The sequence below is a fragment of the Astatotilapia calliptera genome, chromosome 20 (genome assembly GCF_964374335.1).
Source record: "Astatotilapia calliptera chromosome 20, fAstCal68.1, whole genome shotgun sequence".
Taxonomy (NCBI): domain Eukaryota; kingdom Metazoa; phylum Chordata; class Actinopteri; order Cichliformes; family Cichlidae; genus Astatotilapia; species Astatotilapia calliptera.
The window spans coordinates 11,944,463-12,005,410 of record NC_137441.1 but is presented as its reverse complement, the minus strand read 5'-3'; the positions used below and the strand labels follow the sequence as shown (position 1 = coordinate 12,005,410).

Here is a 60,948-nt window from a genome sequence, read left to right as displayed (position 1 = left end):
GTCACTCACTGGTGACACGTTTCAGTGGAATAAGCTCTAAAAGCCAGACTGAAATTTATCAAGAATCCTGTATTTGTATCAAACAGCTGTTCTCTCAGATGCTGAGGGTGAAGACTCAACCAGCTGTTAACTATTCTATTCGACTCCTAAAAAGACAAGAATCTAAAAAGAAACTAAAAACTCATGGAAAACGTTTGGATACATCAGGAGAGCAGCAGAGCTTTCCCCGTTTACTTCTGGATAATCAGGCTCCTTTTAACAACCAGAGGTGTCGCCCCTGCTGGCCAATGTTTTTTTTTTATTTCCTGTGTTTCTTCCACATACATTTCACTGTGTGAAGTTTTTTTTTGGGGGGTGGGGGGGGTTTCTGGGGGGTAATTCGGCCCACATTTTCAGAGTCCGAAATCTTGTCTCCCCTCTGCATACTACCACCTTCTCCACCTCCCACCCCCCTCTCGCCTGTGTTCAGCCAGCTAGATTGAGTTCAGCCCCTTCGGCTGGAGGCTCGGGTTTATCTGGAACTAAAGAGAAAGCTATTCAGGAGCTGTGCGCCGCCAGGTGAAGGAAGGCTCCGTTTTGGACGCTGGGGGGGAGCGAGAGAGGACCGAGGGCCGGGGATTTGACTTTTTCTGTATAAACTCGGGTTTGTGAGGGCGAGTGGGGAGCTATGGCGGTGCTTTCTGCGCTTTGGGTGCTTTTATTGTCCCAACTATTGATATCATCCTCAGCCCAGGTAAGAGTTACTAAGTTATTACCCTTCTTTTTCTTTGCGCGTCATTGGTGATGGGTTTGTTTTTTACCTGCAGATCTCATGTAGTAAGCCAGTAATTTAAAAAGTGTGTCTTTTGTTTTGGTGACAGTGATGATGATGATGATGATGACAGAAGTGACTCTCTTCCGGCAGGTTTCAGGCAGACATTTACACACTACCTGAGAACCTGATGCTTTCTGTAAACCTTTTTCCTTAGTTGTACATATATTGTAATTAATCCTGACAAATTAAAGAGGAACTAAAATGAACAGGGGTCTCTCTGGTTCTGCAGGTTTGTTGCTCTGCAGTGTAATTGTGTGCAGGTGGCTCTCTTTTGCGCTAGTTAGTGAAGTCAGGCCGAACCTGTGGAATGCGCGGATTGGAGATCAGTGCGCACAATGAAACCTCTGTTCACTCCCTGACTGAGCTGAGCTGTGGAGCAAGTCTTTAGAGCAAAACTGTTGTATTGGGTGATCATAGCAGTACAGGTTTAATTGAAGAGGATTCTCATAGTGTTCTTACAGCACTGATTTGAATAATGATTTTCATCGTGATGTATATGGTTGCCGTTACATCGTTAATATCAATTGTATTATTTTCTATCTCTCTCCCTCTCTCTTATTCAGTCTCACAGTCACTGTGTCAAAATATGCCAAACATTTATCACCACTTTCTGTTGCCTCCAAATTTTTACTGCATTCCATCAAAAGAGGGTTGATTCTCATTAATTTCATGTTCCAGAGGCCAGGCCTCAGAGGAGCTCCTGGCCTACAAGGACCCCCAGGGCCACCAGGAAGGGATGGCACTGACGTGAGTAGACCAAGGGTGTCTGCATATAAAAACACCTCTCTGTCACTTAGACTATTAAACATGCACCAAAGTTCAAGACGATGGGAGTTAAGAGTAGATGGTAAGCACTTATATTTTTGTGGGTAATAAACCCACATATATTAATTTATTTTAGATTTATTTTCATATTTTAAGCAAAATTGGGAGTAAAAGTACAGAATAAGAATACAGACAGATGTTGGGGTTTTTTTAACCGAAAATTTAGTTTATATAGAAATTCACACTCAGTTACGTATGGTATACTATGGTTTGCTTGTGTTTAGGTGTGGATAGGTGATATTATTTATTAGCATTATTTGAGTGACTCCTCCCACAACCCCTCCTACAAGTATTAAATAATAATGATGGCTATTAGGTAGGCAGGCTTTAAGTTTATCTTGTGAACAGAGTTGTTCTAAATTAGAAAAACTTATGTTTTCTTGAAAAAAAACATTTTATTTTGTCTACAGTGCTCCTTAAGATGATTACAGGACTCATACAGTGTTAAGGCCATTATAGCATGTAGTTAGACAAATCAGAGAATACAGACAATGTTTTTACATTCCCCTGATGCCTTGCCTTTAAGGTTTTTATTGCAGGTAAGCATATGATGTTATAGTAAAAAAATTAATAGAGAGTAAAACAATAAAACAAGGCTTTATTTGCACAGGGATGAAGAGGAAATTGGATTACAGGCAAGCTAAGTAAAAAGAACAACTTTGCTAACGTTGCAGAGTACTCCCTTATCCTTTCTGATTTTTGTCAAACTAAACTAAAAAAAGAAAAACACTGAAAGCAAATGTTGTCCATGCCTGTCAGAAAACTTTTAGTTGTGACTCCAGTGAAGCTTAGGCTAACAGAGGGCCCATTCATACATTCCCCAACCCCGTGAGACCATCTGAAGTTACACCTCATACCTCCTGCCTGCACCTTCAGCACCCCTCCCCTATACAAACCAAACTGTCATGTGACCGGTCAGCATCAGGTCGCTGACTGGTTTGGTAGTGTTTGCTCTTCCCCAGTCACAGCAGAAGCTAAACATTGTATAGAGTGAAGCAACCCACAGTCTCACTGCTTCAGTTACCTACAACACTAAGTTACTGATGAGTATTAAAGATGGGCTAATGCTAGCTCTCCAATAAAACACTAAAGTTTTTGGGTCTGTGTAGCAGTGGCTTTGAAATTTGTCTCTTTCAAGATTAGCTTGAAAACAAATTTACTTCTTTTTTTTTTAATCTGATTAACAGGGTAAACCAGGACCTCCCGGTCTGCCAGGGAAACCAGTAAGTATTCCAACAATTTTAGCAAAGTGCGTTTTATTCAGCCACAACTATAAGCATGCACCTAACTGTAAGTGTTTTTCTTGCACCTTTTGAGTTCCTCAAAATAGGTCAAATTATTGTAAAATGGTGTTAAATAGCTGCAACTTGTTTAAAGACCATGATCCAGAGACAGAATTGTTTCTCCTCCACTTGAAGTAAAATGCATATCCATGAACTATGGAGCAAAGAAAGGCTGCCATTTAAATTTAAATAGTGAATATGCAACTCACTAACAATTAACTAGATGTGCAAAACAAATAAATTAAGCGTAACATTATTAGGAGTCTTTCCTACTGCTTCATAAGTAATCAGACTAACCTGCCTTCAGTCAAAAGAAAACATCACCTTGGTGCCTTAAATAACCTGAAATCAGAAATGTGTTACTTTACAGTCTTTCTTTTAGGTTTTCCCTTTAACGTGTTTACCTTTATTTTAGTTTGATGATGATTTTGTGACACAAGAAGAAGAAATCAGTTGTTTATCTGGGATGTAAATTACTCACTCTGCTTTTGTAGGGTCCCAAAGGGAAAGCAGGAAAACCAGGGGGACCAGGACAACAAGGACTGCCGGGACTTCCAGGTGTCGATGTAAGTGTCTGATAAGCAAACACAGCCAGTCCTTAAACTAACAGGACACCAGCTCTGTTTTTATCTGTACACAAACATAGAGATGCTATAAAATGACCAGTTACTGTTTAAAACATCATTGCACTTCCTCTCCAGGGTTTGACAGGTCCCGATGGTCCTCTTGGCAGGGATGGACCCCCAGGAGAACCAGTAAGTTTTTCTCAGTTTTATGAGCTTTCTGGGACACTGCGAATAAATTTAAAGATGCACTAGCTGGGTTTAAAGACCTCCTATCTACTTCACACTGGCCTTCATAATTTAGCTGAAGTCAGCCACTTGCAAGACACATGTAGGAACGTATGCATGCAAACTCTGCATGTTGATTCTATTGCATGAAGATGCTTAAGAGGCCTAACAGGGACAAGGTCTGTGCTTTCTCTGTCAGCCTGGATTTGTCAAGCTGGCTCAGCCTCCTAGTGGGAATATTTTTAATGAGGGATCAGAATCGGATTTATTTCTACTGCTTCCATAATCCGGCTAGGAATGCACACAGTTTCCCACCAATCTGTGAAACCATGGGAGATAATGAACTCTTGCCCCAATGCCGAGGGTAAACTGGTATTATCCTATCAGAGGCACAAGAGAAGACAGAATTACAGCACCTATGACATCAACTGCTGCTGCATCTTAAAATGAAACAGGAAGGCTTTTCTTTACCATTGTGAATATATGAATATAACATATTATATGATAAAGACCGTGTGGCCACTATAAAATGGCTTCAAAGTGACCAACTAGACAGATAATGCTCTCACTCTCCAAGCCCCTTAGCAATTCCACTAATTAGCCAACTTAATGAGGAAGCTTGTGTCAACCCATGTCACTGATTACTCAGACGACTACACTGTTACTGCTGGCTCATAGTACTGAAGAGTCATGCAAAGACAAACAGGATTAAAGTGCTAAAGTCTTTGACAGAGTCAAAGTACAACTAACTGAATCAGACAAAGTAAAATCTGTGTGAGTGTATACACAGCAACATCACAACCATTTGTTTATGATTTGTGTGACAGTATGTCCTATTACACGCTGAGGAATGGAGCGAATTAGTGTAACATTGCTGTGTTACATCTGTTTGTTTGGAGTCATTTTGCCAATCGTCCTCTGAGGCACCACAAATACAGCTGGGAGGAAGTAAACAAAGGAGAACTAAAAGAAAAGAAGACGGGGCACCTCAGCAGACCACAGTTTGATCATTTAGTCCAATAACTTGAAAAATAATTATTGAAAAAGCATCTTATCACTGTGTCCTCCACAGCTAGCCTAAATCTTGGCTAGAAAACCAAACTTAGGCCCAGCCAATGAGATTATCTGTTTTTATCTTTCTATTGCTCTTTCTTTCTTTTGTTTGTTTGTTTGTTTGTTTAGTTGGGAGGGCATCATTGTATAAATATTACACATGAGTTCAAATAATATTTTATTTGTAATGTGCAATACTAAATATTTGACGATATGCTTTTGTTCTGAGACCTCCCCGTCCTCCCATGCACGTGTGAAAAAGTGTCATAACGACACACGAGATGCTCACAAAAAAGCAGTCTTTACAGCTCAGCCCAAAAAAGCCCTTTAGCTCACATATTTCACACGATTCACACGTTTTTTTTTGCCGACATCTTCCAGTACTGATGATGGGAGAGTCCATCTGCTAAAGTCTTCTGCAGTGCATCCCACAGATTGTCTCTGGGGTTGAGATCTGGAATCTGTGGTGGACAATCCACGAGTGAAAATGATGTCTAATGCCTCGTGAACCACACTTTCACAGTTTGAGCCAGAAGAATCCTGGCACTGGCATCTTGGAACATGCCTCTGCCATCAGGGAACAAAAAATCCATTGATGGAAAAACCAGGTCGTTCCACATATTCAGGTAGTTAGCTGATCTCATTTTTTCAGGTACATAACGTTGCTCAGTGTACGCCTCCAATTCAGTGCAAGAATCTCATATTTTTTCTATGTTCATGTTCATGGACATTAATTCTAATATTTTGTCATGTGAGCACAAATTTTTGAGTGACATATTTAGAGATAATAAGATAAGATAAGATAAGATAACCTTTATTAGTCCCACATGTGGGAAATTTGTTTTGTCACAGCAGGAAGTGGACAGTGCAAAAGTTATGAAGCAAAAATTAGAATACAATAAGAATAAATACAGTCCACAACTGTACAGAATAGAATAAAATAAAATACTATATACAGTAGAATAAAATAAAATATACAATAGAATAAAAATAGAATACAAATGCTGTATACAACTGAGTAAAAATACAACGATGCCAGAAAAGAGTATTGCATTGTTGTAATTGTTTGTATTGTATTGTAATTGTTGTGTCAGAGGCACATATTTTGTCCAGAGAAAGCAGGAAGGAACCATCATTGCAAACAAGAAATCAAACCTTTAAAAGAGATCACAGCCATTGAATTTGAACCCAGACAATAACCTTTTTCTAAATCCAAGGTAGTAATTCTTAATGCCTAACTTAAACCAAGTTGAATTTAGGCCCCTTGCATGAGCAGTGAAATGATTTGCTCCATCCCCAACCCATCCAAGTCCTCCAACCTTTATTTTTTATTTATATGCCATAAATAGTAGCAGATCACAGATCTGATACAGCATGACAGCAGGTGTTTGGGTGGGCACGGGTTGCAAAGTGGCTTGCAAATGCACAAAAACGGCAGACAGACCAAGACAAATTCAGCACTGCATGATATTAACCAACTGGATGCATAAAGTGGCATCAGATGAGTGTTCAGCTGATGTAGCTCTGTTGTTAAGATCAGGTGATCTACCAGAACTGTGGGCTGGCTCTTCCTGACCTAACACTAGGCTGAAATGTATTGCCAAAACTATGGAAGCTTGCGTCGAGATAGACGTTGTACTGTTTGAAACTATTTTTTTCATTTAGAATAAGTTGATGTTTATCACCAGTACTGTTCATCCTGCTGGAATAGCAGACTTTATTAACACATAAAACACAAACTGTTGCAGACAGGCTACTTTAAAGCTAAAGTATATATATAAAAAGGAAAAAAATCGGAATTTCTGTTATGTCTATATGTGAGCATTTATTGTAGCGTCTCTACTTTACAATATAAAGTGCCTTGGGGTGAGTGTTTTTATGAGTTGGCGCTATATAAATAAACTGAACTGAATTGAATAGAATGGGCCTTAAAAGTTTCTGCTAGGTGTGATTATGCCTGAGAGGCTGATTGTGATTTTGTGTATCTACAGGGTGAAGCAGGTCCTCCTGGGCCACCTGGACCTCCTGTAAGTAACCCCACATGTGTAAAACCTAACAAGCCTTTATTTTCCTCTTCTCTTATAAGTAAGCGCATGACTGAAGCTACTGTTACACAGAATATTTCCCTAAAATACTTTTACCCACAGTAATTATTAAACCTACAGCAGTTGCTTTTTTCCGACTTTATTATTTCATGCTGAGAGAATACCTTTCTGTACTTGTGCTCCTGTTAAGTCAGGTTTATGATCAGCTCTTGCCTGACTCGCGACAAAATGTGACACTCAGTGTCACATTTTGTCTTAGGATTACTCAGATGTCATATACATAAGCGCACACTAGCCTCAAAGCAACAATCCATGAGAAATATTCTCATGGTGGATTTTGTTTCAGTGTGTGAATCTAATCATTTCCCAGTGACTTAATTTGCCTTCCTGTGTCTTCCGTAGGGCAGAGGGAGACCAGGAGCTTCAGTGAGTACACAGCACTGTCTTTTTATGTTGTTCTGGGGGAGTACACCTGTGGTGTCCTTTTTTTATTTATTCATTTTTGCTTATTTGCATTCTGCGATTAGATGCTCGTTATTCTTTGATGTAGTTCAGACAGTGTGCGGCATATGTACTCTGGTGGCATGCGAACACCCAGTCTCTTTTGTTTCTAGGGACTTCCCGGCACCAACGGGTTGCCAGGCGGACCCGGACCCCAGGGCCCAGTGGTGAGTGTCTCTAATTAAGATCTCCTGTCATCATTAAGTGATTTCTTCATTCAAATAAGAATGAGGTAGTCTGTTTCATTTCTGTAACTACAGGAAACTCTTATGTTCCGCTTGATTTTTAATGTGAAAAGATAATCGCAGAAAATGTATACACGAGCCTCTGCAGCAGAAACAATAAGCTACAGTAAAGCTAACAGATCCTGTGATCTCAGCTTCAAATCAACCACGACAACATTGCCCTAAATTTCTGTATACTGTAGCAGGAGGATAAGAATAACCACTGACCGAGAAGGACACATCGTCAGTGTTTCTACTGGGTCACACTTTATTTAGGCTGAACTCAGCTCATTTGTAAAAGCTCAGTAGGTTTCCAAAGACCCCGCAGGCCTGTTAGACGTCAGTGCAATGTTCAGGCTACTCTCAGAATTACTATAGCAACGGGTCATCGGTTGTTCACTGAATAATCATTATTAAATTATAAATTAAATTATTAAATTAAATTATTCTGATTGCTCTAGAGGTTTCAAGTTTACTTCACTCTGTACAGTTAAGCTCAAACAACAGTGTGAAATGAAAACAAGAAAATCACTTTTTTTTTAGTATAGTACAAAGAAAATTCCTGATTTTAATCTAGTTCCATCACAACCTTCCAAATTAAATAATCACGTCTTTTATCCTGAGATGCTGAAGGTGCTTCTGCTTCCCCTGATGCTCCTCTGTGTGTTTCTCAGGGTCCTGAGGGTCTTCCAGGACTACCGGGACCTACTGGCCCAGATGGACTCCCAGTAAGTGCAGTTATCATTGTATATCTGGTGTTGGTACAGTAGCCACATTGTCATATTTTCCCAGTCACCCAGTGGATATCAGGAAAAGCACTAAAAAACAAAGAATGCAGCAAAGTCACGTTTAAAGTAAATGTCGCCGTATTTCTCACTTGTGTGTGTTGTCATTATTCAATCTTTCAGGGTCTTCCCGGTACACTTCATGATCTCAATGGAGACCTTCTGGTAAGTGTTTCTTGTGAAAACGGTGTGATTGCAGAAAAATGAAGATGTGCTCTCTACATGCACTGGCTGTAGAGGTCTCAGTTTTTTGTCTCTGTACTCTGCAGTGTCCTGCAATCTGTCCCCCTGGCCCGCCTGGTCCTCCGGGAATGCCGGGATTCAAGGTAAACAGAGTTTTGGGGGGTTTTGTTTTGTGTTGTTTTTTAAGCACGATGCTAGACCAAAGGTGGCCGACAGGAAAGAGTCATACTATAAAAAGCAATTTAAGTAGCACTAACAAAAGTGTTTCAGAAATGTAAGATGACCTTCTCAGAATGCATCTGCTGCTACAGCCTATATCTACTAACCTACCAACAGCAATGTAGCATGGCATTGCTCATGAAAAAAACAATGTATGGAGTTAAAATGCACAAAACTAAATGTTTGGCATTCCATTAAAATTAAATTTAAAATGAGCTGAATTGTGGGAGCATTGCTTAAATGATCCGTAGTCCATCACAACTGCACAGAGGAAGCTGTGTGGTGAAAAGAAGAAGCAGAGGTGTTATTGTCATACAGTTTATTAGATCTAGATCACAGTAAACCCAAAATGTTGCTGAAATCTGTGTAAATATAAGCACTCGGCCTATGACGGCATTCACTTCTGTGTGTGTTTGTGTTCATTTAGGGTCACACTGGGCATAAAGGAGACAAGGGAGAACCTGGAAAAGATGGAGAGAAAGTGAGTTAGATATATGGCTTGAAGATTTTTTCCTGTTTCTGTTATTATTATTTTATATTACGGCGGAAATGAGCTTCCTCCGAAGGGTGGCTGGCCTCTCCCTTAGAGATGGGGTGAGAAGTTCGGCCATCCGGGAGGGGCTCAGAGTAGAGCCGCTGCTGCTCCACATCGAAAGGAGCCAGCTGAGGTGGTTCGGGCATCTGACAAGGATGCCTTCTGGGCGCCTCCTGGGTGAGGTGTTCCGGGCATACCCCACCGGGAGGAGGCCCCGGGGCAGACCCAGGACACGCTGGAGAGATTATATCTCTCGGCTGGCCTAGGAACGCCTTGGTGTTCCCCCGGATAAGCTGGAGGAGGTGGCTGGGGAGAGGGAGGTCTGGGCCTCTCTGCTTAGGCTGCTGTCCCCGCGACCCGGCCTCGGATAAAGCGGATGAAGATGGATGGATGGCTGAAAAGAGAATCAACATCTTTCTGTGATTTAATGTTTACATTTTGCCCTGTTTTGTCTGTAGGGTGATGCTGGACCACCGGGTCCACCAGGTCTTCCTGGCACTGTGGGTCTGCAGGTGAGATTTGCCCACATAAGTTTTGCTGATTTAATGCGCTACGAAAAGGATTTTCTGAAGAATTATTTGATGATAATAGGTTGTTGTTGTCTTTTGTTGTGCTTTCAAAATGTTCAAATGCTGTGTTTCAGGGTCCACGTGGTCTAAGAGGTTTACAAGGCCCAATGGGACCTGTAGGCGACAGAGTAAGCAGCTTTTACCTGTTTTCACTCAGTAGATGTAGATTTGTGTCAGGGTGTTTCTTTTGACCTCGTTCTCTGTTTGTCCCCAGGGCTTCCCTGGTTTCAGAGGCAAGCCTGGCATCCCTGGCATTATTGGAAAGACAGTGAGTCTCCCAATGTTTATATCACAAAAATAGAAAGAGTTTATTAGTCCTGGTTAGTAGTTCACAGCTTAAATAAATGGCAGATCCCATCAATGAATAGCTGTGTGTGTGTTTAATCTGATGTTTCCAGGGTGGTGGCGGAGAAAAAGGACCACAGGGATTCAAAGGACCCAAAGGAGAAATAGTATGTAAAAGAATTTTGATCTGTGATTTGAGCGTATACATAAGATGTAAATATCAAGTCTCAATGTGTCTTTTAACAGGGTAAAATTGGTCCCAAAGGAGCTTCTGGTGGACCAGGGCCCAAAGGAGAGCCTGTAAGTGCAAATATACAGAATTTAAGATTCTATATTTGTATAACCTGTCAGAACAATGCGAGTCATATCTGATGGATTCAACAGGGAATTCCTGGCAGAGATGGCAAAGACGGAACCCCAGGGTTGGATGGTGAGAAGGTAAGATGCTTTTTTTTTTTTTTAAATCTTTTGCTTTAACTGCTTAATTAAAGAGATTTTACACCAACTATGACGTCTGTCTGCTGACAGGGCGATCCTGGACGCCACGGGGTAGTTGGAGAGAAAGGACCAAATGGCCTTCCTGTAAGTGTTATTAATAATCACCACTTTCATCACTGCCATGAGAATCACCTTCACTTTCTGTGCTTTATGATGTACATTCATGTCATTTTTGGGGGGTTCTAGGGTCTGCCAGGAAAGGCTGGTACAACAGGATCTAAAGGAGAAGCTGTGAGTATCACCACAAAATCTATTCTAACTTTAAAACTATGATTAGAAACATGGAGGAAAACTGTTATGTTCTCGTTCCTTTACACCAGGGTGATCCAGGAAAGCCCGGGGAGATGGGACCCTCTGGAGAGCCAGGGATTCCTGTATGTATCTGATGGTGCTTTTAGGGAGTTACAGTCTAATAAATGTGTCACTTGACCCAGCAGGTGAGCTCTCTAAACTTTTCTGACTTGTCTTGCAATTTCTTTCACTTCTCTTCAGGGTGAGATTGGCATCCCAGGAGAGAGGGGGATAGCAGGTCCAAGAGGAGTGGCGGTAAGTTAATGATCACGCTGTATATTAAGTGAAATCGTGCACTACCTGTTGGTGCATTGCTGAAATTCTAGCATTGCTATTTTAAAAAAAAATCAGAAAAAGCCTCAATATAAGCTCTGCCACATTATTAAAATTCCTGCTGCACATCTTTTGATTATAACCCATTTATAGAATTTAGGCTTAGGAGTTTCCAATACTTTAAAGTTTGCTTCTTTAATGACCAGTAGGCAGTTTTTAAAGCACAATGGCTGAAAAAGAGATGGGATTAACAGAGCCCAAAGTAAAAGGCTAAAATGAGGAGCAGTCTACAACATGGTACTAAATTGGAATTAAATGAACCACTGGCCTTCCATGTGAATGATAATCTCGAAGAGTGCTAGGAGTATTTTTCTCTGATTCAGTGACTTACTAAGGTGGAGTAATGGAGCGATACCTACAGGGAGAGCAGGTATTCATGAGGGAAGAATTTATAAACAGAGAGATCTTTGTTTTTCACATCAGAGCCTGCGGCAAGGAAAGAAAGATAAAACTCGCAACGGAATTAACACCCCTACTATCACACAACGCACTGCATAATAAATCCTGCCTCACATAACGACCTCCTGCATTTGTTTAGTTTCTCTTACCCGAATCAAAAGAAGGAAGCATCATTAATTTCCAGTGCTTTTTTTTTTTTTTTTTAGTGCTTCATGTTTTCTAGAAAAATGACATGACTATGTCTCTTTCTGACAGGGAGGTATTGGACCAGTGGGCAACCCTGGGCCTCGGGGAGTGAAAGGCTTCCAGGTAGTTGCTTTAAATGATTTATCATCATCATTTTTTCTTATTACTATTTCTTAATTTAATGACTTTGTGTCATGTGCTGCAGGGAGTCAAAGGAGACTTGGGAGATCCGGGTCTTCCAGGACCAACGGGAATTCGTGGAGAATTTGGTGACAGGGTGGGTTTTTAATTATTCAGGAGAATGATGTCCCTGTAACATCTTAAAATGTCTATTTTGTCACCCCAGTAGTCCAAAATGCAAATGTGACCAGTTTACAGCTGAAGTAGAATATGACAGCAAGAAATGTAAAGTGATGGAGTGACTGACTTATTTGTTGCTAAAAAAAACAACAACCCCAGTATAAAACAAACATGGACATGTGTGGGTGTGTCCCCGCGTATCTCCACACAATCACAGTGGAGACGTGTGACTGTCCAGCTGTGTTCACGTTAGGACACTGTATCCCACTGTATTACCATCCTGTCTCAGTCTTAGTGGTATAAACTCAAACTGCAGCCCAGCACAGACACAAAGTGGCCTCCTGTTCAGAACATGAGGACAGAACAAAGCCAGCCTTTATACCAGTCCTGGTTCCCCTCAACCAGCCCACCGTGCTTCCTTTCATCCCCCATCCTTTTCCCAGCCAGCCGGCCTTCAATAAATATCTCTGCATGCCTCTTATTTATTCTCTCATTCTCTTTTTTTCAATCCTATAGGGCCCAGTCGGGGCTTCTGGACCTAAAGGAGACATGGTAAGTCACCAACATCTCCACTGATGTCCTGTGATAGTTTTCATCCAGCTTTTTGAAAAGTAAACTAAAGAAATGATTATTTTATATGTATAGTCCTGCAAATACATCGATTTTTCATAAGCTTATAAGATGAAAGACTTTCTTCAGTTATGAGTTATGTCACATGCAGTTCAGATCTCACGTTGTCATTTCAGGGTGTTGCAGGAAGTGATGGGTTACCAGGAGAGAACGGAGATCCTGTAAGTGTTTTCGTCATTGTCTGAATACTAACACTGTGCGGTGTTCGTAACCTACAGAGCAGTTACTGTGTTTGCAGTAGTTAGTTGTACTCTTGGTACAGAGGCTAAGACCATTCCACCTACTCAAGTACATGCACATGTCTTTAACGCACTTCATTGTTTTGTACAAGTGTATTTGGCTCTACGGGTCCTTTCACACGGGTTTTATGGTGCTGGACAAAAAGTTTTAGGGAGGTATCTTTTAGTTTTTGCTGCCAATGGATCAGAAAACACTGAAAATATGGATATTTGTACATAATTATAAACAATTATTTAAATCTACTTATTCTGATAGTGTATTTCTCTGTATTTTAGCATGACTTTGGGCTCTTATCTATTGTCTTTATCCCCTCTTTTTTTTATTCAAAGCTGCATGAAAGATGCTGTACCAAACAATGTTTGACTGTTTGAATGCTGCATACTGTTCTGTAATATAACGTTTTCAGAATTATCTAAAACAATGTCCTTATTTCCAGGGTCCCTTTGGGCCAGTGGGACAAAAAGGGCAGGTGAGCTATATTTCCTGTCACATTTTGCAATGTTTTGTGCTTTTACATCTTAGAAATCAGCTTTTTATCACCAAACTATTAACATCTATTAACACCAAACATTTATCAGATGTTGTGTGTGGGTGTAATTAGCAGCAAGTTTGTTCCAAACTCCCTCTGTTTCTGCTCCCTCACTAAACATTTAAAACTGGCACCTAGCTCTGAGCTTTTGCCTACTTATCAGAGTCACTGCACATGATTCAGCCTCACATTCCATGTTTAATAGGATTAATTAGAGATAGGTATTGCTGCTTTAGCTTTATTGGCCTGTTTGCTGCTATGGCCACGAGGGAAAGGCGAGTAACATTAAGCTGCAGCACAATTTATGTAATTAGAGACAGCACTGATGAGCCACCCTCTCTTAGTCTCATTTACTGTTTGCTGTGCTAGTTGGAGTAATTATCAAGCAACAAGATGCCACCCTCGCGTTGTTTCAACAGACCCACTTTGCTCCTCATTTGGTGTTTAGTCAGCGATCAAATGTTATGGATGTTTTCAGCTTCAGTTTGGAATAAATCAATTTGTTTTTGCAAACATAATGAGCGATTTAACAGATAATTGTTGTTGATTGTAGCCAGGGAAGCGAGGTGAACTGGGGCCTAAAGGCGTGACAGGTCCACAAGGAGAGGTTGGGGGAAGAGGGCTTCCAGGAAAAGAAGGCCCAATGGGCTTCCAAGGGGAACAGGGTGTGCCTGGACTTCCAGGAAAGAGAGGTGTACCTGTAAGTGTGCTGTTCTTTTTTCTTTTTCTTTTTTGACTGCACAAAACTACCTGGTTAGAACATATAGATGTAAATGGTTTCATATAAACTGCCTCAAATCTGGTGTTTCAGGGTAAACTGGCAAGTGAGCAACACATCAGAGAGCTATGTGGCCCAATGATTGATGGTGAGAGATCCTAATTCAATCTTCACGTGTAACTCATTCTATTGTCAAATATATATATGTACCGGTATATATTTTTTTAAATGTGGGGTTTTTACCTTTTGGTGCTTCTCCAACATGTAGATCAGGTTGCACAACTGGCTGCCAACCTGCGAAGACCCCTGGCACCTGGAATGGTGGGCCGCCCCGGCCCTCCAGGGCCGCCAGGAAAGCCAGGAGTTGCAGGCTCTATTGGGCATCCAGGTGCCCGAGGTCCACCAGGGTACCGAGGCCTGCCAGGAGAACTTGGAGATCCAGGTCCCAGAGGTATGAAAAATAAAACATGTCACAGGAGCACAAAAATAATTTCACTGCTGTTTAGCCTTACGGTTGCATAATCAGATGGTTAACATCAATGATAGAAGACATACTCAGATCCTTCACTCAAATAGCAATAGTACACAAGTACCAGTAAACACGTTGTATTAAAAGACATATTAGCAACATAACAACTTAACTATTCAAAAATAAAAATATTCATTTTAGCTGGAAAGAGATTTAATCATTCATTACTTCAGTGTAGAAACAATACATGAGATATTTAAGGCTGCTGATTACCAGCAAAAGATTGTGAGATGATTATTGGGCTAAAAAAACTTTCTTGCTACCCAAATATGAATTCTGTTTTCTTACTTTTGTTTGCTTTTCCTTACTAAAATATTGGATCATTTGATCTAGCTAAGCCTCAAGCAGTTACTTCCATAAAACCATCCCGAGTTTTTGGGGTTAAGAGAGAGCCATATTTGGTGGAAAAGCTAATTAGTCATGACAAAAAGCCCCACTGGGATTTTTATAAGAGGCAGCAAGACACAAAGGTTTGAATTCACTGTAAAGTTTAAACTGGTATAAAAAGGAAACATGTAAACTGTACTTTAGCACAACACCTATGTAAATGCACTTTGTTTCCACCACCGATTGAAATTTTCTGCTTTCACAACAGGTGATGTTGGTGAGGCAGGTGATAAGGGATTCATTGGTAAAGCCATTGATGGGCCTCCCGGAGACCAAGGATACCAAGGTATGTGCTCTCATACGGAGAACTTCCATCTGAACCAGTCATTTTCTTTTTTATACCTACATTTGAACTACTGTTCTAAACATCCACTCATCTCAGACTTTGACTTGTCAAACAGACATAAGTGTATAAGTCTTCTATCACTCCTGCAACTTCTAACTACAGCACATTCCCACAGGTCTTCCAGGGGTACCTGGAATTGTTAAAGATGGGCGCGATGGCTCTCCAGGAGATCCAGGTGAGCCCGGAGAGCCAGGCAGAGTAGGCAGGACTGGGCACCAAGGACCTCCTGGAATCTGTGACACATCAGCTTGTCAGGGAACATCACCTGCTGGGAAATCCTCTAACCCCAAAAACAATTAAGCATAAGTTCCTGCACCCTGACACCATCCACTCCGAGGTGAGAGTTATAAGTGAGGATAAAAGGAATGAAAGAAGAGAGTGGCCACAAAAAAAAGTCCTCTTTATTTAAATACATGCATCACAAGTTGGGAAGAGTAACATCAGACGGTGTGATATTTCTGACAAAATAGAGGAACATCCAGCGAGTGACATGAACATCAGTGCAACTGAGAGACAAAAAAACAAACAAACAACTTTATGATATGAAATGGAGAGAGGTAAGGAGAAGTGCAAGAGAACAACTGCATTGATCCAAGTACTATCACATGACAAGACTTGACTTACAAACACCTGGAAAGTGAATGATGAGTCCTTTGTGTATAAAAACTTTGTACATGTTGCTTCAACGCCCCAAACACTTTGATTAACATCCTTCTGCAGATAACACTAAAAAAATGGTGACTGTCTCTGATGTGAATGTGCATTTATCATGGCCCATTATGTAAATCACAGATGTTACCTCAACATGGAAATAAGTGCAAGAAGCATAAAAGCCTCTGTGGAGGAGCTGTGTATGTACTGTAAAAGGAATAAAAAACAAAAATCCAGGTTCCCAGACATTGTGTAGATTAATGCAAGACAAAAAAGATTTGAGTCTTCTTTTTTTTTTACAGCTTGTTTTCTGTTATTGTTTTTTTTATGACATGTGAATTTGATTCTTCAGACTTCAGAATCAAAAGCAAAATAAACTCATGAAAGCATAAATCACACATTGTAAAATACAGTTTAAGAATATTAGGAACAAAGTATTTTATTTTTTTTTTCCCAATCTGCAATGACCACATCCACTATGTACTACCGGTGCTGTAACTATTAAATATACATGACTTTAAATACTATTTATTATTTGTGGGTGACTGTTGTATGTACAGTAAGATGCTACAGCGACATGTTGTAAGAAAGAACAAATAAAGCCACTTTTCAGTAAAACATTACTCTTCTCTACATATCAAATGAACAGTCTGCTTTTCAGAATACTCTGCTGTAAACACTGAAATCAAAAAAGTCCATTAACTAACTAGGAAGTAACACTTACTTTGATACCAGACTGCTTAAATATCCAAATACAGAACAGATGTTGGCAGGCACTCAGTAGAAAACATTCTGAATGAATAAAAACCAACAGAAAACAAGACATTAAAGTGAAATTTTGAATACAGGGTATAAATACTGCACATATTATCAAAATAAAATAGTTGAAGGGACGGCATCTGCCAACTAGAGCGCCGCCTGTGCTTTTCGAAGAGAAACAGCGCCATCTGTGTGTGGAAAGCCCTTCCTTTCCAAAAGGTTGATGTGTTAAACTCGGCCCTCACACTACCTGAACTAATCCTTCCAGTTTCTAGATCGTTGCAGTGTGATCGAAAGGATATATTTTACCATGTCAACAATACTTCATCTTAACCCCACACCTCACTGGGCAAGCCTGAGCTACTCTGACAGTTGAATTTAGTTTAGTGGCTGACATATAGAAGAAAACAATGAGGAGAGGTCACTGCTCTGCTGCCAGGGAAATGCTGCTCAGTGTCTCATCCATCCTGTGGTGCACTGGGTCCTGACCTGAGCTGGACTTACCAAAGCGTTCTCTCTCATGAGCGAAGACTTTCTGGAACTCCTGCAAACAGAAGAATTGGAGGTTGAAGTGGTTCATGACACATAGTACCAGAGATGTTTTATCTTCCTGCAACTCTGTAGCTGTCTAGATCGCCCTTCTGGTGGCGGTAGTGCATGTTGTAAGTATGGCGTGATTTTATTTGCTGCGTTGTACATTTTTTTTCAGCATAATCTAACTGCAGCAGATGATTTCTCTCAGTTAAAACAATAAAGTTTATTTGATTTTAAACTGTAAAAATGTGAAGACTTTAGTTTGAACTCTAAATAACAAAAGTCACAAAGTTTCCTTCACTAATTAGACAGGCAGCAAGGGGAAATGTAATTAACTCTTATCTTCCAGCCACAGCTTTCTAGTCTCAGATAATTCAGTTAGAGGACACTTTTCATCAATCACTTTTCTACACATGCCCACCTCTTTAAAAGTGTCTCCATACGTTTTAGTAATGTATCTCAGGAAAGCTGTGGTCCACTGCAGGGTGGTGACTTTGTCCGTCTCCGAGTCACAGAACGGCACCAACGTGTTCAGTTCATCACAGCACAAACGAATCCTCTTCCTGTACGACAGCGCAGACAATGCAGATGATTTTGAGCGATGCAGTCCTGTATATTTAATAATCAGTCATCAGTCACTAAGAATTCTTTGGTAACTCGTCAGCAGTTTCAAATCATGAACCATTTAACTTCTGAGTGTATCGGTTTTAAACTGATTTAGCATTTGCATAGGAATCAGGTTTCTTTTCAGTCCTCAGTGACACTCTTATTTTAAATCAAAATAAATCAAGTTTCCACATAAAGCAGCTAAAACTAATGATCACAACCCAAAAGATGTTCAGTTCTGATGCGTTGCTGTTGCACTACTTATCTGAATATATTCAAACGAGGACTGAGTTCACTTAAATCATGCCATCACCACACTGTGAGTGCGAGGCTCTGAGAAGAAACTATGAATGCACTTTTGGTAAAAGGACTGGTTCTTATTTAGCACTTTTCTACTCTACTCAAGCACTCAAAGCGCTTTATACAACATTCGCCCATTCACGCAAGCACTTTCTATTACTGAAGGATGCATCAGAGTACAATATGGGGTTCGGTATCTTGCCCGGTGATACTTTGGCATGCAGACTGCACAAGCCATGGATTGAACCACCGACCTTCCAATTAATAGATGACCTGCTAAAACAGAGACAGACAACCACACATATTCAACTACAGCCACCGCTAACCAGTGCACCACTGTTCCACCCGAAATAGAGGACAAAATGTTTAAAATTTGTAAATAGTTTTCTTTTTGTGCCTAAATGCAACGCCTTTTAAATCTCTGACCTTGAAAGCAAGCACACTTAACACACTTTAAGCATCCCAGGATATTCCTGAAATGCAAATGTTTATCTTGTTGCACACTGGATGCAGGGACGCTTCCATGTGTAACCTTCGGCTGCTCACCTGCGCTCCCTCTCCTTACTGTTGTGTCTCTCCCGGCGCTGGCTGAGCAACATACTAGATCTAGCAATTTTCCTCCTGCTGCTCTGTGGCTCTCCAGCAGAGTCTGGGCCGGCTTTAGCAGCTTTGGGTATCACCGCAGCAGGTATCACCGCATCCTCTGTGGAAAAAACCCAAGCATGTGAGACCAAGTTAGACACAGCCTTTCAGTCCATAATTGTAGCCAACAACACAGTTATGGCTTATGAAGAAATATTAGAATACTAATTATTACTTTCTAGATTAACCAAAGGCAGCTCTTCTGCTGGGTGAAAATTTAAAACGCTCTTGGGGATCATAACCTGAAATTAAATCAGAAAAACCAAGGATTAAACAGTGGGCTCTGCTTTACCATTAAGAAATATTAAAAGCACATTGATTTGTTTTTTTTCCCCCCAGCATACCTGTCCACACGTGTTGGTGACTGGGCCATAAACACCCTCTATATATGAACTAGACACCCCAAAAGAATTTGCTCTGTCCATTTTCACCCACTTCTGCTTTGGAGGATGCGTGACTGTCTCTTGAACCTCTGCAGACTGCTGAAGTATTGTCAAAAAACTGAAACATGACATATCACACAAAATGAGTACATGTATGCTATACTTTAATAAAATGATAGTCACATATAGTATATACATATCTCTGAAACTTACTTGCTGAGAACTGCAGACTGTATATCTTGTTGTCTTGTGGTTTCAGCACACATGGCGCTAAATCTTTTCTCTAAGCAAACTCTAGCAGCTGGTCTGGTGCGATTCTGTACAGACTTCTTGTCACTGGTAAAAGGTTCAGCTGGGCTTTCTTCAGCTCTAATTCTGGCCAGCACAAAACCTGGCACCTCTCCATAAGACACTGGTGTCTTTTCTCCAGGCATTACTATACAGTGGTCTTCATTTGAAGTTGATAGATCAATAGCCTGAGCGCTTCTGAAGGGAGAAATCACTGTGGATGTGGCCTGTTCTTTGACCATCACTGTAGAGAGGTGACATCTGACATCTGGAAACTCTGACTGTGCCTCCACATGGGCTTGGAGAAGATGCTGAAGGTGAGAACAGTCAACCTCTGTCATCTCCATCAGCCCAAGCTCACTGCCCAATACCTCCCCATGTTCATGGGTAAAGCATCCACCTTGACTCACAATCATTCCAGCAGAGTCACTTATCTGTTCTCTCGATGAAGGTAACACATTGATGTTTTTACAGGTTGAAGAAAAGGACATATTTCCCTACAGATCAGGAAAAATATTAGATATAATACAGACCACTTACTCTAAATACTTTGTTACTTAAAGTTACTCTTAATGTTAGCTAAAGAAATTGTATAATTATAATTTAGGTCGTGAAGGTACGTTGTCGTGAATTTTAGCTTAGCTACAATTAGCAAAGGAGACGTTGGCATAACCTGGGCAAAATCAACAGGCTGTACCGCCATTTTAAAACTTGCAATACTATTAGAAACTCCAGGGCATTTAAAACAATCAGTCTTAAGTTATACAAATGCATAAAAGGTTGTTATTACTGAATTAATAAAGTCTTTGTACCGCTTTCTGTTCGGGGATTAGCACGTATTAATGCTTGGCCTCAGGCTGTAACGACGACCGTGTCCAGTTACCGGCGCTAACCTTCTCCCCGTCACAGATAAACCTCCGATTATCTCAGTATACAATCATTTCTTTAAGCTCGTAAGCGGAACTTTAAACACAAAAACAAGCGGAAAATATACGAGAGGTCCTAAAGAAAACCGACAGCTGTCATCATAAATTACTTATGTCAAATTAGAAAATGTTATTTTTTTTATTGATCAGTTAGGGGGCGGAATAGTCCTACTTTTTCCACGCTTTTCTGTCATTCAGTATCTTTTTGGCGATCAAAAATAGTTAAATATGTTACATTTTTATACAAAAAACAGAATATGTAAATACATTGATTGCAGCTTCTTGAAACTTCATGGTTAGACAACTACATTTATACATGCGCATAGATAGATAGATAGATAGATAGATAGATTTCCAGATTTTCTGTTTTGATTATTTGATTCATAAAAACTGAAAGAGTGTCATTTTTTAAATGAATAAAAGCATTTGCACCTAAAAAAAAATTAGCACAATAAAAAAATATCTTAAAGTCTTTAGATATATAAAATAACTATCTAGTTTGAACCTCGTGGGGTCCAAAACAGACTGTGTCTCATGTGTTAAACCTGTTATGGTCTGGTGAACTTTCCAGATTTACCTCATCTCCTGCTCTGAGCAACCTGGGATAGGTTTCCCCCACACAAATGACCCTACCTTCCATAAGTCGTTGAGAAAATGAATTAAATATATATTACAAAGAAAAAGAAGTTTAAGCACCACCCCTAACAGCACAACTGGCCAACATAGTACTTTTCTACATAACAAAAACTGTTCCACAATACTCATTCACATTGCAAAAACTGTAATGACTTCCTTATTTATTTTAAATAAAAGATTATTTCCAGTTGCAGTTCAAACTTTATACAGATTATCTCTTAAGACCTGAGAATAACACTACTATGGAAAACAGAGAAATTAATCCTAAGTAAAATGACAGAAAACAACAGAACAGCAGTGACAATGCTTGAGTTAAACTAGACTCCTGCAATACAAGTTTTATACATGTGGAGGGTTACAGAAAATATGTAGACCCACTTTCGCATATTGTGATTTCCACACTACCCAGCAAGAGGCCTCGAAAACCTAAAAACGAATTAAGTATTGCCTTAATTTGCCTGAAGTTTGAATCCATTGTGTGTGTGTGAATCAGCACCCACTTTACAAGACAACCAGTAACAATTAATACCTCAGAGTCATGAGTAATCTTTACAGTGATCAGAAGATCTGAAATGTTTCACCGAATAGTTTTAGCAGTTTGTATTTAAATAAAATAATCCAGCTTTTATGTCTCAGAATAATTTATTGCCATAAAGGTAGTAAAACTGTCACTTTTCTTTGATATGAGATTTGCTTGTTAAATTAACTGGTTTTAAGCTATCAATCTAAATGTGACAAAATAAGACTTCATATAAAGTGTGTTACTTTATTGACTTCTTGCATTCTAAAAGTAATGGAACGGGTCATTTTTAACCAACAGAACTACATAAAAGAAGATGAGAGCTACCATATTGACAGTCTGGCTATTAAAAAAAACAAACACAGAAAAAAAACTGTACATTTTCTGTACAAAACATTTATGACTTTGTCAATCTACAAATACAAATAAAGTTAAATTTATAACTGAAAATTATATTTAGCAGGACTTTTACTAATAATCAAAAAAACAATAATAAAAGCATCTACTTTGAAAACAGAAAAACTACAACACAATAAACTTAAATGGTAATCTCTGAGCACTTTTCTATCAAGTTACAAAGTTGGATTTTTTGCATGGCTTTGCCTGTATGTCATATTAAAATTTAACAAGCACATGGGTAGTCAGTCTCAGTGAGAAAAGAAATACATTCATTGGGCATTATGATAAGGTATTTCTGTCAAGTCTAACAATGCTAAGCAATTTTAGATGTCTGATTCTTCAGCTTTAGGTCCTTAAAGGTCTGCATGTTTTTCCCAGTGACTAATCTGGCTCACCATTGCTTTAATTTCCAACACTGATAATAGAGGTTAATTGTTTGTTTGTTTTTAATTCTGAAACCCATTATTATTTTTTCATTCAAATTGACCTTATCCTTTGTTTCTTCTTCCCTTATGATTGGACCTTCAGGTGTGCTATTTTCTTTCTTCTTTCTTACAAGCAGGTTTTACCCATTCTTTACATGTTATCAATTTACCTACATCTACTCCGCTCTGTCTGTTGGAAATGTGTTTTAGTTTCATGCCAAAATCCAAGCAATCATATTTTGGGGAAACGTATGAGACCTTCTTTTGGAGTGGGAAGTAAGGCACCTCTGTGTCTTTGAGGTCTTATGGCTTGCTGATTTTGTGGGTTTTCAAAACCAGGGAATGGTTTTCCTCCGCTATTTGGACCTGGGCCACGGGGCCTATTAAACTGTGCCAAATGTTGATCTCCAGGATGTTGGAATCTTGCAATGGGACGAGGACCTCTTCGTTCATTAATGGGTGTATGACCTCTCTGCCTGGGATCTCTCCCCCTTATATTTGGGCCCCTACTAACATAACCTGCCCCCCTTATATCTGACACCTGCATGTCATTATTTGGATCTGGCTCAGACCTAGTGTTGTCACCCCACCTACCAGGTCCATTTCTAAAATCTGAACGCTGAGGTGATGGCCCCCTGCTGTCTGTTTTATTGGGCCCCAAACTTCTCATTTTTGGACCTCTACTTTCCCTTCTGAAATCAAATCCTTGTCTACCTGGTTCAGGATTTTCAGGTTCTACATTATGCCTTTCAGATCTTAGATCACCACTATCTGAAAATCTCCCATCACACCTTGGAGCTTCAATGCTTAGATTTCTGTTTGCAGGTCCTGGGGGTCCTAGATCTCGACCTGCTGGAGGTCTTCTATCAGGGCCTTCCATCTCAAATTGCCTCCTGTTTAGACATGAATTCATCAGGCCTGGACCTCCTCTGAGAGCCCCACGCCCTTCAATGTTTGGCCCTCTCATTTTTCCCCTAACATTTGGCAGCCTCCAGTCATTTCCCATATCTGGATGATTGTGCATATGTGATCCTGGCCCTGCTTTTCTGTCTTGTCCTCTATTGTCTAGATCTCTTTCTCCTGTAAAGAATTCCCCAGCACCCTCTCTATCAAGCTCTGTCCAATCATTTCCATGACCTCCCCTACTTGGCCCTGGGCATACCATATCTGGATTTTCTTCAACAGGCCCTGCACTTCTGCAGCCAGGAGCATTCCAGTTATGTCTACGACCCCTTACAGGTCCTTGAAATAACATACTGGGTCTATTCTGCATGGGACCTGGTCCACTACTTTCAGGGCCTCTCCATTCACTAAATAGGCCTTGATTAATATCTTCTTGGTCCTGTTCATCTTGACCCTCTTGGATAGGTCCAAATCCTCTACTAGCATATGTTTCCCAGTCATCCACTGAGCATTCTCTGTCTTGTCCTAAGAATTCTATATTGGTCCTTCTTTCATCTAACCTTTGTTCCTCTGTGTCTGGCCCTCTCCTCTCAGGAGCAGAACCCCAGAAGCCGGGCCCTGGTCTTCTAATGTTTTTCCTCATAGGCCTTCGACCTCTAAAGCTCTGGCCCAATCTATCAGGTTCTGGGGCATGGTAATCTGGGTTTTCTTGAATAGGTTCACACGCTACCCAGTCATCCCTTCCCCCATGTCTTGGATCTTCAGTATTTGAACTTTCATGTTTGTAGCCTGGAACTCTTAAATCAGGGCCATCTGATTTTCTCCAACCTGGTCTTGAGCCCTCCATATCTGGATATCTTTTTTCACTGTAGTCTGGACCTACTAGAGCTATTCTGTCAGGCCCAGGATCCACATCAGAACCTGGCCTTTCCACCCGCTGTGCACCAAATTCTGGACCCCTCCTATGAGGCCCTGGAATCTCCATATTTTGATACCCAACTTCTTTTCCACGACCCCTGAAATGTGGTCCACCTCGTCCTCTGTTGTGAGGCCCTAGATCTCCCACACCTGGACCAATTCTTTCAGGCCCAGCAACACCAATATGTGAACCTCTCCTGTCAGGACCCTGTCCACTTGTGTTTATTTCTCCAGGTCCTCTCCTTTCAGGTTCTTGGCTATGCATAGGAAAACTTGGTATTTCATTTATTGGCCCACTAAAATCTGGACCTTGTGAAACTCTGCCAGGCCCCATAGCAAGACCTCTACAATTAGACCCTAGCCTGCTGATATCAGGACCTCCAGGTCCTCTTCTCTCAGGCCCAGAACCTTCTATAGGTCCTGGTCCCCTGAACCCAGGACCTCCAGGTCGTCTATTCTCATGTCCAGGACCTTCGATAGACATACTTTCCCTCTCATGCCCTGGTCCTTTAAATTCTGGACACCCAGCCCCTCTCCTATTAGTCCCAGGATCCTCCATGGAATCTCTCCTTTCAATTCCTGGACCTCTACTATCAGACCCTGGACCAGCCATATCCAGACCCATCCTTTCACCCCAGGTTCCCCTGAAATCTGGACCGCCAGGACCCCTGATGTCATGTACTTTTTGCTCCATATGTGGACCTTTTTTCTCAGGTCCTAATCCTCTAAAATGTGGACCCACAGGACCTCTTTTGTCAGATCCAGCAACCTCCATGGCTACACTTCTTCTTTTAGGTTCTGGTCCCACAAAATCTGAAGCCCCTGGTATTCCTAAGTCAGGTCCTTGATTGTCTATAATGGGGTCTATCCTTTCAAGTCCTTCTTCCATGAGGTGTGAGTCCTCTGGTCCTCCACTATTAAGCTTTGGATACTGCATGTTTGGACCTCTCATTTCAGCCCCTGGTTGTCCGAATTCTGGGCCTCCACTCCCTCCCGTGTAAGGTCCCTGGCTTTCCATGTTTGAACCTCTTCTATCAGACAAATGGACACTCCATTCATCTTGTACCAATGGTGCTTCCCTGACTGAATCTGACCCTCTCCAATGATCTCTTATGTCTGATCCTGGGCCATTCCAATCTGGAGCACTTATATGTTTATTTTGATTCTCCTTATCCCTTAGTCCTTGACCTCTCCAATCTGAATTCAACATGTTTGAATTAACTGCATCTGCATGACTGCCACCAAGCTTGCCAAAATCTGCATTTGTGCCATGTGGCTGAAGAGTACTTTTACCGGGGCACCTTTCTTCAAAAGCCATACTGCCATCATGTCTTGTCTTTGGAGGTCTTCCTAAGGCCATAAACAATGGACCTGACTCCCTCATCCCACTACTTACATCAGATCTAAAAATCTGACCTTCATCTTTATCTTTTTGTCCTCTACCACCTCCACTACTATCTGGAGCCATAGCTTCTACCTGTGGACCCCCAAATGACTGCTTTGTTCCCATTTTTTTCACATCTTTCCTGATATCTATGTTTTCTGGCTCTGATCTATGTTCATTTGTCTTTGGACACTGTAAACCTTCCTGCACACAACTAACATTTTGGTTTCTCTCATTAACTTCAAACAGCCCGCTCATATCTGTATTTAGATGATACACAGCTGATAAAGAATCCCTTGGACCTGGACCAACATTACCAGGTGCAGATCTGTCAGACAAAGGGCCCTTCATGATGTTAACTTGTCTTTTGCGCTGGAGGCTTGCCTCTCCCATATACAAATTTGTAACAGTAGGTACAATATTTTGTGTAACATCAGGACTTGGGCATTTTATTTCTGGATTTACATCAGAAATAAAAGGCACACCAGCATTATTACTATCTAGTGCTTCACTTCTCATTTCTGAATCTCTCAAGGCTGGCCATGAACCAGTTATTACAGTATTTTGATGTTGAATACCTTGTTCTCTCATTCCTAAGATTGTACTTGGATTTGAATATCCTCCCTCTTGACCCTTTGTTTCTGAATGCTTGAAACAAGGATTGTCTGCTAGTGTCTCATTATGTGTCTCTGTCAGACCTTGTCCCTTGGCACCAAAAGCTTTCAGATTCAATGCTCTAAAATCCATGCTTTTAATATTTGAGATCACATCTCCAACAGACACCATTGCTTGACCACAAATTGGCAAACAATTATTTTCAAAGACTCTAATATCTTCCCTTGAATCGCTGACTTCATCAGTTCTAACAGAGTCATTCTTTTCTATGCTGCTAGGTTTCACAAACTGTGGTTCTGGATCTGGGCTTTGGGGAGAATCTCGAATAGGTGGATCAATTTCTCTAAGAGGAATTGTACTGTCAAGTTTGCTGTGAAACAAATTGTCCTGTTTATAGAGTTTATTTTGCTGTGTCATATCATGGTCACTCAGTGAAATCTTTTGAAGCTCCTGAAATTTTGGTGGTTCGGAAATCTCAAGCTTCACATTACATAGAGGTTCGTGTGAGTGTTTTTCAGAGCTCTCAACATGATTACACTCTGATTTTTGTCCATCTGGATCACTTTTGATTGTAACATGTGATATGTTACTCTCTTCAAATTGTCCAGCAGAGTCTAGAGAACTGCATGGAACACTTGCATGTTTTGATTTCTCAGGGACCTGAGGCAAGGGTCCTCTGTTCAGTTTTGGTGAAACTGACACAGATTCTGTTTTTCTAGAAGAAGATGGGGATCTTCTACGCCCAAGAGAATGCCGGCGTGTGGTATGATCTTTGCGATGGCGTCCCTGCCGTTCAGATGGATCTCTAACTCTGTGTCTTGACCTGTCTCTTTCACTCTTTCTGTGTCTATCCTTTTCTCTGCGTCTTCGGGACCGAGAACGAGAACGATGCTGTGACTGTCTTGAAGGACTTCTGTGGCGGTCCCTTTCCCGATGACTCCGCTTTTTTGGTGATGACCTTCGTTTTCTACTGTGGTATGAATTTGGAGACATACCCTTGTGAGAGCCACCATACCTTGCTCTAGACACAGAGTCCATAGTTGTTACAGTTCCCCCCTTAAAAACATCATCTTGAATTTCATTGAAAAGTGATTCATCCTCAGGATCATAAGCTACATCAGAATCTTCAATCTCTCCAGCAGATGAATATTTGTCAGATTCCACACCTTTCTGTGTTTCATCTTGCTTTGCAACACCATCTGTATCATTTCCTAAATTTTTGACGGGTGTTGCGTCTTCTACTTTCACAGCTTGTGAATCCAAATTTGAATTGTCCACAGTCTCTGTAAGGGGGGTAGCCTTGTCTGTTGTTTCTGAAGATTTTGACTCTGTTTTTATAATACCTTTCTGCAGAGAGGACAGTTGGTTAAGCGACAAAGATTTTTGTGGGGGAGACATAAGTGAATCCGAAACAGAAAAGTGAGCCATGAACATTCCCACAGCCTCTCTCTGCTGACGTAGTGCTTCCTCCTGCTCTTTTAACTGCCGTTTTTGCTCTTCAATTTGTTTATTGAGTTCCTCAAGCATCCTCTGTTGTTCACTTAGTGTTGCAGCTGAGACAACCACTGTGCCCGTAGGGAGTTGTGGCATGACTGCAACTGGAGCAGAAGTTTGTGCTGGGGAAGAAGTGGAAACCGTCACTGGGCATGATGGAGAATCAAATGTTTGAGTTGTAACAGGGGGCTTTGCTACAGGAGTATTACTTTGAATATCTTCAAAGATAGTGTCGTCCTCTGGATCATAGGCCACATCATCTTCCACAAAGCTTGATAATGCTGGGGCATCAGCTTTAATTTTTTCTGTGGTCTGTGGAGCAACGGTTGCATATCCCATTGCTGGATCATATTCTTCCTCTGGGTCATATGGTCGGTCAAAGTCATTTTCATCTTCAATCTCCTTGGCTTTGGTTTTGTGTCCATACTGTTGGACAATTGGATCCACCACTGATCCAGAAAGCACTGGGTTCTTCTTAACAGTTACTGTTGTTTTTGTAGAACGTCCATCAGAGACAGTGGAGTCAGCCTGATTACTACGAAACAAGGTACTCAAGATTGTCTGTAGTGGTGTCTTATCACTGGATGCAATAATGGGATTTTTATCAGAGCTGCTGTTAAAGGTGGACTGTGTTGCAGCAATAGTGGCTGAGGTAGAAACAGAAGGGGCCGCTTTAACAGAAGTTAATAGAGATGGTATGGTGACTGAGCCAGAGGAGGAAGAGTCTGTTGGTGACCCAGGGCATGATGGTGAACCAGGAGGGGTGGTACTAGCAGGAGTCTCTGGATCATAGGGTTGGAATATCTCCAATTTGTCAGAACCGTAAAGGACTGGTGGTTTTGGGATCCACATAGGGTCCTTGGACATATGAACTTTGGGTCTTTTGTCTTCCATTTCCTGTGGCAAACTTCCTGGACGTTTGACCTTCTGGACGATTGCTAGACCAAGAAGAAGATTGGGGCGGTTTCTTTCAAGTCCTGGAAAAAAATTAGATAACACATTAGAAAACACACTAAGTCTAACAACTCTCTGGTATGGTTTTGGTATGAACCCTCACATATTCAAACATATAAAACAGAAAAATGTCAATTATTTATGAATAGGCAGCAGTCAAAGCATTTCACACCTGGTCCTTCAAGAGGTTGTAGCATAGATGGGATTGGTTCCTTTGCACTGAGTGGGACAAGGTATACATCTTTGATGGAACGGCTGCTATTGGCGACCACACCGAAACGACCTCTGCTGCTGAAATAGGAAAAAAGGGAGACATAGGCGACCTCCTCTTCCTCTGTTGCAGGGTGAAACCGGATCACACATAACTCCTAACAAATACAAAGCAAACAAAAGTGCATGTAAAATACTGATGTAGCCTCAACATTATTATATGTGGTAAGATGCAAAAAGAAATACAGTATATTCTGCTTGCCTTTGTAACTGAGGTCTTTAGTTTTGCAACGTAGTCCCACACTGTTTGAGGCATGATTCGTCCTCCAATTTGTATAGTGTCAGGTAGATCCTATACAAACCACAAAAATAAATGCTTTTTATATCTCCACCCAGTGACAATTATAAATCCTTTTGATATAGCCAGTAAAAAATGTAATTAATATCATGCATTACAATACCGCTTTAAGATTTTCAGGAGATCCTGACACCAGATATCCCTTGGTGACAAACTTGGCTACAGTGAGCATGTTTAGAAAACCCTTCCACAGTATTTCCTGCTTTGCCAGGAACTGAGTTGTCTCACCATCAGCTGGAGATTCAGAGATCACGGTTCTGAAACAGAAACCACAACAATCACATGTACACAATGCCCAGCTTCTGGACAAATTTAAAACAAAAAACAAAAAGCAAAAAAACATTGGCTTGGAGTTCTTTATACCTCGAGCGTGGTCCATAAAGTCTGGGATCAGCAGTGGAAGATGGCTTCATTAAGATGGATTTAGGTACTGTTTTGGTTGGTGGTAGTGATGATGCTACGTTCGATGCAATGTTTTCTTTAACAAGAGCATAAGGAGCTGCCCGTTTATGAGTTGTGTTACTGGAACCAAAGGTGCTACTAGACGAAGCTGAGAACCTGTTTGCAGTGCGGGGATCACGACGCTGTGTAATGGTTACCGTGGAAACAGGTGGAACCAAAACTGGTATATATGGTCTTTTTGGTGCAGTAGCTTTAGAGGTATCTGGAGTTGGGGATGCAGGGGACTCTATGGTAGGAGAAGCAGGAGATTCTAAAGTGGGGGAGGCTGGAGAATCCATTACAGGAGAAGCAGGTGATTCCACTATAGTCAGTGCAGCAGAATCAATATTGAAATGGGATGAAGGGTCCAATAGGTTGGATGCTGGAGAATCCATGTCAGGAGAGTCAGGTGGTGCCAGAAGTGGGGAGTCACCCCCTGCAGACTTTCTCCAAGATGGTTCGTGCTTATCTCTGGATACAGATAGCTTGGATTTTTTCTTTGCAGGTTCCTCCTCTTCCATAGGTTGCATTTGGCCTTTAGGAAGGAACGACAAACTACTTTTAAAAATCTGAATTTAACAGCTAATCAGCAGACAATGATGTCTAGTAGTTTTTACATTTATTCTCATCGTTTTTTAAATTTACCTGTGCATATCTTGCATTTTAAGTCAAATAGATGAGTTTTGTGCTCTGATGTTGTGTCTTTTAGCATGCAGGCAAGAACATCTGGCACTGCATTGGCCAGGCTTGTTTGGCTTGCCCTGGGCTTGACTGCAGGAGCAGGAAGACTTCTCTTCTGTTCCTGTAAAGCAACATATACCAACACAAGAACACAAAAAAACAATTCTTAGTCGATGTTGATGTAACGCGTCATGAAAAAAAATATGATGTAAAAGACACAGCATAATCACCATAAAAACTGTGTATCCAACTGTTTAGTTTAAATAAGATAGGTACGTACCATGCTATCAGGTTTTCTGTCAGATTTTGCAGGATTCAAACTGGGTAAATCAACCTTAACTGCTTCAGGCTTGGGCAAACTTATTTTAGCAGCTGTATCCTTAACCTAGAAAGACATAAGCAACCATTTAAGATAATCACTTATGACAAAAGCATTGGCTGATCTTTATCGGGCCTGATATCAAGTAGAAGCATACAATACAATTTTATTTCACTGATATGGTTTATGACTAATACTATTTACCACTGTTGTTTCTTTCACACTTGGCTCAGGTGCCTTGGTAGCCTGCATATCCTTCTGGCTCATCCTAACTAGTCTGAAAGGATTGATATCGCCATGTACCACACAGTATAACAAGCCCTAGAAGACATAAAGAAGTAGATTGTCAATTTGATTTATATTTATATGTACATAAACTAAAATTGGTGTTAACAAATTTCAACATACCTTGTTTCTTGGGTCTTTTAGGTTGAACATTATAGTTCTGTACTTGTTCATGTATTTGCTGTCTGTGTTGCGAAATATGTCAAACATCTCCATCTCAATGCTTGCAACAAGCTTTGCAGCTTCGCTCTCAGACATCTCCAAATCCTCACATTCACACACCCTTAGCAAATGGAAAAAGAAAAACAGTTAGTCCAGAAATATGCTGTTTTTCAAGACTGAGAGACATTTACTGAAAAAATTTAAAGCTTAGTTTGAGAAAACTGTTAAATTGTCTAGGACACTTATTTTCACTGTGTTGGTAATGCTACTTAATAACCAGTCACCGAGATGAGAATGATTCTGAATTGTGGAAGGCAAATAAAACAAATGTTGGTTCCCTCAGCGCAGTTCATTACTGCATGCTCAAGTGTCATTTTTAAAAAACAAAAAGATACTATACTTACATTTTTTTCTACTAGACCTATTATTATATGTTTTTAATAATCTCATGTTACATTTACTCCCCCAAAAAAGCAGAATATGTGCAATAAAAAAACCTAAGGCTGTGACTTTCATTTAATCAGTGATATAGTTCTCACCTTTTGAACAGGATGCTGGTGAGAGAGCGCTGGATACTCTGTCTGACCTGGTTATTGGGTTGAGAGGGCCTGGAGGAGGGTGCACTGGGTGCGGGTGGCACCGGCAGATTTCGGGTTTCATTCAGGGGTGTGGGGGCTGAAGACAGCTTCTGGCATGATGCTGAGACTAATGTGTGGCTTGATGGAGACTGAGATCCAGACTGCTTCTTTGGTATAACATATGTGGTCTTCGTTATCATAAGAGCCCCAGTCTCATGATGTCTGCGCGCTGAGGTGGTTGGGGACGATGTGGCTGGAGTCGGGCTAGATTTTTCTGGGGCGGGTGTTATTAGGGGATCTGATTCTGATGACTGATGCTTTGGCAAGTCACTGTTTACAGTTTCCTTTGCTCCTTCTTCACAGTGGCTTTGTGGCTGGGCTGCTTCAGTGGTAGGTTTAGAAAGGAGACTTGCATCTAGTGAAGGGTCTTCTGGAGATTGTACTGAAGGAGATACAGCTTCCTTCTCAGCCTCTACCTGTTCACTGTCCTTATTAGCTGTTGGGGAAAAAAAGCACAAGAGGCCATTCTGTAAATATGAAGAAATCTCTCAGAACAGTCTATCAAATAAATCTAACTGTGATAAGAACCAACATGGCACACTAGATAAACAAGTAAGTGGCATCTTTAAAAAAAAAAATTAAAAAAAAATCACAATTTCTTACTGCAAATCCATGAATAAAAACTGGTCTTGCACCCCATTAACTGCTCAGATACTAAACAGTAAATATAAAGATTTACAAGTTCTGTATCAGATTCAGAGTCCCATCTATAAGATTCGGATTCAAATTGCCAGATGTGTGAATAAACTTGTAGTTTATACGGCCAGATAATAATAGGTTAGGTGATTTAAAAAAATTCCTTTTGGTGATTTTATGACTGTAAAATTAGAAGAGGCAAAAACTGAATTACAGGCACAGAGACTCACAAGTACAGGCTCATGAACATTTAACATAAACCTGCTGTTTAAAAAAACACAAACTTTATTGTATAATACATCAAATGCTTCCCTACAATGATATTAAGGAAATTTATAGCACTTCTTAATTTGTTTTTTTGTTTTTTTTAGATTAACCAATTCAGCCTGGTTAAACATACTCTAAATGATAACAAGGTAAAATGTTGTACTTTGGAGCTACAATGATTAATCCAAGAGCAGTTTAGGCATTTTAAATTTGCATGTACAGCTACACTTAATATTTGCTTTTCAGCATCATTAGCACTGCCTGGCTTTACTCTCCTCACTGTTTGCAGTGAGAAGTCTTGCATTTATCTTAATTTATTTGTTTATTTTTTAGTTTTGCATTAAAAAACAACAACAAACTGAGCTAAAGTTCAAACAACTCTGAATACACTGAGTTTTATGTGTTTAATTTTTGGTTAATCAAATATCAAACCTTAGTAAAATGTGTTTTTATATGCTATTGTTGGGGCAATCACCCATTTTATTTATTTATTTTTTGTAGATGCTGAGTTCACAATAAAGCCCAGTATAGGCGGATATTTGAAATCTATTGTGGAGAAGTCTTTGTTTGCTCATTGCTCCATGAATACTTTCATTCTGGCATATAACTATATTACTCTGTCTATCCAGAGTAATGCTAGCAAGTGAACTGTATATGTGCAGTTATTGTTTTCCGGTTCCACTCAGTGGAAGAAAAAGAAAAAGATCCTTTTTTGTATACATCTATATTCCATGTACATTTTGTATGACTTCAGTACTATGTGTTTGGTAACTCTTGTACAAAAAAAAAGGACAGACTTTCCAAAACCTCTGCACTCCTGGGGTGTATTTGTTTTCCTCTCAAAGGCTTTTTAAAATTTATCAGCAATTATTGTTTACTGTGGAATGCTGAGGCATTAAAAAAGCGTGTTGAGTCTCATGAACACACTTCACATTTATCACTATGAATGAGAATTAACCACACAGGCATAGTTCTGTGATTCCAAACTACTGAAAAATAGACCCAATGTATCATTTATATTTAGATTACAAATTTCACATCCACACAAAATGTTTGATAAATGTGCTTTAGAGTTCTGCTATAAGGAGGAAAATCATAATCTACTGACTTCCTGTGCCTGACATAATAACACAAGTTCTTCCAAATAAAATTTCATAAGAAAAACTAACATCAGATCTTCATAAATCACACTGCCTCCTACTGTGTATTGGACTTGCTGTGTAAATAGCTGTCTGTGCATAAGACACATACAAATAGCTCTGATATATTAGTGCAGAGCCACTGGGATAATAAGCAAAAACATTACAATATAAAGCCAGTTGTATTGATGAGGATGTTTCCAAAAGGACGTTAATAATCCAGCCCAAAACCTGAACTTGGTATTGATATAAAGTTAATTGTTGCTATTTATGAATTACAGCTGAATGAAATGACAACATTTTATGTTAGCTCAACCAAAGACAACCAACAATAAAGGCTTGTGTGTAAACCTGTATAATCAAAGTGCCCCTGAGGACAGGTAATGTGACTATTACAGGTTATTCTAAATAGTTAATCCCATATTTAACCATGCTAATAATTTTTAAAAATGATTGATAATGATTTTACTATATTTATTATACTTTTACATATTTAACTTCAGTTTTATTGTGAGAGTAAATTATTTTTGTTCAACAGCTAAAACACCAAAAAAAAGAAAATATATGCAATTTGTATTGCATATATAAATTGATAAACTGCACAAGTGCAATAAAACATCCCAGCTTTGCATACTACTCTGTTAGGCAAAACTTTTTAAATTGCTATTTATAAACACAGCTTTTGAACCCTAACACAAATAATGCGTGCATTTTTCAGCCTTTCCACTTATAAAACTGATGAATTTTATGCATAACATATAATACACTGGTCCCATTTGGAATATCAGACAAATACCATCCAACCTCTGCAAGACCACACAAAGTCCTGTTGACGTTGTATGGTGTGGTTTGGAAGTCTTAATGTTCACATGTGGAAGTGTTTGAGTATTTATTGTGGGATTAGGACGGATGGCACAGTGTAGCCTCAGCTTAGCAAGAATGGGAAAGATGAGCTTTTTTAGGTCAGTGTATGGCATGACCATTATTATGAAGCAGGAGGCTTAAATCAATGCAATGTGAAGGAAATCAAGGAGACTTTGTATGAGTAATGTAGGCTCTTAACCTTGGATTATAAGGTGCCTTGAGGTGACTTATTGTGAGTTTGCACTACATCAATAAAAATTAAATGAACAGAAAAAGTGAACTTCCAGAAATGATGAACATTATGGTTAGAAAACCCAAATTGCTAAAAGAAAGAGGAAACAATGACACATCTTCAGAGAGACAGGAAGCACCGTAGATTGTAAAAAGAATTTGGAAAAGCAAGAAAATAAAAGATCAGGGATTTAGTGCGTCATCTGCAGAGATTTTACTGCTTTCTTTTGTCCACTGTCAAGCAGAAAGGCTTAAGACAAAATGAACAATATAAAAAAATAAGGATAGAGCAAAGGAACAAACATGCAAGTGAGTCACTTCTATGAGCTAAATCATGAAGAATCTTTATTTGTGTGATTAGGCTACTGTGTATGTGAGTCAAAGTGAGAAAGAAACAAGCATTTGCCACAGTGAGTAGGTGCAAAGTTATGATGCAAATCTTTTTCAGTTGTTCAGAACACATATCTATGAAACTCCTTATTTATTGACTAAAATTAAGAATGTCGTCACTTTAGGTATTTGTGCTGAAGTTTCAATAAATGTTCAGCAAGGGAGTTTTTCAGTCACAAACTTTGGTCTTCTGAAGGTACATTTCTGCTTTAATCCTGTTCTCATCCTTTGCATAATTTCCACTGTCCCATACCGTCAGACATCATTATAATGAAAATGAACACAAACACCAACCGATTAACACCTTGACATTCAGGATCCTCATGAGGACTTAAGGCAAAGGTTCCATCTACTATTTCTTTGATTAACCTAACCACTATCAGATGAGGTGTCTTCATAGTGTCCTACTATTAGTGAAAAAACAAGAGTGGGCCAGGTGTCAACAACTGATATTTGCTGCAGACTTCAGTAAAAACAGCTTTACTTTTCCCTGCTCACTATACGTGTTAATTGTAAATATTGCTTTTGTTGTTTTTCTGGTGTATTTACTGACAGATGTACTAAATCTGTCAGGAAATCAGTTATTGCACTGTGAAAAACACAGAGTGTCGATGTGGCAGCTAACTGCAGTTGGCTTAAAGTTTAAATAGCAATGAATCAGTATCTAGCTCCCATGAGGTCGTTTTGAAAGCTGCACCACAGGCATACCCAAACACAACCTGACAGCAGTCCCCCCTTTTTCTGTTAATGGACTTGAGGTAGAATACTTAATATACACTGATTTGGCAAAATATCATGACTACTGTCAGGCAAAGTGAATAATACTGATTGTCTCTTCATGATGGGCATTTGTTAGTGGGTGGGATATAACTAGGGGGCAAGTGAACATTTTTTATCCCCAAAATTGCTGTTTTAGAAGTAGGACACATGGGTAAGGGTAAGGATTGAGTTTTGATCAAAGTCAAATTGTGATGGCTAGATGACTGGGTAAGAACATCTCCAAAACTGCAGCTCTTGTGGAGAGTTCTGGGTCTACAGCAGGCAGTATCTATCAAAAGTGATTAAAGTAAGGAACCGTGGTGAACCAGCAACAGGTCATGGGAGGGCAAGGCTCACTAATGCATTTCGGGAGTGAAAGTTGTTCCATGTGGTCTGTTCCAACAAACAAGCTCCTGAGGCTCAAATTGTCGAAAAAGTTCATGCTGGTTCGTACAGTACATTGGAGTTTGTTGTGTAATGGGCTGCATAGCCACAGACCAGTCAGGGTGCCTGTAGTGACCCCCCTCCACCGCCAAAAAACAGAACGTGACCAGCAGAACTAGACCACAGGGGAATGGAAGAAGGTGGCCTGATCTGATGAACCACATTTTATTTTATATATACACTGTGCAATTTTTTCAGTCGCGTTATTCAGCTCCTGCTTAAATTGTACGATTGAATCGCAGGGGTTAGAAGTTCATGGGTCCCTATTCACGGTCTCACACTATACGGCCCGATGCTCTGATGCGACCTGAGTGCTCACACTGTGCGTCTATAACATGAGGTTTATAACACAAAATCTGTCACTTGCTCTCCCCCTCTTTCTGTCTTTCACTCACACAGACACACACACACCACCACCATCAACTTTGCTATATTGCTAATGAAAAACATTGACCAGGCAGCTGCAATTGAGCAGCAATGTCCATCCAACTCTTTTCATGGTTGATGCAGTCGTGATAATTTTGTGAGGCCACATCAAAAAGTTCTACGCGCTGCGCTGCCATGCTACTCCGTCTTTTTCACTTCCATTTCTGTGTTTGCGCGTGCGCAGTGTGAGAGTTTGCGTTGAAACCCTCACGAGGGGGTGACAGGATTTCAAACAGGTTTGATTTTCTTGTGACCATATGATTGCTGATCGGGAGCTGATCGTGAGGTTTTAATCGCTTCTCGTTATCCCATGTATACAACATGGGATGCATGACACACAAGTAAGGCCGAACTCGGGGCGATCCCCAAAACGGTCGCACGACTGAAAAATAGTCTCGAAATGGGCCAGTGTCTCAAAATCGCACAGTGTATGCCCAGCTTTAGGCAGTAGCTCATAATGTTATGCCTGATTGGTGTATTTACTAACAGCAACAGATTTACCAAGTTATTATCATAACTTTTTGTACCACTCTTTTTTTCTTTCTTTTTTAGCCAGACTGGTGTAATAATTTCCTTTTCTATTCATTTTGTAATTTTTCCAAGCAGGATATACTCATCCATCACAAGGCCCTGTCAAAATGGATGCATCTGATTTTTTTATTTTAAACAGTGCGATTTCTAATTTAACTATATTTTTTACAGCATTATTCTTAAGCATACAAATCCATCTAATCCAGGGGTGTCAAACTCAAATACACAGTGGGCCAAAATTCAAAACTGGAACAAAGTCGCGGGCTAACGTTAATATTTATTGAAATATATTTATTGAAATATATTTATTCCTCCAGATATAAGAATGAATCTTTTCTTATGGACTCAAACACGTTTTGCTGAAAAACTGAATATGGAACAAGCAAAGTTTAATACTAAACAATATATATATTAGCTGTATAATACCAGTAGGCCAGCTCTGATAGTAATTTGGTATGGCTTCGCGGGCCAAATGTAAGTAGGCTGCGGGCCAAATTTGGCCCGCGGGCCAGAGTTTGACACCTATGATCTAATCCATCCATATGCACAAACAATAAGATAAAATAACAATGAATGTAATGATTTTTAAATAATTATTGTAGGTTCTTTACCTTACAACATAAAGTGCGACAAGGCAACTATTGATGTAATTTGGCGCTATATATAAACAAAACTGAAATGAATTTAAATCTTATAGTTTTTTTTCCTGCAATGACTCCAGCACTAAGAAATTATTACAACAATGCAATTAAGTGTTATCTGTAAAATCAACTTTTGCTTTAGCTTTATTCCCACTGCACAAACCAAATTTTTCTTCTCAATAAAACCTTTGAGTAGCTGAGATACAAACAATATACTGCATACACTGTATATACTTTTTATTTAAATTAAGCAATTAGTCTAAGTAAAAATATAATAATCCTGTTATTGAAATTGGGTCAGTCTTCTTTTTGAGGTTCTCTTTTCTTACATCTCTGGGTTTTCAGCACTGCTGCTATTTTTAAGTCACCCGTTGGAAGACCACTTGCATGTTGACATTTGTGATATACAAATGTTTTAACTTGAACCCAGGTTCTAAACATTAATGTATTACAAATTCAGACTGTGACCATCAACACGCAGAGTTCTGGAATGAACTTAAATAATTGCACGCCATTATGTGCCAGTACACATTTTTTTTAAGCAACACAATCTTTGCTCGCTGCAAGTTATGCACTTCCACAAAATGAAAATCAAATTAAAGGATAACTGTAATATGGTTGGGTGATTTCCTCCACAGTCCAGATGCCATACTGTTGCTTTCGGCATTGCTAATGGCCAGTAGCATACCCTCAATAATGCACACTGTGTAGCCCAAGCAGGAGAAGAGGGCACAGGTGAAAGAGAAACACACACACCGGGAGTACATTTTTGGTCCAGCTTGTGTTTTGTGTGTAAAATATTTCATCTGTCACACTTTCATTCTTCAACTGCCTAGTCCTAGACAGCTGAGTCCAGCAGTCGAAAAATACAGATCTTTTCTCATTTGATGATGATGGTTGAGCTTCATTGCTTCAGTGACTTCAAAGCAGCACAGAAGTCCAGACATGTACCTGTTTGTGTGCACCCAAGCATGCTCAGATACCTGTGTTGCAAGTGTCGGCTATATGTGGAGGTGCAAAATGAACCAAGAGCGAGGCAGACTCAATTTTTTATGAATCTTATAATAATGATAATTTAATGCATTACTTGGGAAATGAGATCTGTGAAAAAATGCCTTGACCTGAGAGCTATAGCTGCTCACTTTGCCCATAGGTGATCTCTGACATCCATCACCATAACCCTATACTGCTGACATACTGGACAAAGAACTGGTAAGGAGTACAGATGCACAAGTGCTAGGGAACTAAATGGGACTGAAAATAGCATCCGCATGGGAAGACGTCTGGATATGGGTCAGATGATGATCTTGAAAATGTGTTTCAGTCTTTAAAAAAACCTGTTGAGGCCTCAAAATTAATTTAGTTTCTAGCACCTTGTTGGGAGAACATCCAAGAGGAGTTGAAACTTTCAGAAATGGCGACAGTGATGAGTTCTCCAATGTGTTAAAAACTGTGTGGCAAATGATTGAACAAATTATGAACCAAATGCAAAGATTGGAGATTTTCTCATTTACGATACATATAACTGAAAAGTTCAGAGAAAATCTTTGTACACAGGGGACAAATCTAAAAACCAATACTAATCTTCAGATCCTCTGGCTGCCTGGATCAAAAATATTCCATAGTGCAAAATATTGTGATCAGAGTCACACCCAAATTGCAAGCAAACATATTCTGACCCTGCATTAACAAATACGAAAAAATAAAATAAAAAAATTCTAACTTAAAAAAAATAAAAAATAAATGTGAATCATGGAATTGGCATGCTTTGGACGAAGAAATAGAGCATCCATTAGAACTGTCATATTTATCAATGGTCAGCTTCTACTTAAAGGGTAAATTGGTGCACAATGGGTGGCTAACTTACACATCTGTGACCGATATTTGAAAGTTCTGCAGCAACATATACTGCTTGAGGCTTGCTCATTGCAGTAAGACATTACCAAGTCACATTATGCAAGTACTACAACAGCATGTCTCCTCTGCAGTGTGGCAGCTTAAAAAAAATTAAAAGATCAAATGATTTTCCCTTAGTTTCCAGTTTTAAAATCAAATATTTTTTCTCAACTTCAAATAAATTAGATTAAAGAAGAATCACAACGTTTTTGGAAATGACACTACCCTAATTTGATTTTATGAGGCGAGAAACATAATTAAGTTGGACCCAGAAGAAAATTTAAACTGTAAACCTCCTCCTCACATCTTTAAGACTCACTGAGAGTAGAATTTCAGTAATTTAATACATTTATAATCAAGTTGTGTTTTAATGATGAATAACATGCTGGGCTATTTTTCAATCAAGCTATTCCCTTCTGGTCATTAAACTTTTTTTTTAAATTAAGACGGCATAATGTTACTGATCTTTTCACGTTCCCAACACAAAATCAAAATAGGGGTAAAGTAGGTTGAGAGCACTTCACACCAAATTTCACTGAACAAAAAAACCCCAAAACCCAAAAGAGTTTAAAAATGTTTGTAAGCTGCGTTTCTAAATATCTCCTTTCATAAATAAGAGATTATTCAGCACTGTTCTGCTATACATACTTACACACACACACACACACACACACACACACACACACACACACACCCCTTCAGGAGAAAATAGTGAACGCTTCAAACACTGCAACTATAGGTATGCTAGGTATGCTAGGTATCGTGGCTCAAGAGTTGGGAGTTCGCCTTGTAATCGGAAGGTTGCCGGTTCGAGCCCCGGCTTGGACAGTCTCGGTCGTTGTGTCCTTGGGCAAGACACTTCACCCGTTGCCTACTGGTGATGGTCAGAGGGCCCGGTGGCGCCAATGTCCGGCAGCCTCGCCTCTGTCAGTGCGCCCCAGGGTGGCTGTGGCTACATTGTAGCTTGCCATCACCAGTGTGTGAATGTGTGTGTGAATGGGTGGATGACAGGTTGTGTAAAGCGCTTTGGGGTCCTTAGGGACTAGAAAAGCGCTATACAAATACAGGCCATTTACCATATGTTTGTTTTTTGATGGAAAAAATCATTTAATTTCTTCAAAATGATACTACTTAGAATAATATTCAATAATAAATACTCTAGGTTACTAATTCTCTGCTATCACACAAGAATGTCAAGAAATCTCCACACTGAGCAGATGTCAAAAATGTGAACTACTCAGAACATCAGCAGTGTTCTTTCCATGGTTGCACATTATTTGTTTGGCCAGTAGAGGGTGCTTGTGTTTTACAATTAGGTTTGAGATGGTATTAAAAAGATTCGACTGTTGGAAAAAACACACTGAATATATACAGGCCTTTCGAAGCATGCAAGACAAAACTAAAGAGGTTTAAGATGCAGCCCCGAAAATAAAATAAAAATGAAAAAAAAAAACTTCAATCCGCTGAGGCAAAATTTCTCAAAATGGAATTTAACAATCAAGTATTTGTGCTCTGATTCAAATTAAATATAATACAGCCCCCTCTTTTCTTGGTGTAAACAATCAAACTAATCAAAAGTCTTTCCCTCAAAAGCTACACTACACACCATAAGGTTGCAGCTTGGTGCTCAACCTGAAAACAGTGAAGTCTATGAGGACATATAGCTATAATTTTCACACATGCAGCGCAGCTCCCAAACTTTTCTCGACACAGCCCAGCAGAGGTGGATGGGAGAATGCACATAAATGTCCAGCACAGCTGGATTGAACATAAATTTTCTTCAGCCTGCCAGCTCCCTTTCCAAAGTCTGTGTGATGTCTGATTGCAGGCAGGTGAAAATGGCACAGGCAACGATTAAATGCATTCACAGTTTGTGAGTGGGTGTCATGTTTGTGTACACCATTCCCAGGCAGCTCCTTCGTCCAAACCAAGCAGAATATTTTCAGAAGTGAGAAAGCATGAAGCAAACTATGACTATACATGAAGCCTGCTGAGTGCTACTTATGAATAAAGGATAACTTTGGATAATATTTGGACCTCGTTCTCCTGAAACTGTCTGGGCAACATGTGTGGTAATATCCTAAGAAATACTGTGGGGGAAAAATGCTTGCATGCCCGTATGTTATCCAGAAAATCATTCAGGTCTCATATGAAAGCATTTGTCATGTGCAAGCTCTATGAATACGAAATATCTGGTATTCATGCTTACTTCGTGACATGTGTTCAGAGGAGTGGGCTGAAAGTTGGGTGCTGGTTTGGGAAGTTTGGAAAAGTAAGAAATATACTCTAAGCAAGAGCTTCACTCAGATAACGTCTGATACAATTCATTACCATCATCACAAAAATCATGACACCCATTGAATCACTCATCCATCACATCATATGTGTGTGCAGCTACACAATCAATTGAAAAGCTATAATTACTAATTAAAGGCTTCTCCAATCAGAAAGGTTATTCAGGGAAATATTATTACATACTCTTAAAGGTTACAAGTGTAAAGAATGGATGGAGACCACAGACCTTGTCCCTTCCTGCAACTCCAAACTGATCATAATCCAACAAGGCTTTGCATTTTCAGCTTCATTGGTTTTGTGTTTTGTCATGTGTGACAAGATGTGCTATGACACAAGTATGACAGGGACTACTGCAGCAGACCACTCAACTCCATCAGAGTTTTGAAAAGAAAAAAAAAAAAAAAAGGCCAAATCCATTTGTACAAGAAAAATAAAGCAGGTAAAGAATTTTTTATCCAGATGCAGTCACTGCTCTAAATCAAGACTAATTACTGCAATGTACTATAGCATTTTTTGTCTTCATAGTCATAATTATCTTCAACTGAAAGAGTTCGATTTATTGTATGAATGTTGTTTTATTTATTGCTTATTTTCATAGTGTGTACTATTTTAGAGGCACCTACAGAAGTAGCACATCTATTCGATGTATTTTATAATTCAACAAGGAATTCCAATTCTAAACGTTTTAACTTAAGAAATATATGTTAAAATGGATTTTTATGCTTTGTTGTTTTCCCTGCCTACTGAGCAATGAACTTGAGACAGAACCTGTTGTAAATAGCAAACTTTTTGCGATGAATATGGTCTTAGGTCAAGTTGATCAAATGTGTAGCAACAGTGATAAACGCTGCTCAAGATAAATAAAAAAATAAAAAAATCATAGCTGGTCACATTTTGGTTCTGTATTGTTTCCTTTGGTGTTTTAAGAACTATTATTTTTTCTATGAATGTATCTGTGTGAAAACAGACCCTTCAGACACCCAAACTACGGACCCTTTCTCTCTTTTTTTCATTTTAACAATGCCATGCACTGACTTCCAGCAGTACAGAAAAACTTCTTTAAAGCATTTTGGCTCTAACACAGAACTTTCATCTCTTTCCAAAACAAAAATAAAAGAATTATCAATACACGAAGCAATACTACTGTTCAGCGTACAGACACTAGACTATTTCGCCTGCTTTTGAGAGTGTTTGTGAAACATTATGCGGTTTAATTTGCTTGGTAGTGCACTATGCATTTTTCGGAGCAGTGCTAAAATTCCAAAGAAAAAATGGGATACGAATGACCACCTTTTTGGATTGGTGTATCTGAGAGCAAAAATGCTAAATTGCTGTTCCATGTACTGTATCACCAATAATGAAAACTAATGGGACATAGATTGGAAAACCTATCTGATTTCATTTACTATCCAAAGGAAACCCCATCCATTCCATCACTGTTCTGCAACTATGAAGAGGTTCAACGTCCATGAACCATGCTTTCAGCTTTGCAATAACATGCTCTTTCCTTTGGTTGTTAGGTTACATGAAAGAGGTTACATCTTTCTGAAAGGTGCAGATGCTTACTGAGGGGACAGCTAGAAATGCAATTTGTTATATATACACTGATGTAAAAGAAATTCTGCATACCAAGTAGGAACAAAGAAAATTTTTTTGTCTTCTAATTTAGGAGTACCAATATAATTAATATGATAAGAAACCACAGCGAGAGATCCCTGAGAGTACTTTGATGGTGGGAAGGGGCAATCCTCAACAAGCTCCTCCTTACACAAAGGTAAAAGCCATATGAGTTCAACGTTCCATTTCTGAGTCGGCTCATGTTGCAGCAAATGAATTGTGCAGAATATCATCACATTAAGTGACACCACAGTTCAACAGGTCATAATTGACTGCTGCCATCACAATCACCCTGAGGAAAAACTGGTGAAAAATTATGTCTCAGCCTGCATCGCTGTCTGATCTCTATCCCACTGAGACACTGTGTGGCACAGAACAAAAGCTGGAGATATGACTCCGAACCATCAGCTTTTGCCAGAATTGTGCCAGTGATCACACAGCTCCACACATTCAGAGGCTCCATGAGGCATTAAGCAGTGGCTACCACCAGTGATCAACCAGGTTTCCGATGGGCTGCTGGGTAGCTACTGTAAATTGAGTTCATGTTTTCAAGAAACTTACTGTTTTGATCTCTTGAGTTGTTTTGTGTGTTTGTGCAAGTGTGTAGAGTAGACTTCCTTTGCCATCAGTATATAGCTTAAATTTCATGCTCCCATCTTTCTCCCTCTTTTACCTATTTATATCTTTCAAAATGTGAGAAAGACATGATATTGTTATCTTGTCATAACCAGACTATTTTAATCTCGACATTTGTTGTTTTCACCTTTGTGTTTTTTAGTCTGTTGAGTAATTTTGAAAAATTTTAATTTTGACAATCCAGTCAAGTTGGGCCAGAGCCCAAAGTTCACAAAATTATTAATTAATTATTGTTGTTAATGTGTATAAAATTGTAAAGAAATATGGTTTGTACATGTTTGAAAGAGCAAAAAAAAGAGTGTAGGGATTTAAATTTTTAAGTTAAATGTGGGATAACATGGCCTAAGTAAGGCTATTTAACACTATGAATGTACCAGGTTTAAAAAAATAAATTAAAAAAAAAAAAAAAAAAAAAAAAAAAAAAGATGTACACCTCTTTCATTCCCAGTGTGTGTGTGTGTGTGTGCGTGTGCACGTGTGCGTGCATTGTGAAGTATTTTTTCTTCATTTGCAGCAGTGTGAAGACTTTTCTCAGAGGAATGGAGCCTTTTGCTGACAGTGGCCAGCTGACACTTCAAAATCTTCATGAATCCTTCAGTCCCCTCCTCCTCTTCCTCCTCCATACCAGCTGCAGCGTCTCTATTGATTCCAAATCCTATCCAACTTAAGGCTGGTGTGTCTGTGAAATGACTGATCCAAGAGTGTGTGCTTGTGGTTGTTTGTGTGTTGACGACTGAAGGCATTGGAAGTTGGAAAAATAAAGTTTTCCTTGAAATACCCAAAACGTTGCGTGACAGTGAGACAGAGAGGTTTTCAACTTGTGCATGTGTATTTAACACAAAGGGTAGATTATGCTCCAATGTTGACTGCCCACAAAATAAACCAGGAAGATGCTGCATGTTGGAGGAATCAGACCAATGTCTGAAAGCAAAATGCATCCTTATGGCAGGGTTGCTGGAATATTAGGGCACTTCTTTGAACAGACGATCAACTTTGAGAAAATTATACCATCTGGGCACTTGAGACATCATTATGAGGACTTCACAAAGCCAGTGTACTTGGTGGCATTGTGGAGCAGTGTGTGATTGATGGTTTAATGTGGTTTGGTGTGCAGGTGATTTAGTTTAATACATGTAAACCCAGGAATACCAAAAACCGGAATGTTTAATGTTATCTACGGTCAAACCAGCAGCAGGACAGCTGCAGCAGGTCTATACAGTGTTTGAACTGCGGTCTTGAAAAGAGGTCTGCTTTTTTACAGGAGTGGAAAACATGCATGTAATTTTAGATGAGTGTATCCTAACTTGTTAAATAGAAAAAAATCAACCCTTACATCCACCATCATATGTTGGCTGCAGTTGATTTGAGAAGAAGAACTTGTATAACTAGCGCTAAATTATTTCAGAAACCAAAACCTTTCATTACTTTGATTTAGTTTTGAACAAGTATTTTTTATCCATTTAAAATTTCTTTCTGTCTGTCTAAGACTTAACCTTGTTCAGAAAAAGTTCTGCATAAATAAAGTTTCTCATTATTATTCAATACTGAAAAAAACCTACTGAAAAAAGAAAGCCTCATATCAATTTTCATAAAAACAAGCTTTTGGGCAAAGACCTAAAGGAATGTCATATATAGTGTGGAATAAAATATATGCAATGTAGTGTTTAATGTATGTCGCAATGCACCATATTATTGTTATAAGTTGACGTCGGTCTTGTTGAATGCTGATTTTGGTAAGATGACTTATTGACCATTGCACTTGTCTTCTAACAATCTTCTAACTGAATATAAAGAACTAAAGATGTTTTATACACTAGCAAAATGTTGGAATAAATTAAAACAGAAATATATACTGATTTTGTGACTTTAAACTGACATTGGAGCCAAAATTTCACATGAATCCCTTGCATAGTTTTAAAATTGAGTATGCATTTTTTCTTTATATTCCCTTATATGTAACCATCAATCAATTACAGAATCATATATTGTGATTCTAAAAAATAAATCTCATAACAACGTCATTATACTGCATGGCCAGACATCTATAATGGAAACTTTCAGTTTCTGATGCTACAACTTGTTATAGTTGAATTTTAGAGAGTATAATGAAAACAGAATGCACGAAAATGCTTAAATTATTAAATAATGAGTAATGCTGTGAATATGGGAGCACCATGCTAGAGCTAAGCATTACTGTACGTTTTATGTGCTGTTTCGTCCATCAATTTAACATAGTATTTCTTAAGGAGCCCTTTGCATCACAATAGATATTTTGTTTGTAGAAATAGAGATCATCCCAACAATAACTTGGTTCCAGCTTGCATTCATAGTTTTACATTTGCAAAAGGTTTAGACAAAGATCAAAGCATTGTTTGAACACAGTCACCAAGCGCAGCTGTGTGTTGCTCATTTAGGGATTTTTGTTGTGACACGGATTTTATATGCATGTGCTTCGGTAAGACTGGCATTCTGACTTGTCAAGATTGTTTCATGAGAACATCTGTGCTACTGCAACTGAACAGGGGAATTATAAAAGTGAAAATACTTACCCACTGCTGACCCCTGCTATGAACCAGGGAATAAGTAAAAATGTGTGTGTGCGCGCACATTGCGAATTCTACTGATTCAAAAGGGGAAGGTAAAGCTGTAATTCCAAAACAGGCACTTTGTGCATGATGTGTAAACTGCTTGAATGTGTGTGAGTATAGAATGATACATACACGCTGTGTGTAAGTTTGATGCTGGTGTGGAGGTAGCCTGAGCTTCTGTGAGACTGGGGTCACAGATGACAGGAGATGCAGCCGCCTCCTGCTCACCATCATCCTCCTTTTTCTCCTCCTCACCTCGCAGCTCAGCTTTTTCTGCTAGCCTCTTTGATGTCCGACTTGACTTTTGAGCCTATGATTGAAATGTTTACATAGGGTGAAAAAATATGATTTTTCAGTTGCTGAAACTAACTACCTGAAACTATAGAAATGAGCCCAAGATGAAAATCTTATTACCCACACACCTCAATACTCTTCTCAGTCTGCAAGCTAATTTTTCTTACCTTTGCAGCAGGTCTTGACATGGAAGCTTTTCTCTGTGCCCGTCCTTTGGATTTGGGCACCTTAGGGCCAGAGAGTGTCTTCATAGTGAAAGCAGCATGCTGAAGGATGCAGTCATTGCCACAGTAAACAGAATCTGGTAGTGCTTGTTTAGAGCAACCAGGTCCGATGCACAAGGGAAGAGAGCTATCCATCTCAGGCTCAGGTTGAGCTTCAGGTTGAGCATCAGGGTCTGGCCTTGCTTCAATAGCCTGCTCTTGCTCCTCCTCCTCTGTTTCCTCCTCTACCAGCACAGTCTGCTGAAAACAGATGTTCATCTTAAATTCAGAGAGCAAACTTTCTTCATGAAGATTATCTATCACACGTATGTGGTCACACAGGAATGAAAGAAAATGCTAAAGGTTTTGTAAATGAAGGCGATGGGCAGTGTAAAGATTGATGACAAACCAAATTAAATTCAAACCTTAACTGCTCGCTGGTCCTCTTGTGCTTCTTCAACAGCAGGACTTTGTGTCAAGCATTCAGGAAAGCTAAGCTCAGGGTCTGGCTGAGGGTGAGACTCAGACTGGCTTTGTTTCTTTATAGTGCAAGGCGGGCAGACGTACTCTTGCATACTCTGATGGCCTTGTGTCTCACTGACACCGACGCATTCACCGTGGAACCACTCCTGGCAGCTGTCACAGCAGATCATAAACCTTTAAAAAGCAGTGAATAGATAATAGGAAGTGAAAAATGGTACACAGCTGAACTATGCAAATCGTCCGAAAGAACAGCTCAGCCTAAGAAATCCAGTTACTACATATAAACATGTACCTCTTATCTTGTTTCTGTCTGCAGATGCAGAACAGAGCATTTGAGTCATATCCTTCATTGTGTGATATCCTTGAAAACTCTTCTGTATTTTTAGCATCTTTCTTCTCCTCCTCCTCTGGCACTTCATCAAACTGACCGGGAGTTAGCTCAGGAATCTGATCAAAGTCACTGTCTATGATCATGCAGTCTGAGTTTGATTGCTGAGCAGGACTTAGGGCTGTATCAAAGAGAGCAGCCGAACCCTCTTTTTCAGGAGGACTTTGTGGATCAGTTTCTTTTTCCACTTCTTGTAAATGCTGTTGCTCAGTTAAATTAACCAGCACCACATCATCATCACTGTCCTTATCATCTGCAATGGTTGACTGAAACTCCACAGCCCTCCCCTTTCCTCTACCCCTCCCTCTACCTTTGCCCCTACCTCTTCCTCTACCTCTCCCCTTTCCTCTGGCCTTTCCCTTTCCTCCTTTCCCTCCTCTAGCTTTGGAGTCTTCCTGTCTGCTATTAGAAGCCAGCTGTTCCTTAATCTGTAACAAAGTCATTTCATCACTATCCTCTTCATGACTTGAGATTAAAACCACATCATGGATCTCTTCTCCCTCTGCATTGCCAGAAGCAACTGGCTGTGCAATCTCCATGTCATCAATGTTATCAGCCATCTCAGTTTCATCTATAGCCTGTGGATTAGGAGACTCAATGGCTTCAGTGGCTTCTAAAATGTCAGGAACCGCCAGTTCATCTGACATTGTTAGTGACAGGCCCTCACTGCCCCCAAGCAGTGTGAAGGCAGTGTGGAAAGCAGACCCAAAATCCTGCCATAAGCTGGGATCAAGGCTGCCTCCTGCGGAAGTTTCTGAACCAGTTTTGCTATTCTCAGAGACAGGTGAGGATGGGGCAGACCACTGAAGTTCATCAATAACACTCCTTGCTGTACGAGTAGCTTTCTGGGTGGTGGGGGTCTCTGTAGCGGTCTGGGCTGCTGTTTGATTGGTCCGACGATTTCTGCCTCGTCGAACAATTGGAGGACTGTAGGTTAGGTCTCCAACCTCCTCCATGAACTCCCTTCTTGCAATGGTTGTTCGTCGAAACCCCCAAGACTTTCTAACCTGTGACAAGGTCGGCCTAACACTTGACTCGGCCTCTTCTGAGGGCATCTGCCGTTCGTCTGCAGATAAACAGAAAGAAATTGATTTAACAAAAGCAACACCCACGTTTCACCTTTAGGCAACTGGCAGGCTGATTGTACCTGAATTATTATTATCATCAGCAACACTGCTGTTGTCCATCATGTCCATGCTGACATTTAAAGGAAGCCACGCTGTTCAAACCTACAAGATCCTTTTAGTTAGTGTCTGTAAACTATGTTCACAATTCACTAAGTTAAACAAGAAATAAAACAGAAAACACGTACCTGTGCAAACTGTATGCAGACAGCTGCAAACACCAAATGTGTTTAGGGTGTGTAAAGAGTCATCCCAATGTTTCTTGCTGTGAACCTGTAAAAATCATGGATGGAGAAAAAACCCAAACCAATCTACATTAGAGACAGGTGATTTAAAAAAATATACGCAAAAAACAATTTTGTTAAAAAGCTCAATTCCATTTGTTGCTTTGCAATGAAAGAGCACTGCAATAAACTCCACATCACATAGTTTATTCATTAGCACCACAAACAGTTTCAACACTGAGGATTTAAAAGGATTTCTGATAGCCTGTATTAACTTTAGCTCCTGGCCAGCTAATGGGCCTCTTTGACATGAACTCCTATTCAATACTCTGATTGCATCTTAATTTATGAAAGTGAGCAGTGGAAGCCTTACAAAGTCTCACCATGCAATGTTCATGTATAATTTTTAACACAAGTCTAAACCTCATGCAGTTGCCTTAAAAGAAAGGCAGTTACAAGATTGTGTTCATGCATCCATCTCCTTGAACTTCATGCATCTTGATTTGGAGCAACAACATGTGGGGAAAACCACTCTTCACCAATATTTGTCCACCTTGTAGTAACATTAAAATGCATGACATGTTGCTTAAACACAAATACTGTTTTTATGTGTATACACACTTCCAAGCTCACTTGCACAGTGGTCTCCATGACTGTTGTGGGTATGTCTGAACAAACCATGAGGGTCACCAATTTATGAATTGAAAAATGTTAGTCATGTAAAAGTTTTCCCATGACTCAATAAAAGACCTAATAGTGTATATAACTACCTTTAGTTGTATTTAGTGGAAGTAATTTTCTGTATGACTTTATCAGTTTCTCACATCATTGTGGAGAAACTTTAGACCTCTCTTCTTTATAATGTTTAAGTTCACAGGTTTACAGGCATTATTTAATGTACTGATCTCCTAAAGAACCGCCACAGCATTTCAGCCAAACTGAGGTCTGGATTTTGACTGGGCCATTGCAACACCATGTTTCTGAATTTCTTTTAACCATTCTGTTGTAGGTTTGCTGGTGTGTTTGGGGTCCTTGTCCCAATGACCCAATGTCAGCCAACCTTTTGCTGACAAACGGAAGGCCTCAATTTTGAGTCCAGGTATGTGGTATATAGAAGAGTTCATGGTTGAGTCAATGACTGCAAGGTCCCCAGGTCCTATGGCTGCAAAACAACCCCAAATCCTCATCCCTCCAATGCTGTGATTCACAGTGGGTATGAGGAATTTGTGCTTACATGTCAGCATAGTCTTGGAGTTTGTTCTAATGCAATTTTGTAAACCTAAGCTTTGCTGCCATGACTTTTATAAAGAAAAGAGACTTTCTCTTGGCAACCCTTCCAAATAAGTCATTTCTTATTGTACTGTTATGAACATTTAACATATTGAGGCCTTTAGAGCATGAGATGTAGCTCTTTTTTTTTTCTTCAGGCATTGCTTGAGCATTTCTTTGAGTACGTCTTGATGTATGCTCAATCATCCAGAAAAAAAAGAAAGAAATGCTGACATTCAAAGGAAGCCACGCTGTTCAAACCCAGAAGAAATCCCAAACAGTTGTAGCGTTTTCAGTGGAAGATACGTTTCACTGAGTGAAGAAATGTTTTTCACATCCAGATGAACAGAATCAACATTTAGGATTTCTTTGAGCACTGACCTTAAAGTGATTTTGCATGGACATCCACTTCTGGTACTGTGTTAACATGATAATGATCAGTTAATCAAGTGTATGTTTTTTAGCACCACCTGGCTTCTCCTTACCCTCTTAATTTTTATGAAAACATTAAGGGAATACTTAGTTTTTCACAGGACTGTATAGAGTCCGCTTTCTTTTTCACATGACTGCATTTCATGCCTGAAATGAGCATTTGTTCACTGTACACTTAGTTACATGGATCTCTCCAACATCAGACACTTTCAAAACCCCTTTGAAAACCCTTTATTTCCTTTGGCTTTAAACCAGACTGAGTTACTTTTTTATCTGTCCTGCTTTCATCATGTTTTTTCCACTTTGTGTTTTCTTTTTTCAATCTCTTACCCATATCCCATAACCACATCATTTTCTGGAACTTTGGTCAGCAAGTGTTTTTAAAATGTGCTTAGAAATAAATCTGACTTCACAACTTACAGTCAGCCAATCAAATCATCCTATAGTTTAACTGTGAAACAACTGGATTTGATTTTTTAACAATGCCAACATTGGGCTTAATCCATCTGATGCGCAAAGATGTCAGTACATTTACTCAAGCACCGTACAAGTGCTTTCTTTGCACTGCATTTAAGTGTTTTCCACTTCTGAATTGGGTGTATGTGGAAAATGTACATGAAATAATGATATTTTACAATTCAGCTTAAATACAATTTGTAGCAAAATCTGTACTTTTTGCTCAAGTAGGTTTGTTGGAAGGTTACAGATACCTTTAAGCTAAGATAAGGTAAGATTAAACCACATAACACACAATCATGTTAACAATATCTTTGAATCATTTTCGGAGTTTTAAATAGAAACAAACTGCATATTAATAACTATATAATTTAACAAACTGTAGGATACAGTTATAAAAAGAGGGGTGAAATGTTGTTTAATGTGTATAATTTATCACGTTACCCTTTGTACTTTTGAGGATTTAACTTGTATTAAGTCTTCCCATACTGCCACAGTAAAGGAAAAGATGTTTGCACTTTTCACAGCACTGCACGTCTGTAAACACGTGCTGTGTCCCTGTTTTGCTTCGTAGACAAATTACTTTGTTGAGTTTAAAATTCAGCTCGGCTGTAGTCTGCATTAACAGTTTATGAGATGCAACTCGCAGAGACGTTTATGGTGATGAAAGTCACAGTTCATTTTCTCACTGTGGTTAATTTCTGAGCTCTACTTGCTGCTAATGTTACCCGGTGCAACCAGCTGCTGTGTTCACTGATGCTTCACATTGCAAAACTGGCCTGCTAGGAGCGATACGTTTATGCAAAAACTCAGCAAAGTGTGGCTGGGAAGTCCATAATGTTTCTGTACTCCAAATGAAACCACAGCACGTACTAATTTAACTGCCACACCTAATTCAGTTGTAAAACCGCAAACGAAACGTCCTTGCCCTGAAACCCCGCAAACACTCACAAGTTATTCCATAAAGGTAAAAGAGAGGCGTCTTCTATGTGGTGGCGACGACATTGTTCTCTGCAGCTAGCGTAGCTAAAGCTAAACTTAAGCTTCTAAATCACCTGTTAATAAATACTCTACGCAGCAGCGCTACGTCTCACTAGCGATACCGACTACGGAATTAAATGCTGAACGCCCGCACACAGACACGGAAATCATACCTTCGATGTAATTTATATATTTTCCAGCTATGGTTTGAGTCGCTCGGCAACCTAGCTAGCACCCACAGTACAGCCTTCCATTTTCTGGACCTTGCTGCAACATACTCTCGCGAGAAGTATTCGCATGGAGAGCGACGTGGTTTCTTCTTCGTCAGACCACGTGACTTTCGCGCATTGCTTTGTGGGTACCCGTGGCAACAAAATCAAAACACTGCATCAAGCGCTAGTATTTACAGCACCGGTAATCATTAATTCTGCGGTTTTAATCCCTACTTGCATTTTATTTGCCCCAAAACAGTTATGTACAAAACGACGGAGAACACGACAGGTCCGTACAAAGACAGACTTGACGAAAAGGCAAAAAAAAGGACAACGAAAAAAATCAAATGAGTGAAAGGTAGGGTTGCCAACCGTCCCTTAAAAAACGGAATCGTCCCGTATTTAGAAACAAAAGCACACGTCCCGTGTTGAGCTAATAAGGGACGCACTTTGTCCCGTAATACAGTGAGAATCAAAAGTAGTCTATAAATGTTAATGGAATTAACGCTTTGTTTGAAAGCATAACTCCCAGCCCCTCTCCTGCTTTGTGACCAATGAGCTGACAGCACACTTATGACAATTCAGATTACCGCTCATCTCATTGGTCGAGGAAAGGTCGCTTGCGGAGAAAATACCGGAAGACAACAGATGACCACAACAAGAAGCATGGCCAACAGGGAAACAAACGCCGACACTGCGGTCTCGGACGACAGTACACCTAAAGCTGGGCAGACACTGTGTGATTTTTTCAGTCGCGTTATTCAGCTCCTGCTCAAACTGCACGATTGACTCGCAGGGGTTAGAAGTTGGTAGGTCACGATGCAGGTCTCACACTATACCGCCCGATGCTCTGATGCGACCTGAGTGCTCACACTGTGCCTCCATAACATGAAGGTTATAACAGAAAATCTGTCGCTCTGTCTTTCACTCACACAGACACACAAACCACCACCATCAACTTTGCTAAATTGCTAATGAAAAACATTGATCAGGCAGCTGTGAATGAGCAGCAGTGTAAATCCAACTATTTTCACGGTTGTTGTGGTCGTGATAATTTTGTGATGCCACATCGAAAAGGCTCGGATGAGCTTTCCGAAGTTCTACAAGTTGTGCCTCCATCGCTTGTGTCCAGATCACACGCTGCACAGCCGTGCTGCTCCGTCTTTTTCACCGACGTTTACGTGTTTGCGCGTGAGCAGTGTGAGCGGCTCACGAGCGATTGATGATCGGGAGCTGCTCGAGGTGTTAATCGCTTCTCGTTACCCCACGTATACTACACGATGCACGATGAAGGCCAAAATTGGGCCGATCACCAAATCGGTCGCACGACTCAAAAATCGTCTCAAAATGGGCCAGAAGCCCAGCATTAGAGCAGCAATGTTTGTTCGCTCAGAGAAAGAAAAAAAGGCTGCAAAAGCACAGGGAGGAATGGGAAAAGGGAAACACCTGGCTGGAAAAGGTCACCATAACACCTATAAAGCGCACTGCACTGTGTGCCGGCGCACTTTTTCCATAGGCATGCTTCTAATGGTGGGCACATGAAGAACATGAGGGGCGTGAAAGCTCGGGGAACCCTTAACCAATTTTTTGTCCACCAGGCCACGGCAGAAGCAGATATGGTATGTAAACACTGGTTTGTTTTTTAAACCCTCTGGTTAAGGTTAATATGGGCATGTGCAGTGAATATCAGCGCTATGTGGCCAGAAGTGTGATAATATAATTTATTTTGTGTAATAAACAACTGCAAGGATAGATGATTACAACAAATAGATGACTAATACATAAAAGTAATACATAGATGAATAATGATGATGAGTTATGATGCGTAATCATGGGAACAAGTGGGTTTACAAACAGGAGCAGCTGATTAGCATTAGAAAAGCTGAAATAATACCTCAACTGAAGCCAATTGTACTATATGCACTAAATGTGCACAGTTACAAGAATATTTTTCGTTCTATTGCTTTCTATTAATTTATATAATTTTAAGTTAAGCAGGACAGAGTTCTTTTAAAGAAAGATTTACTTTTATTCTCAAAAGTTAAGCATGACAGGCTTCTGTTTAAGAAAGAGACCTGTTTTACTGTGTTAATGTTGTCATTTTGAGCTAAAAATAAATGGCTAAATGATCATTTGTTTCCCATATGGTCATATCACAAAGAATATGCATCTGCTTAAATCAAATTCAAGTCAAATGGTTAAAAAATAATTTCACACACACAAAAAAGAGCTACCACACTGGGAAGGGTGAAGACAACTAGGTTGCCCGGCCCTGGCCACGAGGTGTCCCTTATTTATTTTTCAGGGAGTTGGCAACCCTAGTGAAAGGGTTAGACGCATACGAGCATACAGAGTGGAGTAAGGACGTTAGCGTGCTGCCCGACTTTCATCACGCACATATTTATTATTATATGGTCCTAAGTTTTAGTGCATACACTCACAAAATGTTTAATAACTTCAGATCCCTGCAACAAGCCCAGGTCCAGTTGACTTTGGTGATTTGGACTATTCCATTTCACAGGTGTTGTTAATTTCTTTCCCTTTATCTCATGTACAGGCCAACGCAATCTATTTATTGTTTCAGGTTGTAGTATTACACAACGTTTTCAGATCTAATAGAAAAAATTTTGAGTGTGTCGTAATTCATTCAATTTATTGTCTTTAATAACTGGCATTATTGTTTCTTTCTATTATAGAATCTTAGAAGAAAGAGGCAAAATTGTATTCCATTGTGCTTTATTAGCTGCTTCGGTAAAATAACAAATCAACAATGCAAAAAAACCCATTGCAAAACAACATACTGGAAAACAGTTATTCATCACTTGATTGCTTCAATACAACACCTGGGCACATATATGCGGGACTTTTCCATATTTTTTGCATACTTTTTTTTGTTTTGATATCGCTCTCTCTCTTAACCGATCAAATATCGCTGTGGTAGCAGCTTTACACTCGGTATGACCCAGGTTGATAGAGGGTGCCCAGTCTGGATCGCATTCCAGCATTTTGTAGGGTGGTTTTCCTACAAAACACAACAAACATTATCCCGCAAAGCCACAGTGAACGCAGCATAGGGTGGAAATTAGTGATGTGCGATACCACTTATTTCCTTTCCGATCCGATACCAAGTAATATTCAGGGTGGTATCGACGATACTAATCCGATACTTTGTACAAAAACTTATTTTATTTATTGTATCTCAAATTATAGCATCATAATGATTGCAGGACATCAGATTACTTGTTCTTATCACTTAATAATGCAGAGTTCATCATATAGAAATAAAAAACCTGAAGTTGTGCGCTATTTGAACACCTTGCCTGCCAGCAGGACTAAAGAACTCCGTGAGAGACATCTGTCTCGCCCTAGCAGCACCTGTCCCTGTCCTCCTCTTCAGTTCACCTCAACATACGCTCGTCATATTCTGTGATATGATTTACTCTGAGGTGTTTGACAAGGTTAGTGATGTTGCCACAACCATACATGCCAACCCTCCCAATTTTTCCGGGAGAATACCGAATTTCAGTGCCCCTCCCGAAAATCTCCTGGAGCCACCATTCTCCCAAATTTTTCCCGATTTTCCACCCGGACAACAAAATTGAAAAACCATATTGCAGAATTCATAGCGGGCCCAGCCAATTCCGGTTTCCAACAATGGCGGCAGCGACTTAGTTTTAATATTACTCTTATTTCTCTTTCTGGGTCGCAAAAAAACTTTTAACATATTTTCAGGTGAGAATGTAGCTGTGTAAACTTCAAATATCTGAGCCAATCGACACATCGTTTTCAAACCCCCGCGGTCTTTCGCTACTCGGGTTAATATATATATATAAGTCACTTTGATAACTTAAAAATGTTATTGTTTGGCTTTTTCAGTGTTTTATTTGTTAGTGAGTAAATCGGTTTGGCTGAGATTAAAGTTATTAGATTAGATTAAATTAAATTAAATTTAACTTTATTAATCCCTCGGGAGGGTTCCTCCGGGGTTTTCACACAGCTGAATAAACGTCAAACAGAAAATGATTAAACAGAAGAGTTTACGTCAGTGCCTGGTTATATTTTAGATAGCAAGGAGCAGACGGCAGCGTTTCACTCCACCGAGGGAGCTCATGACGTACTATGGTAAATGGCCTGTATTTGTATAGCGCTTTTACTAGTCCCCCCTAGGGACCCCAAAGCGCTTTACACACCCAGTCATCCACCCATTCACACACTGGTGGAGGCAAGCTACAGTTGTAGCCACAGCTGCCCTGGGGCAGACTGACAGAAGCGAGGCTGCCATATCGTGCCATCTGCTATCGTGCCTTCTGGCCAACACCAGTAGGCAGTAGGTGAAGTGTCTTGCCCAAGGACACAACGACCGAGACTGTCCGAGCCGGGGCTCGAACCGGCAACCTTCCCATTACAAGGCGAACTCCCAACTCTTGAGCCATGATCGCTCTACCCAGCTTTCTTTAGACCACGAAGGCTGGGTCCTCAGGTGGAAGCAGCCTCTGAATTTGGACACCCCAGCTGTTTCCGGGCCGGCCAATAATAACGGTGACATTTAACGTATTTTATCCGATAAATAAACCCTGTAAAATGTATTTATCACCCCCCCCAACAGCTCTTTTGAATGTCTCCCTAGTACGGCCACAACACCTCACTCTTGGAGCACTTTTTTGCCGCATGTATGGCAAACCACGTCTCAGCTGTTTGTGAAGGTAAAATACGTCCGCACAATTACAATCAGCAATTGTGAGTGCGCACGCCAAGGGGCTGCGAGACATTTATGCCGCTGTATTTCGCACATGACTTTGAAAGGCGGAAGAGGAAGTAGTTCCTTTGAATGTAGATAATCCGAATGTTATAGTTTCTTTCCACTGTTTTCCTGTTAATGATAAACTACAAATTTACTCTAAATTACTAAAATATCGATATTTTAATGTGAGAATCGATTCTAGAACATAAATGATTGGTATCGGAGGAATCGATATTTCAGGATCGATCCGCACATCACTAGTGGAAATGCTTGGAGCAGACTAACATGTAAGCTGGAGTGTTCTGGAACGTTATATTTGGTCTTGGAATGGCTGCAATCCAGGCCATCCGTCAGCTCTTTGTTACTTTGGAAACACGGCTTAAACAATTTCTCCTCCACAACGTAATCCGATAACAACCGATCTCTTTACCCGTAGGCTTCCCGTGGCTGTCATGCGACCGGCTATTGCAGTTAATAATACAACAGCTTCTTGCCATTTTCTGTGTTTCTTTTTATCGCTGTGTGACTGACTGTTTTCATGTGAAAGCCTGCGTGCGCTAGTACCGCTTGCCACTCGTTCCCAGAATCCTTAGCGGTTTTACCCCTGAATGACGTCACCTTTTCAATCTCTATGGGTTTGAAGAGGATGTCCAACACTGAGGTCTACTGTGCTAACATAAATAACGTCAAATATGTTTAATGCTTTTGTTATTTTAGTTTTCCATTACGAGTTTTATGTTGTTTTTTTTTATCAGTGTGGTTTCTATTAATTTCTAAAGTGAATGTGTTTCGGGGTTTTTTTGTGTTGATTTTAACTTTTTTTTTTTCAGCCTTGTCTCTAATTTTGTCACCAAAGGGCTCAACCACCGCTGTCCCTGTGATGTACTCATTCCTAATTTTGTTCACTCCCAGTGAATATCTTGGCATTTCAGCTCTGTCTCCTTATGTCAGTGCCACCCTCTTCAAACTATACTTCAAAGGACCCCCTCCACCTTGCCTGCATTCTCTTCACTTCTCTTGCGGCACTGTCTATTGCTTTGGATGATTGACCCTAGTTTGTCTGTGAAGGACACATTGGTGGACAGTCATCTGGGACTCGCCACCAATTGTTCTTAGAACTGAAGAAGCTTCTCGGATGAGAGGTGAAGCGTCTTCAAGGAAATGCTTTTCTTTCCAAGCTCCTTAGATTGACCCCAGTTATTTATCTACTCCTTGCAGTTTCGCTGTTGCAGTCAGAGTAATATGTAATATAATATTACTAACAAACAACTAATTGTGGAGAAAGTAGATTTAAAGTCATGCAGACTTCTCAATCCAAAGCCACCTCAAACTGGTTGTGCTGGTAAATGGGGCTGAACTAGGAATGAATAAAACAAATAATTCCCTGGTGCCGCCCCACCAAAATCTTTCTCACATCACACTCAAAACAACTCATGCACCAAACTGACGATTTTTTATTTTTTTTTCTTCACGGATCCATTTATTTTTATATACAATATGTAAACAAGAACGAGACACAAGCTCAAAACAGACATGCTCACAGGCAGTAATATCCAGCCAAAATGCAGTTTCTATTAATGTCTACCCAGTTCTTAGCAGCAGTCTGACCAGGATTTACTTTGGATATCTGGTCAAACTGGTTTTGCTTAGAGCTGACATTCATATAAAGTAATATACTTTCCAATAACTTTTTTTTGTTTTGTTTTTTTTTTAAACACATAGAAATGTAATTCCAACAAACATACTATAAAAACATATAACACTATAAATATTGTTCAGGTATCTTCTTACAAAAAACTTTGTACAGTTTAAATTTTTAGTTCATTTTCATAAATTGGATCTCTTTCTGTAGTCCTATACAACATAAAACTACAATACAAAACTGGTAGGAGACAGAAATGCCACCACTGACATGAAGAGTACATGGCTGAAACCATTTTTAAACTTGCATTGCTAAATTAAAAAAACAAAACAAAACCCAAACACCTTAGTTGGCATGAAGTGGTGGTTTATACCAAAGATAAAACTTGCATCAGTCAAAAGATCTCTGATGGCACCATGATAAATGTTGATGGCTGTTTCAAATGTTTTGTCTCACAATATGGTGAACTGTCGGCAAAATAAAAAACAACCCTGAAGGAGCAGCAATGGATGTGATAAAGACAAAAGTTTTATGTGGGTTCATACAATCTTGCTCAGAGATGAGAAAGTGGTGAGAGAGCTGTAACATAACTACAGTATGGCAAACATATTGACTCACATTTATTTCTCAAGACAGACAGCTTTCACAAGGTGAATCCACCTGAACATAGACGAGGAAACTGAGAATGACATTTGAACCAAAAACTAGGTGTACATAAGGGAATGGGAAAAAGCGATTTGTCACAGAGGTGTGGGCCTTCCGGCACCACATCTGAAACAAGGAGTCCCACAGTGACCTCCCAAAATGTGCCCATAGTGTAGCAGTTAGGTCACAGTAACACCAGCACTGTCCTTGCTTTTGTCCATATATGTGGGAGAGTTGCTTTTGTCCAATATTGATCCTGAGCCTGAAGGCACGGTCTGCGTGGCGGGAGAGTGGCCTGATGGTTTGACTGACGGCTCTGAGTTGGGGTCTGCCTCCGGCTCCTGCTGTGCTGTGGCTGTTTATATTTTAAATAAATAATAATAATTTAAGAAGAGAATATATACAGGTTGTCTAAATCATCTTCGCACAGTTTGTTTCTTAAACCACTGGTTAGGTAAGAAGGGAAAAAATGTCTACAATTCTCATGAATGATGTAACGCATTTGTGTTTATGATTTCACATTTGCACTGTACCTTAGGGGGCTGAGCTACCAAATAAGAGTGGG

General features: G+C 39.9%; 4 protein-coding genes across 14 annotated transcripts in view; 1 reads left to right on the top strand and 3 right to left on the bottom strand.

The window, feature by feature from the left end:
• The first annotated feature begins 420 nt into the window (after positions 1-420).
• Positions 421-16,767, top strand: col9a3 (collagen, type IX, alpha 3). The gene is made up of 32 exons (XM_080295608.1): positions 421-733; positions 1,493-1,561; positions 2,827-2,862; positions 3,417-3,488; positions 3,624-3,677; positions 6,758-6,793; positions 7,214-7,237; positions 7,426-7,479; positions 8,211-8,264; positions 8,445-8,486; positions 8,591-8,647; positions 9,151-9,204; positions 9,717-9,770; positions 9,902-9,955; positions 10,042-10,095; positions 10,226-10,279; positions 10,359-10,412; positions 10,497-10,550; positions 10,641-10,694; positions 10,797-10,841; positions 10,931-10,984; positions 11,103-11,156; positions 11,889-11,942; positions 12,025-12,096; positions 12,636-12,671; positions 12,866-12,910; positions 13,426-13,458; positions 14,072-14,218; positions 14,330-14,384; positions 14,505-14,687; positions 15,361-15,438; positions 15,614-16,767. The coding sequence occupies exons 1-32, from the start codon at positions 668-670 to the stop codon at positions 15,796-15,798; spliced, it is 2,037 nt and encodes a 678-aa protein (XP_080151734.1). The 5' UTR covers positions 421-667; the 3' UTR covers positions 15,799-16,767.
• A 416-nt stretch (positions 16,768-17,183) lies between these two features.
• Positions 17,184-21,361, bottom strand: LOC145423312 (uncharacterized). Of its 5 annotated transcripts, none has more exons than XM_080295611.1 (8): positions 21,165-21,361; positions 20,072-20,158; positions 19,587-19,972; positions 19,335-19,491; positions 19,166-19,232; positions 18,895-19,051; positions 17,864-18,005; positions 17,184-17,452 (listed from the first exon to the last, which is right to left on the bottom strand). In XM_080295611.1, the coding sequence occupies exons 1-8, from the start codon at positions 21,225-21,227 to the stop codon at positions 17,330-17,332; spliced, it is 1,182 nt and encodes a 393-aa protein (XP_080151737.1). In that variant the 5' UTR covers positions 21,228-21,361; the 3' UTR covers positions 17,184-17,329. The 5 variants fall into 5 exon arrangements, 4 of the variants coding, with proteins under 4 accessions (XP_080151737.1, XP_080151738.1, XP_080151735.1 ...); XM_080295612.1 differs by lacking the exon at positions 21,165-21,361 and adding an exon at positions 20,474-20,612; XM_080295609.1 differs by having other exon boundaries at positions 19,587-20,158.
• A 6-nt stretch (positions 21,362-21,367) lies between these two features.
• LOC145423310 (uncharacterized) lies at positions 21,368-53,453 on the bottom strand. 2 transcript variants are annotated; one of them, XM_080295606.1, is made up of 17 exons: positions 53,317-53,453; positions 49,970-50,054; positions 49,805-49,886; positions 48,562-49,723; positions 48,212-48,443; positions 47,751-48,047; positions 47,422-47,599; positions 31,831-32,365; positions 31,253-31,412; positions 31,049-31,165; positions 30,806-30,910; positions 30,490-30,646; positions 29,767-30,379; positions 29,507-29,660; positions 29,308-29,397; positions 29,008-29,203; positions 21,368-28,858 (listed from the first exon to the last, which is right to left on the bottom strand). In XM_080295606.1, the coding sequence occupies exons 3-17, from the start codon at positions 49,851-49,853 to the stop codon at positions 22,800-22,802; spliced, it is 10,104 nt and encodes a 3,367-aa protein (XP_080151732.1). In that variant the 5' UTR covers positions 49,854-49,886; positions 49,970-50,054; positions 53,317-53,453; the 3' UTR covers positions 21,368-22,799. The 2 variants fall into 2 exon arrangements, with proteins under 2 accessions (XP_080151732.1, XP_080151733.1); XM_080295607.1 differs by having other exon boundaries at positions 47,751-48,044.
• Positions 53,454-59,546: 6,093 nt separating this feature from the next.
• LOC145422696 (MYND-type zinc finger-containing chromatin reader ZMYND8-like) overlaps positions 59,547-60,948 on the bottom strand; it is a 15,687-nt gene continuing 14,285 nt past the window's right edge. For all 6 annotated transcript variants that reach the window (XM_080294344.1, XM_080294348.1, XM_080294349.1 and 3 more), the window contains one exon: positions 59,547-60,738. In XM_080294344.1, coding sequence (XP_080150470.1) covers positions 60,563-60,738 — 176 coding nt within the window. In that variant the 3' untranslated portion in view covers positions 59,547-60,562. The remainder of the gene's footprint in view (positions 60,739-60,948) is intronic.

What these genes read in the sequence shown, in the direction of transcription:
- col9a3 (XM_080295608.1), top strand. Translation starts at nt 668, where the DNA reads ATGGCGGTGCTTTCTGCGCTTTGGGTGCTTTTATTGTCCCAACTATTG. An exon ending in CCGGTCTGCCAGGGAAACCA is followed by an intron (nt 2,863 to 3,416) that starts GTAAGTATTCCA and finishes CTGCTTTTGTAG; the next exon opens with GGTCCCAAAGGGAAAGCAGG. An exon ending in CAGGGTTGGATGGTGAGAAG is followed by an intron (nt 10,551 to 10,640) that starts GTAAGATGCTTT and finishes GTCTGCTGACAG; the next exon opens with GGCGATCCTGGACGCCACGG.
- LOC145423312 (XM_080295609.1), bottom strand. Translation starts at nt 21,227, where the DNA reads ATGGAAGGTAGGGTCATTTGTGTGGGGGAAACCTATCCCAGGTTGCTC. An exon ending in TCACCAACACGTGTGGACAG is followed by an intron (nt 19,233 to 19,334) that starts GTATGCTGGGGG and finishes ATTTAATTTCAG; the next exon opens with GTTATGATCCCCAAGAGCGT. An exon ending in GCCTTTGGTTAATCTAGAAA is followed by an intron (nt 19,052 to 19,165) that starts GTAATAATTAGT and finishes TTTTTTCCACAG; the next exon opens with AGGATGCGGTGATACCTGCT.
- LOC145423310 (XM_080295606.1), bottom strand. Translation starts at nt 49,853, where the DNA reads ATGGACATGATGGACAACAGCAGTGTTGCTGATGATAATAATAATTCA. An exon ending in TGATGATAATAATAATTCAG is followed by an intron (nt 49,724 to 49,804) that starts GTACAATCAGCC and finishes GTTTATCTGCAG; the next exon opens with ACGAACGGCAGATGCCCTCA. An exon ending in GTGTGAAAGAAACAACAGTG is followed by an intron (nt 30,911 to 31,048) that starts GTAAATAGTATT and finishes ATGTCTTTCTAG; the next exon opens with GTTAAGGATACAGCTGCTAA.